Below are 72,089 nucleotides of genomic sequence, written 5' to 3'. Positions count from 1 at the left end.
AAATGGAAAGAAGATGGACATGCACTTAAGTCAAGAAAACTATGCTTCAAAAGTCAAAAGCCCCAGTACATATTCAGTGGCTATTTGTTTTTGAGGAGGTGGGATACAAAATTCCTATAATTAATTAACTGATTCTCCTATTGAAAAAACAAACATGTCATTGTCTGGAGGCTGAAAACTTAAGATTCCTGTGGACCTTCCACCAGCTCTCCCTAGTCTAGTGTGTTCAGAGTTTCAGTTTTAGAATCAGGATTGCAAAGAACTAAAGTTCAGTCTCTTTATTTTCTGCTGCTGAATGTAATATAGACAGAGACATAGTAGGGAGGAGAAATGATTCCTTATACAAACATTTTAGGTACTTGTTCCCAATCAGGATGTCTGTTCAAGGTAATTGGAGACAGAGAAACGGAACTCTGAAAAACGATGGCTCCATAGGTGAAATCTCCACGTTGAAAAAACCTGGGATGAATCGGTCTGGAATGCCACTTTCTACACTGAACATCTTGAGCCTTGCATGCTATGTGAGGCAGCAGCAGCAGCAACAAAATTACTAGTATCACCATTTTCAATGCAAATCTACCTTCAGCAGATTTTTTTATATCTAGAAAATTAATAATATCACCATTCTGTGTACAAATTTAACTTCAGCACACAGATCCCTCTATTTGTATCTACCGCTGTATGTTTAGAATCTCCATGATAGCAACAGCCTGACTTTAATGAATAATTTGCAACTCTACCCAAGCCCAACAACCAAAAAACATGAATTGATAGAAACCAGTCTAACATAGGTTTGGTCTCTATTCCCTAGTCCTTGGTAATTGCAGGTACTCTATTTTGTATCCTCTGAGCATTTCTTGAAAAATACGTACTTGTTATATCTTAAGAGAAATAATACCTGCACGTGATTTGGATAATAAGGCCCAAAAGCAAGAGCAATAATTAAAGAGGCTTGTCTAGAGCCTGGCAGAAAATTCATTCTAGGAATTCTGATGTCTAATAATATAATGCAATTTCTCCACTTCTGCCATTCTAGGAAAGTAAACATATTTTTGGCACAAGCACTTTTCAGTGTATATCCACTAAGTTTAAAGTTAATAGGATCGAAATGTGAAATGGGACTGCTATGATCAAGCACTGACTCACAAATATGCAGCCCATTATCAAATATGAAAGTCAATGAGTAGGCATTGGAAAGATTTCTATAGACCATTGACTTGATTCATCTTCTGTGCCCTTCAGATATATTTGCAGATCTCGAATTGACGTTTACTCTAAACAATTTTTTTAAAATCCCTTTTAAGAGAGGGATGTTAAGAAATAGACAAACATTTGGCAAAAGGGGAAATACAAGGACATTCTATGGGAAGGAGACGATGGCAAAGGAGGAACAGCTCAACTCCTACTTGGTCTCCATCTTTTTCTGACTTAGGTTTGGAAGCAAAAGTCTTTGAAATGATGAAAGGAAAATAAATGTTAAGAAGTGATATGGGAGCACATAGCCACTTAATGAAAGGTAAATTTTGAACAGATAAGACCATTTCAATTTACCAAATGCCTTTGTGGCATAAAGTGAGACCAGTGACAATTAAAAAGCCTTTGGTTTAGTGTGCCCACAATTGCGTTGCGCTGCCACATTTATAGGCCCGAGAATCACGCTGCTCACCCTAATTGGCCAAAACAGCCTTGCGCATTCCCAGGGCCTAACAGTTAAGGTTTGGGCCACACCTATCAACAAACCACCCTGGTTGGGTTGATTCTCTGTACTTTTTGATTCTCTGTACTTTTGTCCTTTTACTGTATTTATTTTTACCAATTTCTACTATAAAATGGTGATTTTTTTGAGTCAAAATGAGAGTACCCCTAAACATTTTAAAGAGAAAAGGTACTACCCGTCCCTGATAAACCCATTGATATTGGGAGTCTTTCTTACCTTTCAGGCTTTATTAACTTCTTCTGCTTTTTCAAGGGAAATGGGTATTTAGAAATATTCAATATGATTTTATTCTAGGTTTTTCTAAACTTCTGCCTTTGTTAAAAAAATAATAATTTGGGGGGAAGAATATGAATTTGAATTAAAAGATTATTCCCCCCCCAATATTTCATTTGTTTCATAATTTTTCACACTTGCTGAGTTTATTGAAAATACTTTATTTCTCCTTAAAGTGAGTATGTTATTGTTCTTATAGCATTGTACGCAAAGCATTGTATCATTCAACATAACATACTTAACAGTGTTGCTGAGAAGATAACATGGAGAGAAAACAGTCACAATTATGAACAGTTACAATTATGTCATTTTAAGATGTTCTTTGTACAATGAAATCTAATCCTTACTTATGCTTAAGTCAGAAAAGGTTTGAACGAATTATAAATAAAAATGTATTATTATTATTATTATTATTATTATTATTATTATTATTATTAGCAGAAGCAGAAGCAGAAGCAGCAGAAGCAGCTTTTGAGGATTATAGTCTTATTCAGTGTTTTCATTTCCTAATTAACTGCTCCCTTTTGTTCAGCTCAGGCTTGAACAAGATAATGTAGCATTTGGGGAAGAAGATGCAAGTCAGCAACCCAGCACTGGAGGCCAAGATGGAGAAGATCTCCACAGCCACCATGTATTTCCCTTTGGTGCTCAAGTAAGTTGGAACAAAGGACAACCAAACACTGCAAAACACCAACATGCTGAAAGTGATGAACTTGGCTTCATTGAAACTGTCAGGCAAATTCCGGGCAAAGAAAGCTACAGTGAAGCTGGCCATGGCTAGCAAGCCCATGTAGCTCAGGACACAGTAAAACAGGATTGGGGATGACTCATTACATTGCAGTACAATCTCCTCAGTCATTGACTGGGCATCAGTATCTGGGAATGGAGGAGAGGTGGAAAGCCACACCAGGCAGATGCCCGCTTGGAGAATGGAGCAAGAAACCACAATGGAGCTGGCCAGGCTTTTGCCCACCCACTTCTTCATCCTGGATCCAGGCTGTGTGGCCATGAAAACGAGAACCACAGTGATGGTTTTGGCCAGCACAGAAGACACAGCCATTGTGAACACAAGGCCAAAGGCAGTTTGGCGCAGAAAACATGTCACCTTGTCAGGTCTGCCGATAAACAGAACTGCAGAAAGGAAGCAAAGCAGGAGGGAGATGAGGAGAGTGTAGGTCAGGTCCCTGTTGTTGGCCTTAACTATGGCAGTATCATGGTGCTTCAAAAATACTCTTAGCATCAAAACTGTGATAATGGAAAATGAAACAGCAGAAATCGTTAAACTGATACCCAAAGGTTCTTCATAAGATAAGAAAGTTATAGTCTTGGGAATACATGCATTCTGGCCCTTGTTTGCATATTGATCATCTGGACATTTGGAACACACAGGCATATCTGAAATGGAAAACACACAAAAATACCAGGTTAGAATTATTTTTAACCCTTTGCTTCTGACGTGACAGGAATACAGTCATGAATAAGTAACAGAAACTAGCTATAGCTGTTACTCTCAGTCAGCTACACTGCCGGTGGCACTGTGGTCTAAACCAACGAGCCACTTTTAATCTGCAGAACTGGGTGAGCTCCCATTGCTAACTCCTGCCAACCTAGCAGTTCCAAACCATACCAGCGTGAGTAAAAAATAATAGGTAAAGCACTCACGGATGGTTAAGTCCAGCCGAGGGAGCCAGTGTTTGTCTACAGACAGCTTTCCAGGTCATGTGGCCAGCATCAGTAAACCACTTCTGGTGCAATGGAACACCGTGACAGAAGCAAGAGCGCACAGAAACACCGTTTACCTTCTAACTGTAGCAGTACCTATTTTTCTATTTTTACTGGCTTGCTTTTGACCTGCTAGTTTGGCAGGAGCTGGGAGGGAGCAATGGGAACTCACCCCGTTGTGGGCATTTGAACCACCGACCTTCCAATCGGCAAGCCCAAGAGGCTCAGTGGTTTAGACAACAGCGCCACGCATGTCCCATCAGACATGGGTAACACTGTAGAGGGAAGGTAAATGGTGTTTCTATGCTCTCTGGCCTCCATCACAGTGTCCCGTTGCACCAAAAGCACTTTAGTCATTCTAGCCACATGACCCAGAAAACTGTCTGTGGACAAACAACAGTTTCCTCGTCTTGTAAGCAGAGATGAGCGTCACACCCTATTTTCGAATTTGAGTGGACTTAACTGTCCTGGAGTCCTTTAACTTTACTTTTTTAGTACAATATGTAATAACTGAAAAATGAAATATTCTCCTTACTTGTGTATTCACTCATGTATTCCATTCTATTTTTATAGTGGGGAATGTGATGTTACATTCAATGGCTAAAACATCAAGGGCTCATTAAAACATAGGAAGAACAAGGTGATTTGACTGAACATTAAACTGGATTGTATGGCCATATTTCTCCCCATAATGTATTGTATTAGGTAGTACTTTTATGGACATTAGCACATATTTCCAGGCTATCACATGGTTCCTGCAAATGTTATGGTTGCCTCAACGTGTTTGGGTGAAAAATAAATTCAATTTTATTAGTAATACTGCATTGTGTGAAGCAAAGCTGGGTTGTTATTACTATTTTACAAAAACAAGCAAACTCTCATGCTTTTAGGGATCAGTGGGGGAAGCAAACCAGGAACTGGAACTATAGCCACTTAGACTGCAAAACCATCACTGTAGGTGTTAAGCTTGTACACACATGGAACTACGTTGAGGAAAGGAGTGGAAATTAAGGGTGAGACAAGGAACAGTTTAAAAGTGCTAAAGCGTGTTCTCACTAAAGGAGAGCACGTGTTGCGGATGGGGCCTAGCAAGACACCCTGTAGTTGCCAGGCAGGATAAGATAGAGAGGCCTGGGAAGGATTGGCTGTTTGAGTTGCTGGGATAAAATTGATGTTGCCAATTTGGGGGTGGGAACAGGTTATTTAAACAAGGTTCACAGCAAGCTGCTTTCTCTTTCAATGTGGGAACCGGATCACCCGCCCGCCCTCCCTTTTGGGCTTGTGCTTTGACCTTGCTATGCCTGTCATGGGGTCGTCCGCCTTGGTGCGGGGGCCTGGTAGGAATTTTTCCATTTGGTTGATTAGTGTGTGCCATTTGGTTTTTGCCTACTGCATAGCAAATCGTCACAACTTGTAAGGTTGGCGGTTAAGCATTGGTTTAAATTGGTTGGTGGAGGGGTATGGTTTGGCTGTGCCTGCCCCTCCAATGCTGCTGCTGCTGCACGGGAATTCCGTTAAAGGAATTCAGGGGCTTACTATTCTTTCATCCAAACCCCTGGAATCGGGTGCGGGCCGCGTAAGCCCCTGGGAGCATGCGGGGAGAAGCTGAGGGTCTGTGTCGCAGCTCCAGTTATCCCTGATGTTGTTCCTCCACACTGGCTTTCGCTGGAATCCGGGAGTCAGTGCTGTCCCCCAAGGCGGGGGGGACAGATAGTCATAACCAATGCCTAAGCAACCACTCACAATTTGAATGTTTAATAAAGTTGTGGCCAAAATTATGCCAAAAACCTTAAACAAAAATTTATGAGTGATGTGTGAGTTATTGGGGTAGGGGTGTTTTGGGGGACCTCAGCACGCAAACACGCTGCATATCATTCAGTTTGGAAGTCGAAAATGTGGGAAGAAACACCAGTGAGTCTCATCTGGAAACTCTCTCTAACACTGGGGGATCAAGCATTAAGATGTTTAACTCCTAAATGAAGAAATTACATATTTGCATACTGTCTAGATATGCTCCATAGGGCTTCTCCTCCACAAACAAGGACACAGGAACATAAGAAAAGCCTTCGGGATCAGGCCAGTTGCCTTTCTTATCCATCGTCTGGTTCTCACAGTGACCAGCCTGATGCCTGTAGGAAACCCAGAAGCAGGACCCAAGCAGAAGACTACTCTACCGCCCACTGTGGTTTCCAGCAAATGGTACAAGGAAGCATTCCTGCTGCTGAGCATGGAGGCATATCCATCATGGCTAGTAGCCACTGATGGCCCTCTCCTTTAATTTGTCAAGGCTCTTAAAGCAATCCAAGTTGGAGGAAATCTCTGTCTCCTAAGGCAGAAACATCCATAATTTAGCTATGCACTGTGCTCAGAACTGCCTTCTTTTATCTGTCCTGAATTTCCTAATATTCAGCTTCATTGGATGTCCACAGGCTTTAGTTCACAAACCTTTATGGAAAGTTTGTTCTTTCCATAGGTCAGGGAAAGAATAGGCAGAATCGGATGACCTGGCTTCCTTTTTCTCCTGCTGAACTGAAAGGTCTGCTTCACCTTCCTTGACACTTTTTTAGTTGGCGCTGAGACACATCATAAGCCAGGGCTCCCTCTAGCTCAGAGTGGGCTGCTGTGCTAGATGGCTCTAGATGCAAAGGTTCACAGACACACAGATTCATAGACACTACCAAATCTCTTTGGAAATATGGAAAGCACATAACATTCCATAGCTGGACGCATAAACTGCCATTGTCCACATAGTACTCATTAATTGCATTAGCATAATGTGCCCATTATTCTTCCTTGTATTGGGCTGTGAAGTACAGACATTCTTCTTGTATCTGTATGCTGAAACTCTCACCTTCATGATCAGATATCCACCCTTTGGGGCATACAATGCAATCATAGCAGCAGAAGGGCTCCCCCTCCTTGCTTTTCTTCATATAACCGGTTGGGCACTTGGGATTACACAAAGCAACAGGCTGTGTCTATCAAGAAATGAAAGGGGGAGATGTTGATCTTCGGGAGAGTCATCTTGGAATCTCATTGTACTTTCTGGCCATTTTCTCCTTACACAGTCCTTTCTTTAGTCCTTTAGTCATATGCCCTTCCCTTCCCTCCACTTTAACTTCTGCTTATTGTCATGCGTCCAAGTTCCTGGCTTGATAACACAGTAAGCATTGTCAATTAAAAAGGAGATACAGATAGCTCCAGACAGCTGTAACATCGCCTCCAGCATCAACAATCAGGATAAACCTTCTGAAGACTGTTTCCGGTTTCTACAGAAGATAAGAAATTTTTGAACCTTGCATCTCTTGTTTTATTTCTCATCTAACAGCCCTCCCTTTAGCTGACTCTTAGAACAGATTGAATCAGCTCCAACCTCTTCCCAGTCTGACATACTACTTCCGTTCCTTTTCTTGCCCGATTGCACTTCCTGAGAGTTTTGGTTGGGTACCAGCCCGCTCTCTGTCATTCCCTTATCAACTGGCATTCCTAGGGAGTTAGCTCTCTCTGCTGCTCACCCTGCATGAAAGTTAACCCTCTGTGTTCCTGGCTGCTTTCTTCAGTTCACTGCAAACCTTCACTGGGAGCTGGCTCATTCCTGACACTTATAACACATAAACATCAATTCTCATAATTTGGTTTTTCCATATCCATACTGCATCTGTAACACCTTCATGTTGAGTGATTGTCTCAATGTCAGTTTCTCTTAGGCATGCCATCTGTGGGGGGCCGGAGAGGTCAAGGAACCTTAAAAAAAACCAATCATGGGGTGGGCCCCCTCAATATTCTGGAGCCAGGCAGGTGCCATCAGGCTCTGCTGCAGCTGCAACAGGCTCTTTGGTTCTCTGTTGGGCCCTCCTGTCACTGCAATAGTCTCTGAATGGCCTTTTAGAGGGTGTGACAGGCCATGTTGGGTGTAACTGCAGCTGTGGCAAACCCATGCTGTGCATGTGATATCACACTTGCTCCCCCACCCCCCAATGTTGAGTGAAACCTGGTGTGCCTGATTTTACTCCATTTCTCTTTCTTTTCTGTGTAAAATTTAGTTATCCAGAATTGTATATGCATTAAAAAAAAAAAAATTCTCCATGAAAATTCGTGAGCCTTTTAGTTTGAATTTCTCCTCATTTAGCGGTGCTTGTATGCAATCAGGTGTCAGGAGTGCTCACCGTCCTGGACTTCCGGTTGAGCCACGGACCTGACGCAAGCGGGAATTATTCCGAGAGGGAAATTCCAGGTTTTCGGGGGGAAATGGGGGTGTTACAGGGTGCAGTAGCCCCCCAAAACGCCTCTGGAGGGAAGCCAGAGAGTCAGGATCCCAGCAGAGCCGATTGCAGACTGCCTAGCCGTCAGGTAGCTCCGTAAAAGGAGTGAAGAGAACGGCGGGCGGAGAAGCAGGCACCGGGAAGCCATTGTCTACCCCCTGAGAGCGCAGCCCCAGGCTTGCTGGGCGAGTGACCGATTCTCAATCAAGAAGAAATTCGAACTAGAATTGGATTTACAATTGGATTTTTACAAAATAAAGGTTTCGGGGAAAAAGGAGTGAAAATGGAGGTCAGTTTCATTTGAGATCAGGCGGAAACGCAGGACTGTGAGTGGAGTTTGGAGCGAGAGGTTGGTGATACAGCAAGCGGCTTGAACTTCTTCCTCTGAGAAAAGTGTGTTAAAAGTAACATATTGTTGCAAAAAGTTGCTGAGTAAAAGAGGAGGCAGAGGGTGGCTATTTTCTGTCTCTGGAAGGGTCTAAGATGTAACGATTGGTTTGACAGAAGTAAAGAGCAAAAGACGCTTCTCTGTACTTTCGGTTTAAAAAAGAACTGTGCAATAAAATAGAGCCTTTGCATCTCTATTTTAGCTGGAATTTAACGCAAACCAGCAACAAAAAAATGAAGGAGAAAAGAGACAAAAAGCGGGCTGAATGATTTATTTGAATATAATTTGACAACATATCTTTATCTTAATTTTCAGTTTTGTTTTTTCCTATAATGGGAAGGTGACTGAGTCTGAGTGACGGATTTACATGCTAACCCCCTTCTTTTTAATTCCAAGTGTCCAAGGAGGAGAATGAACTGTTTTTCTTACAATCTGACTGTACCAGTTTGGGGGGGGGGGGAAATTGACTTTTATTTGGAGGATCTCTTGTATGTACATTTGGATCTAATTTTCTCATCTCTGCATTATTAGACTTTGGGTTTCTTTTTTAGTCTCTTCTTTTTTGTGAAACTTTTGGTTTAAGGAGGAGAAGGAACGGTTTTTCTTACAATCTGACTGCACCAGTTTAACAATTTGGTGGCATTGTTGTACTGCGATATTTGGAAGATATTTTGACTTTTATTTAGAGGATCTCGTGCATGTATACTTGGATCTAATTTTCTCATCTCTGCATTATTAGACTTTGGGCTACCTCTTCATTCTCTCTTCTTTTTTGTGATACTGTTGGTCATCTCTACTTCACTTTGCAAATTAAACATCGGAATTAAAGAACTCACATAGGGATGAATGGAATATAACTGATTTGGAAAACATTAACAAATTGGTATATTATTGGACCTTCAAAGTTGGTTTTTGACAGTGGATTGGATTGGATTTAGCCTAAGTGGTGGCAAGAAGAAGGAAGAAGTTCTGTTTTGTGTTTCTTTTTTTCTTTCTTTTTGAAGATTGTCTGGCCTTACAATTATAATTGGAGAATATTAATGGAATTTGGGTTTTGACAGTTATATAAGTAGTGGGAGGATTTGTCTTTGAAATGTTTTGAACTACAAACTGAACATATAAACTGAACATACAACTTAATTGAAATACAAAGATAACCTCTAACATTTATATTGTTATTTGGGGGGGTGCATGATTATTTTTTTTGTTCCCCTCTCTCGGAATAGTGATTTTAATGTATTTGATTCTGATTGCATATTTCAAGGGAAAGTGTTAAGATTTGTGGGGGAGATTGAATACAATGTCGCATTCACAGAAAAAGGCAAGTGAAGGTGGAATGCCGGTGGATAGAAGAGGATCCAAACAGAAATCAGACTTTAGAGGAGAAATCTTGAAAATGTTTGCAGAAATCAAAAGTGATATAAAGCAAAGTGAAAAGAATTTAGAAACAAAATTAGAACAAATGGACAAAACAATGGGCCAGATGGATAAGAAAATTGATGCAACAGTTAATGAACTGAAAGGGCAATTAAAGGAGGTGAGCAAGAGGACGCAGACTTTGGAAGAGGGGATGAAAAGGACAAAATTGGAGATGAAGGAGGTGAGAAAAGAGGAAGAGAAAATTAGAACAGGCATGTCAGAAATTAACAAATCACAGGAAGAGGTTTGGGATGCGATTGCCATGGATGAACTCAGGCAGCGAGAAGTTAATTTAAGGTTCAGACTTGTACCAGAAGTGCAAGGAGAAAATATTAAAGAGAAATTAATAACAGAGATAGCACAATGGATGGAGCTGCAGACAGAAGAGCTTGCAAAAACCGTGCAAAATGCATTTCAAATGAAGGCAAGAACAGCCAGGGCAAGGAAGTTTCCAGGGGACTGTTTAATTACATTTAAAGATAAAGAGATGAGAAATTTGATACTACAGAAGAACAGAGAAAAGAGATTGAATATTGAAGGAAATTATATAATTATTTTTAAAGACATCCCAATTTGGCTGTTAAAACGGAGAGACCCATATAAACCAACGGTGCAAATTCTTAAGAAAAACAAGATAGAATTTAGATGGGAATACCCGGAAGGGATCTCCTTTTTCTACAAAAGTAAAAGGCACAGACTTACAAATCTGGAGGAAACAAGTAAATTTTTAAGAAGGTACAAAGAGCTACGAAGTGAAGATGAAGAAGCAAGAGGTGCAGAATCAGGAATGGAGGCCACAGGAGGAGCGGACTTGGATGAGATAGAAGAAGAAGAGGAAAGGAAGAAGATAGGAGGAGGAGGAGGAGGAGGAGGAGGAGGAGGAGGAGGAGGAGGAGATAGATTATAAAATTTGTAACAAAAACTTTAATATGGCTAAAATGGCGTTGAAATTATGGACTTGGAATATTAATCGGATTAACGATTAAAAAAAACAGAATAAAATTGAACAACATCTAAAAAAGAAAAATTTGGACATTATTTGTTTACAAGAAACTCATGTGGCAAGAAGACATAAAAAAGTTTTGATCAATAAAAGATTAGGAAATGAATTTATATCCTCGGACAAGGTTAAAAAGAGAGGGGTAGTACTGTATATTAGAAAAAAAAATTGAAACTCAGCAAATTTTTAAGGATGCTGAAGGCAGAGTCATTGCAGTCCAGATCAAGTGGCAAGGAGAAAAAATAATAATCGTAGGGATCTATGCACCTAATGGTAACAAGACGGACTTTTACAAAAACTTAGAAGAAAAACTATTTGAATATATGGACCAAAAGATTATAATAATGGGAGACCTGAATGGAGTGGTGTCAATGGAGATGGATAGATTGAGAACAACAGGGGCAAGTAAAGATGGAAAATTACCTGTCTTTTTTTTTCAATGACAAAGAACTGTAATTTGATTGATATTTGGAGGCTTAGACACCCGTTGGAGAAACAATTTACATTCTACTCGGAGTCAAACTAATCCATGTCAATAATAGATCAAGTATGGGTCTCGGACATCGAAATTCAACTAAGAGTGATTTCGGATCATAGTGCAATAAAATTTGAATTAAAAGGTTATGAAGAAAAAACCTTTAGATGGAGAATTAATGACTACCTTCTAGATGATCAAAAAGTTATAGATAGTGCACAAAAGCATTTGTCTGACTATTTTGTAAATAATTGCAACAAGGGGACAAAAATGAATATGGTATGGGACGCCAGCAAAGCAGTGATGAAAGGTTTCTTTATCCAGCAAAATGCTTTGAAAAATAAAAATAGAGAGAAAGAAAAGAAGGAAATTTTGAGGCAAATAATGGAGAATGAACAAAAATTGATAAAAAAACCTAACAATGTGAAGATAAGACAGAACATAAAGACTTTACAAACACAATTTGCAATGATAATAAACAGGGAAGTAGAAGGGAATATAAAAAGAATGAGACAAAGGAATTTTGAATTTGCTAATAAATCAGGAAAATGGCTGGCGTGGCAGATAAAGAAAAGAAAGGAACAGAATACAGTGAATAAAATCATCATCGAAGGTACAGAAATAGATAATCCGAAAGAGATTAGAAAAGGATTCTTGGACTTTTATAGATATTTGTACAAAAATAAAGAAAAGAATAATATGAGGAAAATAGAAAGATTTCTAAAGGAAAAAGAGGTGCAGAAAATCCCGACGGAAAAAAAGATAACCTGAACGCCCTACTTGAGATCGAAGAGATAAAAGAGGCAATAAAAGAATTGAAAAAAGGAAAGACACGTCCTACTTGTACCAATGAAATAAGTCATGAATAATATTATGAGAAATAGAGAAATTCCGGAAACGTGGAAAGAGGTGTTTATTACATTTATCCCAAAACAAGATTCGGATTTAACGCAAGTTAAAAATTACAGGCCTATTTCCTGTAACTAAAGGTACAAGACAAGGATGTCCTCTATCACCATTATTATTCATTTTGGGGCTGGAAGTCTTATTAAAATCAGTAAGGAAAAATGAAGAAATAAAAGGGGTATCTGTAGGTAAAAATGAATATAAAGTTAAAGCTTTTGCGGACGATCTGGTTATAACGGTAGAGGAACCATTGGGAAGTGTCAAAAAAATATTAGAAGAAATAGATCAATTCGGTCAAGTTGCAGGATTTTATTTAAATAAAAAAAAAGACTAAAATTATTGCAAAAAACATGAATCAAGAATTAACAGAGGTAATGCAACAACAGACAGGGATAGAAGTGGTGAATAAAGTGAGTTATTTAGGAATTTGGTTAACCCCCAGAAATATCGATTTGTTTCAAAATAATTACTTACCAGTGTGGAATGGAATAAAAAGGGATCTGGAGGTGTGGGGAAGGTTGAAGTTATCTTTTTGGGGGAGAATATCAACGATAAAGATGAGTGTGCTACTAAAGATGTTATTTTTATTCCAATCACTCCCGATAATCAAGGGGGCATCAATATTTAAAGAATGGCAAAAGATAATTTCAAGGTATATCTGGCAGGGCAAGAAGCCAAGGATTTAAGTTTAAGTTTAAGTTACTAACAGATGCGAAAGAAAGAGGTGGCTTCGCTCTGCCAGACTTGAAATTATACTACGAAGCATCATGCCTTTGTTGGTTAAAGGAGTGGATTAAACTAGAAAATGGAGAACTGTTGGATTTAGAAGGATTTGATAATAGATTTGGTTGGCATGCATACTTATGGTATGAAAAGAAGAAAATCCATAAAGGGTTTGAAAACCACATCTTCCGAAGATCACTTATAGATGTATGGGACAGGTATAAAAACCTGCTGGAACCAAGACTTCCCCACTGGATTTCACCACTAGAAGTGATGAGTGTGAAAAAGATTAACATGAGGGGGAGATGGATAACATATGGAGAATTGATAGTAAAAGAGGGAGGGAAATGGAAAATGAAATCTTATGAAGAAGTAAAATAATTTGTTTATGATTGGTTGCATTACTATCAGGTTAATGAGATGTTTAAAAAAGATTGTAAAGAGTGTGGATATGGAGAAAAAGATTCAAAATTTCAAACAGAGGTATTGAATAATGAGTATAAAATTTTGTCAAAAATGTATAAAATGTTGCTGGAGTGGTACACAAAAGATGAAGAGGTCAAATCGGTAATGATACGTTGGGCCAGAGATTTTGGTTATAATATACAATATGATGACTGGTTAAAATTATGGAATGAAAGGTTAAAATTTACGGCATGTACTGCGTTAAAGGAAAATGTAATGAAAATGGTATACAGATGGTATATAATGCCAGTAAAACTGGCCAAAATGTATAAAACATGTAATAAGTGTTGGAAATGTAAAGAAAAAGAAGGAACATTCTACCGCATGTGATGGGAGTGTAAAAAGGTGAGGGGTTTCTGGGAAATGATATATAATGAATTGAAAAAGTTGTTGAAATAGACGTTTGTTAAGAAACCGGGTGCCTTTCTATTGGGATTGGTAGGAAATGAGATAAAAAAGAAAGACTGTAAGCTTTTCCAATACGCAGTAACAGCAGCGAAAATACCTCTGGTCCAAAAATGGAAACAGGAAGAAATACCAACGGTGGAAGAATGGAGATCGAAATTGACTGAGTATGCAGAACTGGATAAATTAACAGGGAAGATTTGATATCAGCGAGACCAAAAGTTCATCGAGGACTGGGGAAGATTTACAGATTATCTGAAAAGGATATGTGACGAAAAGATAACGCTTGTTGGTTTTCAAGAGACTCTGTGAAAAATTGAGGAATATTGTAAAAAGGAGAGTAAGATGGGGGAGGAGACTTTTAAAGGCAATACTAAGTTTAGAAATGCGTAACAATATAAATTTAAGTGTAAGATTGGCAGAGAAACTGAGGGAAGTCAAAAAGATGAATGTGTGATAAAATGTGATATGGTTGCATAAAATTGTCTTTTGAAAATGAATAATTTTATTTTTTTTAAAGGAGTGCTCACCGTCCTAACAAGTACAGATAGCACTTGGCTAAGCTGACACTTACAAAACCCAAATACCCATTGTTGATGGCTCAGTTGCAGCAACAGGGGGCCTTACCACATTCACCAGCTTCTGTAACTTTCATTTACGGGCTGCATATGCACAGCTGGAGACGACACTTGCATGGTAAATGTTTCTGCTCTTCCAGCTTCAATTCTCTCCTGGTTCTGGGAGACAGTGATACAGGAGAGGGTAGGGAAGCACCTGGCTCTTTACTTCCCTGACCTGCTTCTTCCTCCACTTCCTCCAGTCCTTCACCCTCCAGCTCTGCAATTTCCTCGAACTCGTACCTCCTGGCTTCCTCTTCTTCCCAGTCAGACTCCAGCCCCACTTCCCCTGGTGCACACTCATCAGTGTCCTGAAACTCCCCGACATCAGCGTAATATAGACATTTTTGCAAAGCAGTTTCTGTCATTCTAATGCCTTTTATAAAATATAAACATTTTGAAGCACACACCAGGCCCTCTTACTCACTGGAATAAGTCTGCATAGGGCTGCTTTTTATTTTTGCTTAAATAAGAGTATAATTTTCATACAATGGGGAGCGCTTCATGAAATCTCTCCTCCTTTTCTCCTTTCTGCTCTTGCTCCTTCAATTCTCTCCTAGTTCTGGGAAACTGTGATACAGAAGAGGGTAGGGAAGCACCTGGCTCTTTACTTTCCTGACCTGCTTCTTCTTCCACTTCCTCCAGTCCTTCACCATCCAGCTCTGCAGCTTCTTCTGCCTCTTGCCTCTTAGCTGCCCTTCCTTCCCAATCAGACTCCAGTCCCACTTTCTCCACTGCACATTCATCAGTGCCTGAAACTCCCTGACACTCCCCCCACCATTTATTATTTGTACCCCGCCCATCTGGCTGGCTTCCAACAAAGATTAAAAATACATTAAAATGCCACACATTAAAAACTTTCTAAAACAGGGCTGCATTCAGATGTCTTCTAAATGTCAGGTAGTTGTTTATCTCTTTGACATCTGATGGGAGGGCATTCAACAGGGTGGGTGCCACTACCGAGAAGGCCCTCTGCCTGGTTCCCTATAGCTTTGCTTCTCTCAGTGAGGGAACTGCCAGAAGGCCCTCGGAAATGGACCTCAGTGTCTGGGCAGAATGACTGGGGTGGAGACGCTCTTTCAGGTATACTGGGCCGAGGCATAATATAGACATTTTTGCAAAGTCCTTTCTGTCAAAAATTACAAAGCCCTATACAGCCTGTATATTTCTGTTACAAATATAAACATTCTAAAGCACACACTATGCCCTCTGACTCACTGGAATAAGTCTGCATAGGGCTGCTTTTTATTTTTGATTGAATAAGAGTAAAATTTTCATGCATGAAATCTCTCCTCAGAGGGTTGGCATGGTTGGAGAATGAGCAACGGGCAAGGACAAAATTGTGCAGAGGGTTGGGCTTTGAACAAAAGACTCACCCTCATTGAGAACTGGGACACTTCCCCAAATATCTGCATTGAAGTCCTACCTGATTAAACCAGCTGTGCCACACTATGGCATCCTCACTTATGCTCATGAGTTTGTCAGGAGGAGCTCGGGGATCCATCCTTCCAACTTTCACTCTCTTGAAAGATTGGTTTGGATATGTGACCAAATTGATAATGTCATATTTTTGAATGAGCTCCCCATTCTGGTCAAAGGAAACCTTCTCCTCAACACTGTTGTTAAATGACACAGCTTTCAAAAAATGGTAGAGCTGGAACAAAAACAGAATAGGGAGCTATTTAAGAGAATGGTTCAGCCAACCCAAAAGAAACCCCCCAAAACCTTTCAATAAAGGCCACTGTGGTGGATAATGCCCTCTTGATGGAGATAATGTTACTAAAGGTAGATTCATGTCAGACTTTTATTATTTATGGCCAAAAGCTTTTGAAAAAGTTCAAACAGGCTTAGAGGTATAAACCAATTACAATGACAAAAACAAAGACTAGAATTATTATTATTATTATTATTATTATTATTATTATTATTATTATTATTAATTAATTTATACCCAGCCTTTTTCCATGAGGGGCTCAAGGAAGCTATGTAGTAGTAGTAGGGGTAGGAGTAGTAAATTTTATTTATATCCTGCCCTTCCCGGCCAGAACCGGGCTTAAGACGGCTAAAATCAGGATATATGTAACATTAAAACAAAAGAACAATCAGTTGAAATACAGAGTAAAATCAGAATAAAATCAGATGGCAACCCACAAATTATAACTATATGTGCTGGAAACATTAAGTGCTCACCAGGCCCAGCTATTTGTGTTGGTCTTATATGACCCCGTGAGAAGAGTTAGAGAAGCCACTTTCATACAGGGTCTTGTAAAAAAGAGGGGGGATTGTCAGAATGTGCCCCGACTAAAGGCCTGGTGGAACAGCTCTGCGGAAAGATGTCAAGTCCTACAGGGCCATGGTCTCTTGTGACAGAGCATTCCACCAGGCTGGGACCAGGGCCAAAAAGGTAGAGGCCAGTCTAACCTCCAAAAAGGTAGAGGCCAGGACCTCCAAGGTGTTATTGTTTTGCAGACCGTAAGGTTCTCCGTGGAGCATACCAGGGGAGGCGGTCCCTTAGGTACGAGGGTCCTAGGCTGTATAGGTACCAGCTGCTTAGCAAGACTGAGGTGGGAATATGCTGCCTTTCCTGTAGCTGCAACCTGTGCCTCAATAGAGAGTTGGAGACGTCAAAGGTTACACCCAGACTCTTGACAGAAGGTATTGGCACTAATTACGCCCGTGCAAGAGATGGGAGTTGGGCCCCCAACCCCGTGTCACCTGACCCAGCCAAAGGACCTCTATCTTCGAAGGATTTAACTTCAACCAGCTCCCACGCAACCATCTAGCCACAGATTCCAAATATCTGGTCAGTGTGTCTGGGGCGAGTCAGGATGGCCGTCCATCAACAGATAAAGTTGGGTGTCATCAGCGCATTGATGACAGTCCAGCCCGAAGCTCCGAACAAGCTGGGCAAGAGGGCGCATGTATACAATAATATGTATACAATGCAAAACTATGTAAACTATGTATACAAATAAGACCATAGGATAAGAATACGAAGCAATAGGTAAAAAAGGAATAAAGTAAATATCAAATCAGGACATCATATCAGTGTACAGCTAGATTTGAAACAGTGGTAGAGCAGGGAGAGGACTATATATATATTTAAAAATAATAACAGAAAATTAATAAAAACTGAAGAAAGGAACAGAAATAAAAATAAAAATAAAGCGCCGTTAATACTTTCATAGATAGGTCACACCATATACCGTATTTTTCACCCTATAGGACACACTTTTTCCCCTCCAAAAATGAAGGGGAAATGTGTGTGCGTCCTATGGGGCGAATGCAGGCTTTCGCTGAAGCCTGGAGAGCGAGAGGGGTCGGTGCGCACCGACCCCTCTCGCTCTCCAGGCTTCAGGAAGCTTTCCGCAAGCCATGGGAGAGCTGCACGAATTCGCGCAGCTCTCCCACGGCTTGTGGAGAGCTGCCTGTTCTGGAGGCTGGGGTCGGGGGAAGCTCCGGCTTCCCCCACCCCAGCCCCGTGCCTGGGAGTGAATAATTTTTTTTTCTCTATTCCCCCCCCAAAAAATCTAGGTGCGTCCGAAAAAACGGTATATATATATAACGTGTGTGTGTGTGTGTGTGTGTGTGTGTGTGTGTGTGTATATATATATATATATATATATATATATATATATATAATCACATACACCCTTTTATTTCATTTCTTCCATCTCTCCGTTTCTTTTTCACACAGCCCACAAATAAAAATAAAGCGCCGTTAATACTCTCATAGATAGGTCGCACAATATATATATTTCACATACACCCTTTTATTTCTTCCATCTCTCCATTTCTTTATCACACAGCCCATATACAGACATTTCTCTCTCTCTCTCCCTATCTCTCTGGCCAAATATATGTTGCTAGCAAAGACAACACTTGAGCTCACAAAAAAATTGCCCAGCCTTGTACCTCTTAACTATAGGGAATGAAGGCAACGCAGAAGTGGACAATTGCACAGGATCGATCTAAAAAGTGTCTCCAGCTGATGAATCATTCTTCCTGCAAACTTGACCTGGAGATGTAATATTGCTGTTCTTGGACTTGGAGAACTACAGTGCCGAAGTTTTGGTGAGACTAGGGCTCCCCCTCTCCATTATAGTACGAAGCTGAGGGACACAGCTGGGTCTCCTTAATTAAAGCAGCACCTCACAATGTGGGTGAGACCAACAATTCAGATGAAGCTGTTGCTACTATAAAAGACGTATTCTCCTAATATTTCTTGCTAATGCAACATTAGAACTCTGCTTGAGTTTGAAAACACACACCATGTACATCCCTCAAACATCCCACTCTTTCTCATGTGCGCTTTCTCATCCCCCTCTCTTCATTCCTCTTTCACAAACCAATATGCCTTCACATATACAGTTAAATGTCAATGGAATTAATAATAAAAGAAGAACAACCAGTCCCTGATTCACGTTTGGATTCTCTTACGTGCCAGGGTTGATGATAGTGAAGGTTCCTTCTTTCTCTCTTCATTCCTGCATTGCTTCTGGATCTGGATGAAATCATGGCATGTAAGGCATGAGCCACAATATAGACACTATTGTAAAAGCTGTAGCTGTGGCCTGTTACACTCTTTGGGAAGACGTGCTCAGGAAGGCTCTCTAGTTTCTCCTCTCCAGTGCAGGGAGAAGAATAAGCTCTCCCAGAATAATTACCCAGTACAAAACGGGCCAGAACCGTATCCTGAGATATACAGTGAAATTGATCTATCCAGAAATCTTTAATAAAAGTATCTCCTTTAGAGTTAGAAGGGTTTCTGTTCTGAATAAAGTGTTGGAATCCTTGTAGCTCATTAGACTGAAGTGCAAATGATAAAGCACCAGAGAAATCTTGTATATCAAAGATATGTTTGAAGAGGTAGGTTTTCAATTCCATCCCAATAGTCAGAATGAAGACTTTTCCTTTTGGATTTTGCATTCGGGGCTTGATTCCTTTTCGTAGAAAATATCTCAAACAGATCATATTTGTAACCTCTCCATGGAAGACCAGGACATTGGATTTGCTGTTCATGATCTTATCAGACAAATACATTGCACTTCGGTCAAAATATCCTTTCTCAACATCATATTCCAAACTGGTGAATGAGTCAAGGAATGCAAAACAAATGCTATGATTGGAAAATTGTGGAACCATCTTCTGTATGAACCATTGTAAAGTCATTCCATCTGCAACAAACAATCCAATCCATCTCCAATGGAAATAGTCAAGTAATTTCAGAATCCCCGTGAACTGATCAAGTCTCTTTGGAAACATTTTGTAGAAGGAAGGGACTTCAGGGTTCTCCAGTATGATCGAAGCAGAATCATATATGAGCTAAACATATATTGCAGATTTGGAAACATTTTTTATTTAGTTTACATTGGTGGTGCTTTGGCGCTGTATACCAGAAGGAGCATCTCCACCCCCATTGTCCGGATACTGAAATCCAGCTCCAAGGGCCTTCTAGTGGCTCCCTCATTGTGAACCAGGGAGGGCCTCCTTGGTAGTGGCTCCGCCCTGTGTAACACTCTCCTGTCAATTATCTGACTTTTAGAATACATCTGAAGGTAGCCCTCTATAAGGAATGCTTCTATGTGAGGCATTTTACTGTGGTTTTAAAATTTGCTGGAATCTGCACAGAGTAGCTGGGCCAAACCAGTCAGATGGCCAGCATAAAAATTATTATAATTATTATTATTTATGAGGTGGGGCAGAATACATGAAGAAAAACAAGCATGGGAAGGAAAGTCTTGTGAAAACTCTAAGACCTATCCTGATTGCTGGGTGTGTCTTTCAGGAAAAGGTAGGAGCACACTGTGCCCACTCTCCTTCCTTCCAGCACTAGGAAGGATTTGCCTCTCTGTGTAGCACCAATCCCGTCTTCTGCTTGGGATTCTGGTAAAAGAACAGAAGAAGAAGAAGAAGAAGAAGAGTTTGGATTTGATATCCCGCCTTTCACTCCCTTTACGGTGTCTCAAAGCAGCTAACATTCTCCTTTCCCTTCCTCCCCCACAACAAACACTCTGTGAGGTGAGTGGGGCTGAGAGACTTCAAAGAAGTGTGACTGGCCCAAGGTCACCCAGCAGCTGCATGTGGAGGAGCGGAGATGCGAACCCGGTTCCCCAGATTACGAGACTACCGCTCTTAACCACTACACCACACTGGCTCTCCCCACAGAATTAGCCCTCCTTTTGATCAACAGGGGGAGGAATGAGAAAGTCACCTTCCTCTTCCCCCCTCCGAGAAGTATGTTTAATAAGGGTTGAAAAAACACCCTGATAAAACATCAGTCCTATTATTTTGAATGAATGTGGTTGATAAATTGGGTCAGGACATTTGAATACTTTAATCAGCTTCCCCTTGCATAATAGAGTCTATCTTTTTGTAATTCTGTGTTTTTTTAGCCATTATGCCTATTCTATTAAAAGCTCTATCAACTACCTTCCATGTCTTCAAATTCCTGATTTGGTTTATTTTATGTCTGCTTTGTTGATCAGTCATCTATAATTGTAAATGGATTACTCATACTGTCATCACACCTTGTTTGATAACTCTGTATACATTATGCATAATGTTCCTTTTTCCATTTGAAATGTAATAAAAATATATTTTCAAAAAACCAATTTGGGATGGATCCAAAACCACTTCTGAAGTGGAAGGCAGTATTTAAATTGTGTATATTTCGTCTGTTTCCTTACACACATGCACTCTTACCTGAGGAATCTTGTAGATACCAAATACTTGTGGTATGGGAAAGTAGGAATTAGTAACATCCGCAGTGATTGTCAATAAATGTTCATGGACACCACACATAAAGTTGGGGAGAAGTCTGTCCTTTGGTGAAATAAATTGTATCGCAGCAGGAGATGTCCACCTCGATTCCAAAGTGTTATCATAAATGTTGAATCCCAGTGAAATATTGGATAAAATCTGGGGATTTTCATTAACCTCCTTTACAGCAAAAGCCAAAGCCAGAAGATGCTGATAGTTCTCTGTCACTCCACTAAAAAGAGAGTTGCATATTATACCAGAAGAAAATAACAAGTGCAGACAACTGCTGGAAATGTGTGAGTTAAAATGCGAACTTAGTACATATGTTGATTAACTGCAAGATAATAAGCTCATTTTGGTGCGAGGAGAGGATATTTAAAGCAAGAGTAATAATTTTTATTTATTTATTTAGGGGAACTTAATTTAATTCTAAGTTACATTCCGGAAATGTGGGCGATTTCAATGGGTCAAAAATAATGGCTGTACCATGCTATATTAGAAGCAAAAAAACTTGTTTTGATGAATTGGAAGAGCTGCAAAAAGATTCAGTTGAGCACATGGACTGATAATATGGACAGATTTGCTACATACGAACGAATTGTATGTCAATGCAAAATAAAAATAAGAATGGATAAATATGAAGAAATCTGGAATGAATATTTAAGTGGATAGTGGTGAGAAGTAGGGGGAGGAGTGAGAGATGGGAAAATATTGTTTAAAAGTTGTAGTCATAGGTATATTAGTGTATTCAAATCTGAATTGTCAAAATGTGTTATTGTTATTATTGTTATTATGGTTTTTGATATATGTGTCTTTTGCGGTTGATTGTATAAAAATGATTAAATAATATATATTTCTTTTTTTAAAAAAAGAGAGAGTTGCATATTGTGTCACAAGTATATTCCGCTCTTTCTAAAGATGTTATTTTCTAAAGTGGCAATCCTATAGCAAGATCCTTGGCTGAGGTGGCTGAGTTGAAGCTGGCTGAGGGTCACTGAACTGAAGCTGGAAAAATGGTTGTTCCAGAAGAATGGGAGGGCAGGACCACAGTGGGGGTGAGTTACAATATTTCACTAACACACATTACCTGGCAAGCCGGCATACAAAAATATGTTAAAATAGAATATGTTCCCACTACCAGACCAGAGGCAGAATTGAGGCAGCTCAACCGGTTCGCTTGTACTGCACATGGAGCCACAGGGTGTGCCACAACTATGATGTATGAAGGTGAGAGGCAGAGGGCACCCATGAAATCTGAGACTCCCAAAATCCACCACTGGTCAGGTTTAGGCAAAGGAGCAGTAGCAGCATTGCTGCTGAATGTGGCTTGGATGTGGTGTATCTTTACCTCAGCTTAATTCACACAGGTTTGCTTTAATGCAGTTTATTGTGCGTATGAGTGTTCCTCAATTTTTTTAGTTATTGTTCTTCATTACTATACATTACTATATATTATGTGCTTACACACATACAAGAGTGGGGGAAAGCTACAATATCAACACCACCACCATCATTTTATGTGTATGCCTTTCTACAGTTGAAACCATGCTCAAGGCAGCTTACAACATAGAATCCTAGAAGATTAGGAAGGAACCTCATGTGTATTCTACCCTGCAGGCATATCTGGTTGGCCTCAAACCACTAGCATTCTGATTAAAAGCCTGAAAACACTCGCCCGTTGCACTGCCTTAGGCACAAGACATGACAATATGTATATAATCACAAACATGAGAAAAGTCATAATGAACAAATAAAACACATCGAAAAGAAAACATCGAAACTGAAATAATTTCCACAAAAATCAGAATAAGATATGATTCATAATCAGTTCTAAAAATAAAAATAAAAAGGAATAAATAACAACAATGAAACACCCTAACAAGAGATGTGAAACTAGACCCCAGCCCAAGAGTCAGTTCAGCACCTTTTGTAGCTGAAGTCAATCACTCAGTCATGGCACTGCCCTCCCAGGCCTGATGGGTAAAAGGCGTCCATGGAAGCAAGCAGATCATCCAGGACTCACATGCAAGATGGTCTCCAGGCAGTGACCTATTGAATTCCTATACTGAGTAATTACAAACATACCCAGTGAGATATATTAATGTTTGAGAGCTGGTGAGAGGGATGCTCCTTGCCTTATACATGGTCCTGAAGTTCAGCTGTTAAGATCCTTTATTTGGTGGGAACAGTAGCTTGGTTTGTGAAGCAGAATTCAATATCATAACTAAACTGGGTACTGCTTTCCATCACTCTTCCACAGCATGAGAATCCTGCTTTGGAAGACAATATGGTGATGGAGAGAGATACAAATGGAAAGAAGATGGAAATGCACATAAGTCAAGTAAACAATGCTTCAAAAGTCAGGTGACATTCCAAAGCCCCAGTACATATTCAGTGGCTATTTGTATATGGGGAGGTGGGATACAAAATTCCTATAATTAATTAACTGATTCTCCTACTGAAAAAACAAACATGTCATTGTCTGGAGGCTGAAAAGTTAAGATTCCTGTGGACTTTCCACGAGCTCTCCCTAGTCTAGTGTGTTCAAAGTTTCTGTTTTAGAATCAGGATTGCAAAGAACTAAAGTTCAATCTCTTTAATTTCTGCTGCGGAATGTAATATAGACAGAGACAAAGTAGGGAGGAAAAATGATTCCTTATACAAACATTTTAGGTACTTGTTCCCAATCAGGATGTCTGTTCAAGGTAATTGGAGACAGAGAAACGGAACTCTGATAAACGATGGCTCCATAGGTGAAATCTCCACGTTGATAAAACCTGGGATGAATCGGTCTGGAACGCCACTTTCTACACTGAACATCTTGAGCCTTGCATGCTATGTGAGGCAGCAGCAGCAGCAACAAAATTACTAGTATCACCATTTTCAATGCACATCTACCTTCAGCAGATTTTTTTATATCTAGAAAATTAATAATGTCACCATTCTGCGTACAAATTAAACTGCAGCACACATATCCCTCTCTTTCTATCTACCGCTGTATGTTTAGAATCTCTATGATAGCAACAGCCTGACTTTAATGAATAATTTGCAAATCTACCCAAGCCCAACAACCAAAAAACATGAATTGATAGAAACCAGTCTAACATAGGTTTGGTCTCTATTCCCAAGTCCTTGGTAATTGCAGGTACTCTATTTTGTATCCTCTGAGCATTTCTTGAAAAATACGTACTTGTTATATCTTAAGAGAAATAATACCTGCATGTGATTTGGATAATAAGGGCCAAAAGCAAGAGCAATAATTAAAGAGGCTTGTCTAGAGCGTGGCAGAAAATTTATCCTAGGAAGTCTGATGTCTGATAATACAATGCAATTTCTCCATTTCTGCCATTCTAGGAAAGAAAACATATTTTTGGCACAAGCACCTTTTAGTGTGTCCCCCCTAAGTTTAAAGTTAATAGGATCCAAATGTGAAATGGGACTGCTATGATCAAGCAACAACTCCCAAATATGCAGCCCATTATCAAATATCAAAGTCAATGAGTAGGCATTGGAGATATTCCTATGGACCATTGACTTGATTCATCTGCTGAGTCCTCTTAAGATTTCTTTGCATATCTCTAATTGATCTTTACTCTAAACAATTTTTTCAAAAAACCCTTTAAGAGAGGGATGATAAGAAATAGACAAACATTTGGCAAAAGGGGAAATACAAGGACATTCTATGGGAAGGAGACGACGGCAAAGGGGGAACAGCTCAACTCCTACTTGGTCTCCATCTTTTTCTGACTTAGGTTTGGAAGCAAAAACTGTTGAAATGATAAAAGGAAATGTTTTCGGTCCAATAAATGTTAAGAAGTGATATGGGAGCACATAGCCACTTAATGAAAGGTAAATTTTGAACAGATTGGACCATTTCAATTTGCCAAATGCCTTTGTGGCACCAAGTGACACCAGTGACAATTAAATACCCTTTGGTTTAGTGTGCCCACAATTGCGTTGCTGTCAGAGCTGCCCGAGGTCCCAGCTCACAAAGGACCAACGCCGCTTCGTTGTTAAGTACGAAAGTCTTTATTGAAGTTCAGTTTCACTTTCACAGCTGCAGCGTGCAGCCCTACGTCTCAAACTCTAGACCGCTGAAGCTCCGTCTGAATCTCCTCCCCCCAGACACCAGTTTAAGACTCTAGCCTTGCTCCACCTCTTCCTTTGCTCTTTCCTCCTCTGGTTCCGCCTGTCCGTCGGGGTCTCGCCCTTCCTAGACTCTTCTGACGCTGAGTCCCCTGAATCTTCCCCCTCCCTCCGGTGGGCTTTAGGACCTGGTTCCCAATCCGGGTTTCCTGCTGTCCCGCGCGCCTGTACATTTGAACTTGGCGCGCGCCCAGCCTGCAACCTTCCTCCTGACCGTTGCACTGCTGCTGTCACTGCTCCCCCCTTCGGGGAGGCTAGCTGGAACTGACCTCCCCTCCGTTACTCCACTTTCCGATGGAGGCGTGGTCAGCCCTGACTCATCTTCTCTCCCCGCTGGAGGAGACGCTGGTCCTGACACATGTGACTCTTCCCCCCCACTACGCTCTGGTGGGGAAGCTGGTCCTGATCCCCCGCTGCTGCTTTGGGAGTCCCCGCTGGCCCCTTGTTTCTGGTGCGTCCCCCCTGGGACCCCCCTTGCCCTGACCATAGGCGCCCCCTTCTGAGAATCTTCTGATTCGCTGGAGAAGCTCATGGAATCTCTCGGGTCACTGTCATACTCCCCTACGCTGCCCTCGGATTCCTCCCCTTCGCTCTCCATTTCCTCTCTCCCCTGTGCTTCTGCTCCTGAGCCCCTGACAGTTGCGCTGCCACTTTTATAGGCCCCGAGAATCACGCCGCTCACCCTAATTGGCCAAAACAGCCTGGCACGTTCCCAGGGCTGAACAGTTAAGGTTTGGGCCACACCTATCAACAACTCACCTGTACTTTTTGATTCTCTGTCCTTTTGTCCTTTTACTGTATTTATTTTTACCAATTTCAACTATAAAGTGATTTTCTTGAGTCAAAATGAGAGTACCCCTAAACATTTTAAAGAGAAAAAGCACTACCCGTCCCTGATAAAACCATTGATATTGGGAGTCTTTCTTACCTTTCAGGCTTTATTAACTTCTTCTACTTTTTCAAGGGAAATGGGTATTTAGAAATATTCAATATGATTTTATTCTAGGTTTTTATTCTAGGTTGTTCTTATAGCATTGTACTCAAATGAAGGAGACTCCCCTTAAAAGAAAATTAAGCTCATTTGCTATCATTAAACATAACATACTTAACAGTGTTGCTGAGAAGATAACATGGAGAGAAAAACCAATGAATTATGAACATTCACAATTATGTCATTTTAAGATGTTCTTTGTACAATGAAATCTAATTCTTATTTATACTTAAGTCAGAAAAGGTTTGAATGAATTATAAATAAAAATTATTATTATTATTATTATTATTATTATTATTATTATTATTATTATTAGCAGAAGCAGCAGAAGCAGCTTTTGAGGATTATAATCTTCTTCAGTGTTTTCATCTCCTAATTAACTGCTCCCTTTTGTTCAGCTCAGGCCTCAACAAGATAATGTAGCATTTGGGGAAGAAGATGCAAGTCAGCAACCCAGCACTGGAGGCCAAGATGGAGAAGATCTCCACAGCCACCATATATTTCCCTTTGGTGCTCAAGTAAGTTGGAACAAAGGACATCCAAACACTGCAAAACACCAACATGCTGAAAGTGATGAACTTGGCTTCATTGAAACTGTCAGGCAAATTCCGGGCAAAGAAAGCTACAATGAAGCTAGCCATGGCTAGCAAGCCCATGTAGCTCAGGACACAGTAAAACATGATTGGGGATGACTCGTTACATTGCAGTACAATATCCTCAGTCATTGTCTGGGCATCAGTATCTGGGAATGGAGGAGAGGTGGAAAGCCACACCAGGCAGATGCCCACTTGGAGAATGGAGCAAGAAAGGACAATGGAGTTGGCCAGGGTTTTTCCCACCCACTTCTTCATCCTGGATCCAGGCTGTGTAGCCATGAAAACAAGAACCACAGTGATGGTTTTGGCCAGCACAGAAGACACAGCCATTGTGAACACAAGGCCAAAGGCAGTTTGGCGCAGAAAACATGTCAACTTGTCAGGTCTGCCGATAAATAGGAGTGCAGAAAGGAAGCAGAGTAGGAGGGAGATGAGGAGAGTGTAGGTCAGGTCCCTGTTGTTGGCCTTAACTATGGCAGTAAACTGAGACCAGTGACAATTAAATACCCTTTGGTTTAGTGTGTCCCCAATTGCATTGCACTGCCACTTTTATAGGCCCCAAGAATCACGCTGCTCACCCTAATTGGCCAAAACAGCCTTGCACATTCCCAGGGCCTAACAGTTAAGGTTTGGGCCACACCTATCAACAAACCACCCTGGTTGGGTTGATTCTCTGTACTTTTTGATTCTCTGTCCTTTTGTCCTTTTACTGTATTTATTTTTACCAATTTCAACTATAAAATGGTGATTTTTTTGAGTCAAAATGAGAGTACCCCTAAACATTTTAAAGAGAAAAGGTACTACCCGTCCCTGATAAAACCATTGATATTGGGAGTCTTTCTTACTTTTCAGGCTTTATTAACTTCTTCTGCTTTTTCAAGGGAAATGGGTATTTAGAAATATTCAATATGATTTTATTCTAGGTTTTTCTAAACTTCTGCCTTTGTTAAAAAATAATAATAATTTGGGGGGAAGAATATGAATTTGAATTAAAAGATTATTTTCCAATATTTCATAATTTTTCACACTTGCTGAGTTTATTGAAAATACTTTATTTCTCCTTAAAGTGAGTATGTTATTGTTCTTATAGCATTGTACGCAAAGCATTGTATCATTCAACATAACATACTTAACAGTGTTGCTGAGAAGATAACATGGAGAGAGAAATCAATGAATTATGAACAGTCACAATTATGTCATTTTAAGATGTTCTTTGTACAATGAAATCTAATCCTTACTTATGCTTAAGTCAGAAAAGGTTTGAACGAATTATAAATAAAAATGTATTATTATTATTATTATTATTATTATTATTATTATTATTATTATTATCAGAAGCAGCTTTTGAGGATTATAGTCTTATTCAGTGTTTTCCTCTCCTGGTTAACTGCTCCCTTTTGTTCAGCTCAGGCCTCAACAAGATAATGTAGCATTTGGGGAAGAAGATGCAAGTCAGCAACCCAGCACTGGAGGCCAAGATGGAGAAGATCTCCACAGCCACCATGTATTTCCCTTTGGTGCTCAAGTAAGTTGGAACAAAGGACAACCAAACACTGCAAAACACCAACATGCTGAAAGTGATGAACTTGGCTTCATTGAAACTGTCAGGCAAATTCCGGGCAAAGAAAGCTACAGTGAAGCTGGCCATGGCTAGCAAGCCCATGTAGCTCAGGACACAGTAAAACAGGATTGGGGATGACTCATTACATTGCAGTACAATCTCCTCAGTCATTGACTGGGCATCAGTATCTGGGAATGGAGGAGAGGTGGAAAGCCACACCAGGCAGATGCCCGCTTGGAGAATGGAGCAAGAAAGGACAATGGAGCTGGCCAGGCTTTTGCCCACCCACTTCTTCATCCTGGATCCAGGCTGTGTGGCCTTGAAAACAAGAACCACAGTGATGGTTTTGGCCAGCACAGAAGACACAGCCATTGTGAACACAAGGCCAAAGGCAGTTTGGCGCAGAAAACATGTCACTTTGTCAGGTCTGCCGATAAATAGGAGTGCAGAAAGGAAGCAGAGTAGGAGGGAGATGAGGAGAGTGTAGGTCAGGTCCCTGTTGTTGGCTTTAACTATGGCAGTATCATGGTGCTTCAAAAATACTCTTAGCATCAAAACTGTGATAATGGAAAATGAGACAGCAGAAACTGTTAAACTGATACCCAAAGGTTCTTCATAAGATAAGTAGGTTAAAGTCTTGGGAATACATGCATTCTGGCCCTTGTTTGCATATTGATCATCTGGACATTTTGAACACACAGGCATATCTGAAATGGAAAACACACAAAAATACCAGGTTAGAATTATTTTTAACCCTTGTGTGAATAAGTAACACAAACTAGCTATAGCTGTTACTCTCAGTCAGCTACACTGCCGGTGGCACTGTGGTCTAAACCAACGAGCCACTCTTAATCTGCAGTTTTAATCTGCAGAACTGGGTGAGCTCCCATTGCTAACTCCTGCCAACCTAGCAGTTCCAAACCATGCCAGCATGAGTAAAAAATAAAATGTAAATGTGAGCGATGTGTTTGCTGCCAAGCTGGTTGGAGGATAAAATTCCAGGCACCGAGCCACTTCTGTCCGGTAGATTAATTGCTGCAAATTCCAAGCCAGCACAGGACCTCAAACAAACACGTCTGTGTTGCTTACTCAGTTGACGCTTCTGAATCTTTGTGACGATTTCTTGACCAGCATGCCCAGCGAGACAGGGCACGCCTCTTATTTCCTCTCTTCTGAATATAGCTAGTTCCAGGGACAGAATGGCCCATCCCTTATTCAGTCTCCGATTCAGAAGACAGACTGGAAAAGGGCTCTTTAGGCTCTTGGTAAGTGCTTCCATGCCCCCCCCCTTCTCTGGCTCCGTCCGTTTCCCTGACAGTAAAGCACTCATGGTTGGTTAAGTCTAGTCAAAGGTGACTATCAGGTTGCTGTGCTCATCTCGCTTTCAGGCTGAGGGAGCCAGTGTTTGTCTACAGACAGCTTTCCAGGTCATATGGCTAGCATCACTAAACCACTTCTGGTGCAATGGAACACTGTGACAGAAGCAACAGCGCACAGAAACGCCGTTCACCTTCCAACTGCAGCAGTACCTATTTATCTACTTGTACTGGCGTGCTTTTGACCTGCTAGGTTGGCAGAAGCAGGGAGGGAGCAATGGGAACTCACCCCATTGTGGGCATTTGAACCACCGACCTTCCAATCGGCAAGCCCAAGAGGCTCAGTGGTTTAGACAACAGCGCCACGCACGTCCCATCAGATAAATGGGTAACGCTGTAGCGGGAAGGTAAATGGTGTTTCTATGCTCTCTGGCCTCCATCACAGTGTCCCGTTGCACCAAAAGCACTTTAGTCATTCTAGCCACATGACCCAGAAAACTGTCTGTGGACAAACACCAGTTTCCTCGTCCTGTAAGCAGAGATGAGCACCGCACCCTATAGTCGAATTTGAGTGGACTTAACTGTCCCGGAGTCCTTTACATTTACTTTTTTAGTACAATATGTAATAACTGAAAAATGAAATATTCTCCTTGCTTGTGTATTCACTCATGTATTTCATTCTGTTTTTATGGTGGGAAATGTGGTGTTACATTCAATGGCTAAAAAATCAAGGGCTCATTAAAACATAGGAAGAACAAGGTGATTTGACAGAACATTAAACTGGATTATATGTTCATATTTCTCCCTATAATGTATTGTATTATGTATTTCTTGTATGGACATTAGAACATTGTATTTCCAGGCTATCACATAGTTGCCACAAATGTTATGGGTGCCTCAACGCGGTAGGAGGAAACAAAATTCATATTTATTAGTAATACTGCATTGTGTGAAGCAAATGTTGATTGTTCTTCAGGAAGGGACCCTGTCCTCAGTGGAAAACCTGCACAGGTGGCGCTCTCATTATAAAAATACTCTAAAACTTAAGAAATACCTCTATAGAAAGGAACAATGGGAGGCACTCGACAAGGCGATCAAATTGCGGGACGACAAAAAGTTCTGGGAAATAATTGCTCAGGGAATTTCACCCAAAGGGATAACTGTAACCAACAGTATTTCATCTAACTTATGGTACCAACATTTTTCCCGGCTATATACAGCTCCAAACATTGCTAAACCGAGCCAGTTTCTCCTCTTAAAAACGATCTATTAATGGGCTGGGATCCTGTTACCGAATTAGAATGTTTACAGCTAATTAAAACACTCAAGAATGGCAAAGCTCCCGGTGAAGATATGATTCCTCCTGAGGTGCTTAAACTAAATGCCCAGTGGTGGGCTGCTTTTTTGGCCCAACTTTTTACGGTAATAAATGATACATGCAAAATCCCAGAAAACTGGAAACTGAGCCTGGTAGCCCCCATCTATAAGAAGGGCGACCCCCAAGACCCCTCAAACTATCGCCCCATAAGTCTCCTGGACATTGTGTATAAACTTTATACTCGCCACCTGCTAAATAAATTGGTTGACTGGGCTGACCACTCTAACTTGTTTAAGCCGGAACAGGCAGGGTTTAGAAAGGGCCATAGTACAATAGGCCATTGTTTGGTATTACAGACAATGATAGATAAGTATACAAAGACACATAAGAGCAAACTTTTTGTGGCTTTTGTAGATCTCACATCCGCTTTTGACTCAATCTGTAGGGACAAATTATGGCAAAAACTGTATGATACAGATATAGATAGACGACTTTTCAAAATACTTAGAGAGTTACATACAGACATCACAGTTAAAATTAGAACAGGGATGTCAGGCAACTATACTGACCCACTGCCACTGGGGAAAGGGGTTAAACAGGGCTGTTTGTTAGCGCCGTTCCTCTTTAATTTCTATATAAACGACATTGTTCAACATATGGCAAAGTATAAGTCATCAGCTCCTGCCCTGGAAGGCAAACACCTGAATATACTGCTATATGCTGATGACATGGCGGTCATGGCACTCACTCGAAGGGGCCTACATAGCATGCTGGAGGGGCTCGCAGCTTATTGTTCCCAAAACTCTCTAAAGATAAATTATGATAAAACAAAAATTGTGGTATTTACTAGAGCTCGCCACACATTTAGATGGTCTTTAGATGAACACAAAATTGAACAATGTCTTCTCTTTAAATATCTTGGTATCACTTTCCAAGCTACATCTAGCTGGCTTGCCCACTTCAAGACTGTAGCCCTTCTAGCACGTAGGACAATTGGTGCTCTGCTCAGCTTTTTTTATTCGAGGGGAGGGCAACTGGTGACCCCGGCACTAAAAACTTGTTGGAAAAGTGATTCCCCAGATGTTATACGGAGTAGAACTCTGGGGATGGAATCAGAAGCTGTTAGAATGGCTTGAAATCTTCCAAAATTTTTATCTCAGAAGAATTCTAGGCCTCCCTCAGAGCACTCCGGCAGCTTTCCTAAGAGTGGAAGTAGGATTACCCTCTGTGTCTGCCAGGGCCCACTTAAGATTCCTGCGTTTTTTCACCAACCTCATAGATGCCCCGAACACCTTATTGGCTAAACAAGCCTTTGTATCATTACAAAATAATACCACTTGGCATAAAAACCTACTAGACATTCTATCTAGATACAACCTACCTGAGTTTAATACTCTCAAATTGTGGAGCCCTGATAAAGTTCGGGAATGGATCTTTGAAAAAGACGCCTTTTTGGACTCCACTAAGATAAAAAACTCTGGGTTTTCCTACTGGTTCCCTCGAGTAAAAGCAGTCAAAATCTGTGCCAACTACTTGGTGGAGATCACTGATCCCACCCTTCGGAGAGCTTTTACTATGGCACGGTTTCAAACATTGCCAACTGCTTATTTGACCGGTAGATACACAAAAACCCCAGTAGAACATCGTTTATGTCCTTGCCTTATGAAAATTAAAGAGGATCTTATACATTACCTCCTCTATTGCCCCATTTACTCGGGCTTTAGAGACGCATTGCTGCAAATTATACCCAACTCTATAACCAGTCCTGAAGATAGAGTAAAATTTTTGTTAGTTGATGCAAACCCACGCATTACCCATGTGGTAGCGGTTTTTGTGATGAAGGCCATGAAAGCCAGGGAAAGATTTATGGACGACAATGTAAAGACCTCTTCATCGTCTGTTTAACTCGTTGCTCGTTTTCCCTCCCTTTCTATTCTGTGGGAAGAAGGTATTGTTGGCATAGTATGTAATGAATTTTAATATTTTTAACTATTGTAGTGTTGATGTTTGTGCATAGGCATGGTCCTCACAATAAATGGATTCTGATTCTGATTCTGATTCTGATTGTTCTTATTTTACAAAAACAAACTCTCATGCTTTTAGGGATCAGTAGGGAAAACAAACAAGGAACTGGAACTATAGCCACTTCACAGAAGTTCAAAAACCTCACTGTGCTAAAGAAAAGCCTTATAGATCAGGCCAGTTGCCCTTCTTGTCCATTGTCTGGTTCTCACAGTGACCAGCCTGATGCCTGTAGGAAACCCATAAGCAGGACCCAAACAGAAGACTACTCTACCGCCCACTGTGGTTTCCAGCAAATGGTATTAGGAAGCATTCCTGCTGCTGACCATGGAGGCATATCCATCATGGCTTGTAGCCACTGATGGCCCTCTCCTCCTTTAATTTGTCCAAGGCTCTTAAAGCAATTAAAGTTGCTGGAAATCTCTGTCTCCTATGGCAGCAAGTTCCATCATTTAGCTATGCACTGTGCATAGAACTGCCTTTTTTTAACTGTACTGAATTTGCTAATATTCAGCTTAATTAGATGTCCACAAGCTCAAGTCCACAAACTTTTATTGAACTTTTTTTTTTAATATGACAAGGAAAGAATAGGCAGAATGGCCTCATTCTGTTGCTGAACTGACAGGTCTGCTTCACTTTCCTTGACATTTTTTTCAGTTGGTGCTGAGACATATCATCAGCCAGGGCTCCCTCTAGCTCATAGAGTGTGCTGCTGTGATAGATGGCGCTCGATGCAAAGGTTTACATTTTCATATGTTCATAGATACTACAAAATCTCATTTGAAACATGGAAGGCACATAACATTCCATAGCTGGACACATAAAATGGCATTGCCCACATAGTACTCATTAACTGCATTCGCATAATGTGCCCATTATTCTTCCTTATATTTGGCTGTGAAGTATAGATATTTTTCTTGCATCTGTATGCTGAAACTCTCACCTTCATGATCAGATATCCACCCTTTGGGGCATACAATGCAATCATAGCAGCAGAAGGACTCCCCCTCCTTGCTTTTCTTCCTATAACCAGTTGGGCACTTGGGATTACACAAAGCAACAGGCTGTGTCTATCAACAAATGAAAGGGGGAGATGTTAATTATCAGGAGAATCATCTTGGAATCATGAAGGTTCAGGAAAGAATATACTAAACAGTAGTCTAGCTTCCTAAGCAACATAAACAACATTTTTAATTGTTTACCTGTGGAATAAGTCCTGAAGGCCCAGTCTAACAAGTGCAGATGGCACTTGTCTAAGCTGACACTTACAATACCATAATACCCCTTGTTAATGGCTCAATTACAGCAACAGGGAGCCTCACACCCTTCACCAGCTTGTGTAACTTCCATTTATGGACTGCATACACACAGCTGGAGACTACCGTACACTTGCATGGTAGCTGTTTCTGCTCTTCCTGCTTCAATTCTCTTGTGGTTCTGGGAGACAGTGATGCAGGAGAGGGGAGGGAAGCACCTGGCTCTTCACTTCACTGACCTGCTTCTTCCCCCATTTCCTTGAATCCTTCACCCTCCAACTCTGCAGCTTCCGCTGCCTCATGCTTCCTTGCTGCCCATCCTTCCCAATCAGACTCCAGCCCCACTTCCCCCACTGCACATTCACCAGTGTCCTGAAACTCCCTGACACCAGCATAATATTGAAATTTATGCAAAGTAATTTCTGTCAATATAAACATTTTGAAGCACACACTATGCCCTCTTATTCACTGGGATAAGTCTGCATAGGACTGCTTTTCATTTTTGCTTGAATGAAAGTAACATTTTCATGTAATGGGGAACCCTCCATGAAATCTCTCTTCAGAAGGTTGGGGTGGTTGGAGAATGAGCATAGGCAAGGACAAAATTGTGCAGAGGGTTATGCTTTGAACAAAAGACTCACCCTCATTGAGAACTGGGACACTTTCCCAAATATCTGCATTGAGGTCCTACCTGATTAAACCAGCTGTGCCAAACTATGGCATCCTCGTTGATGCTCAGGAGTTCGTCAGGAGGAGCTTGGGGATCCATCCTTCCAACTTTCACTTTATTGAAAGATTGGTTTGGATATGTGACCAAATTAATAATGTCATACTTTTGAATGAGCTCCCCATTCTGGTCAAAGGAAACCTTCTCCTTAACACTGTTGTTAAATGACACAGCTTTCAAAAAATGGTAGAGCTGGAACAAAAACAGAAAAAGGAGCTATTTAAGAAAATGGTCCAGCCAGACCAAAAAACACACAATCGCCCCCCCCCCCCTTGCATGAAGGCCACTGTGGTGGACAATGCCCTCTTGATGGAGATAATGTTAATAAAGCAAGATCTAGGTCAGACGTTTATTATTTATGGCCAAAAGCTTCTGAAAATAATCAAACATGCCTAAATGTATATAGTACTGTATATATATATATTATAAAGTATATAATGTACTCAAACAGGGCATCATGTCTGTGTACAGCTCGATTTGAAACCGTGGTAGAGCAGGGAGAGGGATGTTTGTTTTAAAAAATTATCAGAAAATTAATAAAAACTGAAGAAACGATCAAAAATTAAAAGTGTCGTTAATACTCTCATAGATAAGTTACCTCATATCCATATTTTATATTTCCCTTTCTCCATTACTCTTTCACACACACTACGTGTACACTTTTCTCACTGTCTCTCTCTTTCTCTGCTTAATGGCTTAATGAATATTGAATATGAATATTGAGCAATCACACGAACAAAGATCTCACAAACATTAAGAAACATTATGAAAAGTTGCCCAACCTTGTACCTCTTAACTATAGGGAATGAAGGCAACAGAGAAGCAGAAGGTTGCACAGGACCAATCTAAAAAGTGTCTCCATCAGATGAATCACTGCTGCTTCTAACTTGACCTGGAGTTGTAATATTCCTGTTCTTGGACTTGGAGGACTACAGTGCCAAAGGTTTGGACAGACCAGGGCTCCCCCTCTCCATCATAGTATAAAGCTAAGGGACATAGCTGGGTCTCCTTAATTAAAGCAGCATCTCACAATGTGGGTAAGACCAACAATTCAGATGAAGCGGATGCTACTATATAGGACTTATTCTCCTTATGTTTCTTGCTAATGCAACGTTAGAGCTCTGCCTGACTCTGAAAACACACACCATGTACATTTCTCAAACATACCACTCTTTCTCATATACTGTACCCTTTTACATTTCCCTCTCTTCATTTCTCTTTCACACACCACACTTCCACCTAACTGTCTGTCTCTGCCCAAATGATTTCCATCCAATGCACATGAACATGCTCACACCAACACACACACAAAGACCATTCAAACAACACCACAAAGAGCATTCAAAAAACCAGTCAGAAAAAGTTGCTGAATGGATGAAAACATGCTGGCCAACAGCTCCAAATATGATATGTAAAAAATAGCTGTGTGGATGGAATGGTTACCATCATTCCCCCTTCCCGAAAATATGGGAGGAAACTCTCTACACAGAGCAAAGCTTGTTCCCATCAACATCACCACATGAGAAGTGGGCAACAAAGAAACAAAGAGACTGGGTGCTTATGTCAGCAAAGAGGGAATCCTTGAAACTAAGACAGAAAACAAAAACACACACCATGTACATCTCTCAAACATACCACTCTTTCTCATGTGCCCTTTCACATATCCCTCTCTTCATTTCTCTTTCACAAACCAATTTGCATTCAGATGTACAGTTAAATGTTACTGGAATTGATAATAAAAGTAGAACAACCAGCCCCTGATTCAAGTTTGGACTCTTGTCACCTGCCATGGCTCATGATTGTGAAGGCTCCATCTTTCTCTCTTCATCCCTGCTTTGCTTCTGGATCTGGATGATATCATGGCATGTAAGGCATGAGCCACAACATAGACACTATTGTAAAAGCTGTAGCTGTGGCCTGTTACACTCCTTGGGAAGACATGCTCAGGAAGGCTCTCTAGTTTCTCGTCTCCAGTGCAGGGAGATGAATAAGCTCTCCCAGAGTAATTACCCAATACAAAAGGGTCTAGAACAATATCCTGGGATGTACAGCGAAATTGATCTGTCCATAAATCTTTAATAAATGTATCTCCTTTAGCGTTAGAAGGGTTTCTGTTCTGAATAAAGTGTTGGAATCCTTGAAGTTCATTAGACTGAAGTGCAAATGATAAAGCACCAGAGAAATCTTGTATATCAAAGATACGATTGAAGAGGTAGGTTTTTAACTCCATCCCGATTGTCAGAATGAAGACTTTTCCTTTTGGATTTTGCATTTTGGGCTTGATTCTTTGTTGTAGAAGACATCTCAAAGACAGCATTTTTGTAACCTCTCCATGGAAGACGAGGACATTGGCTTTGCTGTTTATGATCTTATCAGACAAATACATTGCACTTCGGTCAAAATTTCCTTTCTCAGTATCAAATTCAAAACTGGTGAATGAGTCAAGGAATGCAAAACAAATCCTATGATTGGAAAATTCTGGAACCATCTTCTGTATGAACCATTGTAAAGTCATTCCATCTGTAGCAAATAATCCAATCCATCTCCATTGGAAATGGTCAAGTAATTTGAGAATCCCCCTGAACTGATCAAGTCTCTTTGGGACCATTTTGTAGAAGGAAGGGAATTCAGGGTTCTCCAGTATAATTGAAGCAGCATCATATATGAGCTAAACATATATTGCGGGTGTGGGGGAAAAAGTTTTTTTAGTTTAAATTGGTGGTGCTTCTGTGGGGGGGGGGAGGTTCAGGGAATGCAAACACATTTCTGCAGTGTTGTATTTCCTAATAAAACACCATGCATATATCTGAATCATCGTTCATACTTTGTAATATATTTTTTTCCTTAGGTTTTTCAAGGTTCATTGAATTCTCCAATGTTACATCAAATACAATTTTAAATCTCACATGTTATTCAGAAAATCTCAATTCACACCACTGTCTTATTAATTGAAGCAACCTTGCAAATTAAATCAGATTAAGATATTTAAGATACTGATGAAAAACATGATGAGATAAACTAGGGTTTTACGTAAAATTCACCGGAAGCTGAAGTTCCCAGGCAAATAAGGCATATTTGGAAGGACACAGGATTTGGACAAATCAAGTAAAGGCAACTACATATTTCTGCAGGTTGTATAACACAGAAAATTCCTTGGCTTTCATACACGGCTTCAACCCCGTATACCAGAAGGAGCGTCTCCACCCCCATTGTTAGAGTACTGAGATCCAGCTCCAAGGGCCTTCTAGTGGTTCTTTCATTGTGGAAAGTGAGATTCCAGGGAATCAGCGAGTGCCTTCTTAGTAGTGGTGCCCACCCTGTGTAACACCCCCCTGTCAAATGGCAATGAAATAAACAACTATCTGAAATTTAGAATATGTCTGAAATCAGTCCTGTATAAGGAATACTTCAAAGTGTGGCATTTTACTCTAATTTCATAATTTGCTGGAAGCCGCAGAGAGTAACTGGGGCAAACCAATCAGTTGGGTGGCTAATAGTAATAATAATAATTATGATAATAATGATAATAATAATTCATGTCATAAGATATGAAGAAAAGCAGGCACTGGGAAAGTAAGCAATGTGGAAACTCTTAGACCTATCCTGATTGCTGGGTGTGTCTTTCAGGAGAAGGTAGGAGCAAACTGTGTCTACTCTCCTTCCTGCCTCGACTAGGAAGGATTTGCCTCTCTGTGTAGCAGCATTTCTGTGCTTGCATCAGTCCTGTCTTCTGCTTGGCGTTCTTGCAAAAGAACACCCCACAGAATTACCCCCTCCTTTGAATCAACAGGGGGAGGAATGAGAAAGTCACCTTCCTCTTCCTCCCTCTTAGCAGCAAGTTTAATGAGGGTTGAAAAAGCACCTTGATAAAACAGGTCCCATTAATCTGAATCAATGTGGTTGATAAATTGAGTCAGGACATTTGAATGACCTCCCTTTTGCATAATAGAGTCTATCTTTTATAATTCTGCCGTAGTTAGCCATCATGTCTATTCTATTAAAAGCTCTAACTGCTACCTTCAATGCGTTCAAAACCCTGATTTGGCTTATTTTATGTCTGCTTTGTTCATCCATCATCTATAATTGTATATGGATTACTTATACTGTCTTCACATCTTGTTTAATAACTGTATTTTATACATTTTTGCATGATTTTCTTTGTTTCATTTGAAATTTTAAAAAATGTATTTTAAAATATATATGAATTACTTATGCAGTCAAACCTCAGTTGTTGAACGCCTTTGTAGGTACAATTTTTTTCGGAAGCCGAACATCTGATGTGGCAGACATGAGGCTTCCGATTGCCTCTTCTCATTGGAACAGTCAATCAGAAGTTGCGCCAAGGAAAACCAATGTTTTGGAAGCTGAATGGACTTCCAGAACACATTAAGTTGGACAACCGAAGTTCCACTGTATTGTTACCAAATCCTGTTTGCATAATTTTCATTTTTTTAATTGAAATTTAATAAAAATATATTTTTTAAAAAGTAATTAGAATAAATCCAAAGCCACTTCTGAAATGGAAGGCAGTATTTAAATTGTATATATTTCTTCTGTTTCCTTATACACATGCACTCTTACCTGAGGAATCTTGTAGATAGCAAATACTTGTGGTATGGGAAAGTAGGAATTAGTAACATCCGCAGTGATAGTCAGTAAATTTTCATGGATACCACACATAAAGTTGGGGAGAAGTCTGTCCTTTGGTGAAATAAATTGCATTGCAGCAGGAGAGGTCCACCTAGCTTGCAAAGTGTTATCATATATATTGAATCCCAGTGAAATATTGGGTAAAATTTGGGGATTTTCATTAACCTCTTTTACAGCAAAAGCCAAAGCCAGAAGATGCTGATAGTTCTCTGTCACTCCACTACGAAGAGAATTGCATATTGTGTCACAAGTATATCCTGCTCTTTCTGAAGCTGTTATTTTCTAAAGTGGCAACCGTATAGCAAGATCCCCTTAGATGAGCATCTTAGAATGCAGCAGACCTCTGAGCCAGAGAGCTGCTTCCTGTGTCAGCTGGCCCAACCTTGTCAAGCCTTGGTTGAGGTGGCTGTGTTGAAGCTGGCCGAGTTGATGGTCACTGAGCTGATGCTGGGGGGAAATAGTCGTTCCAGAGGAATGGGAGGGCAGGACTAAAGTGGGGTTGAGTTAGGATATTTCACTAAGACACATTACAAAAATATCCTAAAATCTTATGTTCTCACTGCCAGGTTTGGTCATACTTCACACGGAGCTGGAGGGTGTGCCACAGCTATGAAGTAGAATGGAAGGTGAGAGGCAGAGGGCACCCATGAAATCTGAGACCCCCCAAATCCACCACTGGCCGTGCTTAGGCAGAGCAGCAGCAGCAACTGTACTGCTGAATGTGGCTTGGATGTGGTGTATCTTTACCTCTGCATAATTCACACTGCCCTGCTCTCATCCAGTTTATTATGCATATGAGTGCTCCCCATTTTTTATTTTATTTTTTAGTTATTGTGCTTCATTACTATATATTATGTACTCTGGAACACAAGAGTGAGGCAAAGCTACCATATCAACATCACCACCATCATTTTATTTGTATGCCTTTCTATAGTTAAAACCATGCTCAAGGCAGTTTACAACATAGAATCCTAGAAGATTAGGAAGGAACCTCACGTGTAATCTACTCCACAGGCATCTCTGGGTGGCCTCAAACCACCAAAATTTTCAGAATTACAAACATGACAAAGTTATAATGAACAATTAAAACACTTCAAAAAGTACGCAGCCAAACTGTAATAATTTCCATATAAATCAGAATAAGATCTAATTCATAATCAGATACAAAAATGAAAATACAAAGAGAATAAATAATAACAATGAAACACCCCAACAAAGCATGTTAAACAATACCCCAGCCCAAGAGTCTGATCAGCAACTTTTATAGCTGAGGTCAGTCAGTCACTCAGTCAGTCAGGGCACTGCCCTACCAGACCAGAGGAAAAATGCCTGCATGGAAGGGAGCAGCTCATCCATCCCTCACAAGCAAGATGGTCTCCGGGCAATGACATATTTAATTCCTATACTGAATAGCTACAAACATACCCAATAAGATGTATTAAATTTTTGAGAGCTGAGAAGAGGGATGCTCCTTACTCTATACATTGTTCTGAAGTTGAGCTGTTTATTTTCTTTATTTGATGGAGGGATTAGCTTGGTTTTTGAAGCGGAATTCAATATCATAACTTAACTGGGTACTGCTGTCCATCACTCTTCAACAGCATGAGAATCCTGCTTTGGAAGACAACATGGTGATGGAGAGAGATACAAATGGAAAGAGGATGGAAATGCACATGTCAAGAAAAAAATGCTCTAAAAGTCAGGTGACATTCCAAAGCCCCAGTGCATATTCAGTGGATATTTGTATACGGGGAGGTGAAATACAAAATGCCTGTAATTAATTATTTGATTTTCCTATTGCACAAAAGACCATTGTCTGGAGGCTGAAAACTTAAGATTTCTGTGGAACTTCCACTACCTCTCCCTAGTCTAGTCTGTTCAAAGTTTCTATTTTAGAATCAGGGCTGCAAAGAATCAAAGTTCAGTCTCTTTATTTTCTGCTGCAGAATGTAACATAACAGAGACAAAGTAGAAATGATTCCTTATACATACATTTTTGGTACTTGTTCCCAATCAGGATGTCTGTTCAAGGTAATTGGAGACAGAGAAACGGCACTCTGAAAAACAATGGCTCCATAGGTGAAATCTCCAGGCTGATAATACCTGGGATGAATCGGTCTGGAACGCCACTTTCTACACTGAACATCTTGAGCCTTGCATGCTATGTGAGGAAGCAGCAGCAGCAACAAGAAAATTACTAATATCATCATTCTCAAAGCAAATCTAAATTCAGTTGATCTGTTTCTATATTCAAAATGATTAATTTCACCATTCTGTGTACAAATCTAACCTCAGCACACACATCCCTCTATTTGTATCTCCTGCTGTGGGCTTATAATCTGATAGCAAGACCCTGAATTTAATGACGAATTTGCAGATCTACCCAAGTCCAACAGCACTTGACAGAAATCAATCTAACATAGAAATCTTGTTCTCTACTCCCTAGTCCTGGTGTTGAATAAGAGGTATATTTATGGCATCCTTCACAATGTACGTGATTTATTTTCTTATTGGCCACTGGAATTGCTGGGAGAATTTTTCCATTACAGTCCTCTGGCTAATTGCAGGTACTCTATTGTGTATCCTCTGAGCAATTCTTGAAGAACACGTACTTGTTATATCTTAAGAGAAATAATACCTGCATGTGATTTGGATAATTATGACCAAAAGTAAGAGGAACAATTTAAGAGGCTTGTCTGGAACCTGGCAGAAAATGGGATTAATTCGTCATAGGGATTTCATTGTCTGATAAAATAATTTGATTTCCCCCACTTCTGCCATTCTAGGAAAGCAAATACATTTTTGGCACAAGCACCTTTCAGTGTTTGTCCCCTAAGTTTAAAGTTAATAGGATCCAAATCTGAAATGGGACTGCTAGGATCAAGCAAAAGCTCACAAATATGCCCCCCGTTATCAATTATGAAAATTAGTGAGCAGGCATTGGAAATATTCTTAAGGACCATTGTCTTGATGCATCTTCCGTGTCCTCTTCAGATATCTCTGAATCATCTTTATGTTAATCTCATAAACATCTTTATGTTGTTCTTTTTAATCCCCTTAAAGAGAGGGATGTTAAGAAATAGACAAACATTTGGCACAAGGGAAAATACAAGGACATTTTATGGAAAGGAGATGATGGCAAAGGGGGAAGACCTCAACTCCTACTTGCGCTGCATCACATTAAATAGTTGATGTTTGGGATGCAAAAAAATCAACTTTTAAATATTTTAGTGTGCTAAGCAGTTTTCTAGAACAATGTTAAATATTTGAGGATTCACATTAATAAAAGAGAATGCCCTTTATGATTCAAGAAGTTCAGTATCAATGTTGGGTTTAGGTAATAAAACAAGTTTGGATAATTTCCAAGAGTCAGGAATAAGTGCACCATGTTGAAAATCCACATGCAATGTATTCAAAACTAGTATAAGGAGGCCCTGATTGTGGGTGCTATACTGTCTCCTCCCCAATAAAACCATCCATATTGAGTCTTTATTACCTTTCAGGCTTTATTAACTTGTTATACTTTTTCAAAGGAAATGCCAATTTGCAAATATTCAATATGATTTTCTTCTAAGTTTTCCAAAACATCTGCTTTTGTTAAAAAAAAATATTTTTTTGCGGGGGGAAGAATATAAATCTGAATTAAAAGATTTAAAACATTCAATATTTCATTTGTTTCTTAAATTTTCATACTTGCTGAGCTTATTGAAAATACTTTTTTCTCAATTTTCTTTCATGTAAATTATTTGCTAACAATTTAGAATGTTTCCACATTCATAATATGCTCCATTGAAGTATTGTAATGCTCCACAATTTTTGGTTATTTTGGAGGCATTTGGGTCAGCTTTATGTTTGGTAACTATTTTTTATAATTCCCATTCTCTTATTACAATTTTTTTCCAGTTTAAAGATAATTGTTACTATAAATACAGGCAACCCCCAATTTGCTACTGGGTTGCATTCTGGGTCATTGGGTGCTGATTTCAGGTCACTGTGATGCGTGTGTGCACAGGCTTTGAATGTGTGTAATTTTATCATTGCATGTAATATCTGCTTCACTAGCGATTGGTGTGTGTGGCTTTTCTGCATGGCATGGTTGTGGTGGGTCTGCTGTGGCCGCCATCATCAGTGTGGTCAGGGGAGGGGACAGTCACCTGCATCCACCTACCTTTGGCCACATCAGAGAATGAGGTGCGGGTGTGCGGTGCCCACGGAGCAAAATCAGGGCCAGGGCCATGAGGGCAGGCTCCCTTCTTGACTGACATTCATGAGATTTCCCACCCAGTTTGTGAAGGGCCTGCACAGTGGAGAGCAGGCGCATTGCATATGGACCTTGCTATGCTTTACTGGGTCCTCATTGCTGGGGCCAAGGAGGAATTTTCTCCTGCAAGCAAATTGGCTTGCAGGTTTTCACCTACCTCATAGCAACAGTCACAGCCTGAAGAGATTAATTTAATATTTTAAAATATATATTTTATTAAAGATTTCCTAGTTTACAGAAATACATGTGTTGTCTCTTTTTCCAAGTTTTGTTTTCTACAGATCATTTTCATTTGTTGTGAGACATCAGTGTTACATACAGCGCTAGGTTAGGAAAAAAAGAGGGGGTGGGTGTTGAGGGGGAAATGGTAAGTGGGGGTGGGATCGGCTAGTTATTCTTCTCTTCTTCTACTTAGTGTTTGATGACCAAAGGGATTAAACTATCATCTGTAGTGTCCTTTCTGAAGTAGGTAGCCTCCTCTAGTTCCCTGACAAATTAAAATCCTATAAAGTAATATTTGCAAACTCACAAACAGCTGCACCAGGTAACTGCCAAAGGCAGAACAAAACACACTGCCAAATAACTGCAAAGCTTTTTTATGGTAAATCTGCTTACCGTTAACGGTGTTTCAGCCTAGTCATGGCCACATCCACAATCTGATGCCTGGTGGGGAGGATGACAGCCTGCCCGAGGATTGGCTAATAGTGGGCAGGCTTAGGTTCAGGAATTTCACAGGGAGTGGGCCCAAGCAGACATTAGGCGTCACTTGGGTCTGCCACCAGGGAGTTAGAGGCCCGCACAGGCCTCCATACCAGTTGGTCATCACACAACTAAGGGAACAGACAAGTGAATGGGGAAGTGAACTACTCCTGCAACTCCATTACCAAATGAGAACCCAATGAGAACCTAAGCTGCCATATTACTCTCAGAGAACCATAAGGACTGGATTCAAAAATAGATTAATTCAAAGAGGATATGTGACCACCATTTACCTATGCACTTGTATTTACCTGATGCTGTCTATAAGGAATTACCTACTTTTCCCAATTCATGAACGCGTATCCTTCACTTGTTTCCCAAAGCTTCTTAAAGTCAGTATGGTATTGTTATTACGGAATTGTACTCAAATGGAGACCCACCTTAAAATAAAACTAAGCTCATCTGCTATGTTGCTGAGATGGTAACATGGAGAGAACAATCAATGAATTCTGCCTTACTCTGTCTAGATGAATGATATGGATGGAAAGTGAATAATGGGGGGGGGGCAGAGAGAACATTCACAATGATGTCCTTTTGAGATGTTCTTTGTACAATGAAATCCACATCCTAAGAGGTGAAAGAAAATAAAAGGGAGACAGAAAAGATTAAGGAAGAGATAGGTGTCTTGAATAAAACACAGGAGCAGGTATGGGACGGTTTAGCCATGCTTGAAATGAGGCAGAGACAAATGAATCTGAAATTCAGAGGAGTAGGGGAAGAAATGAATGAAAATATAAAAATTAAAATGATCAGAGAATTGGCAAGATGGATGGATATGAAAGAGGAAGAAACTGAATTTACGGTGGAGAATGCTTTTAGAATTAAAGTAAGATCATTAAATGCCAGATCAAAAAAACTACCAGGAAACTGTCTAATTCATTAGATATGAGAAATGCTATATTGAAAATGAGTTATCAAAAAAAACACCCTGATAATAGATGGGAGACCTATAATCATTTTTAAAGGAATCCCTACCCGTTTTAAAGGAATCCCTACCCGTTTCTTACGCAAGAGGGATGGTTACAAACAACTGGTGAGTGTGTTGAAAAGAAATGGTGTTCAACATACGTGGGAATTTCCAGAAGGGATTTCTTTCTACTACAAAGATAAAAGATTCAGATTGACTGATACTCAAGAAGTGAAGAAATTTATTAGGAGATATGAGAAAGAGCTAGGAAAGGTAGAAGAAGATAGACCAACATACAGATCTGAGTTAGAAGAGAGAGAAAAGAATAAGGAGAAGAGAAGAGAAGAGGAGGAAAAAGAAGAGGAAGAAGAAGAGGAAATAGAGGAAGAAGAAGAGGGGGAAGAAGAAGAGGAGAATTTAAAGGGGGAAGCAACAAGAATTTGAATTTGAATTTAAATAAGGTTGATTAGAATTTATCATAATGACTCTGAAATTAATAACTTGAAATGTGAATGGATTAAATGAGAAATCAAAGAGAAATAAAGTAGAAAACGTTTTGAAGAAAAAAAACCTTGACGTAATTTGTTTACAAGAGACACACGTTGCTAAAAAACATAAGCATATTCTAAAAAATAAAAGATTAGGTGTTGAATTTATAAATTCAGATGCGAACAAGAAGAGAGGGGTAGTGTTATATGTTAAAGACAAATGGGAACCTAAATTAATCTGTAAAGATGAAGAAGGGAGAGTACTGGGGGAACAAATTAACTATCAAGGGGGGGAAATCAATGTGGTTACAATTTATGCACCCAACACAAATAAAGCAGAGATTTACAGGAAGTTAGAAGAAAGACTGATAGAAATAGAAGACCAAAAACGTATTCTAATAGGTGGTTATAATGGTGTGGTAATGCCAGAAATGGGTAGATCAATAAAAAAGAAGAAAGCCAATCAGGGTAAATTACCTAAGACTTTTTTCAATCTTGTGGAGAACCTGGAATTGACAGATGTCTGGAGGCGTAGACATCCAACCACTAAACAATTCACCTTTTATTCGGAACCTCATAAAAGCTGGGGAAGGATAGACCAAATATGGATCTCGAGACAACTAACTACAAGAACATTGAAATGTGAAATATTACCAAGAACTCTATCAGATCACAATCCCATAATTTTAGAGGTGAAAAGTAATGTTCAAGGCACATATAGATGGAGGATGAACGAAAATCTTTTTGAGAATTCAGAAGTTATTGATAAAGCCAAAGAAACCCTGAAAGAATATTTTAAATGGAATTTAAACAATGAGATAAATTTGGAAACTGTCTGGGACGCAAGCAAGGGAGTTATGAGAGGCTTCTTGATTCAACAAAATAACTATAGAAGAAGGTTATGAGAAAAGAAAAAAGAAGAAGTCCTGGCACAATTGGAAGAGTGCGAAAAGAAATTAATAGCAAAACCCAAAGATGATCAGAATAAACAAGCAATCCAAATGCTACAAACCCAATTTTCTATATTAGTTAACTAAGAGGTCGAATGGAAAATTAAACTAATGAAACAGAATTATTTTGAGTCAGCTAATAAAACAGGAAAACTTCTTGCATGGCAATTAAGAAAAAGACAAAAACAAAGTGTGATAAATAAGATTAAATCAGGAGACCGTCAGACAGAAGACCCAAAGGAAATTTAAAAAAAAAACAAGAATTTTATGAAAAATTATATAAGAAGGAGAATGAGGACACAAGTAAAATAGAAGAATATTTAGAAAAGTTTAAAGGGCAAAAAATAACAGAGGAAGAAAAAGAACAACTGAATAAGTTAATAACAACAGAAGAGATTCAAAATGCAATAAAAAAGATGAAAATTGGCAAAGCCCCAGGCCCAGATGGACTTTCGGCAAAATACTATAAGGTTTTGGATGAACAATTGACTCTTGTATTATGTGAAGTCATGAACAATATTCTGCAAGGAGGGAATATACCGAATACGAGGAGGGAAGCGCATATAACTTTGATTCCCAAACCTGACACGGATAGACTAAATATCAAAAATTACAGACCTAGCTCTCTGTTAAATAACGACTATAAAATCTTTACAAACATAATGTCAGAAAGATTGAAAAGAAGCCTGAAGGATCACATCCATAAAGATCAAGCTGGGTTTCTGCCAAACAGACAACTTAAAGACAATATAAGACACATTGTAAACATCATAGAATACCTGGAAGTTAAAAATGAAATACCAGCTGTGTTAATTTTTATTGATGCAGAAAAGGCGTTTGATAATGTGTCATTGCAGTTTCTAATAAAAAGCATGGAAGCAATGGGGATAGAGGGAACATTTATGAAAGGTATAAAGGCTATATATTCTAAACAAATAGCCAAATTAATCATTAATAACAATGTGACAGTGTCATTTGAAATTACAAAAGGAATGAGACAAGGGTGCCCTCTATCCCCCCTGCTATTCATAATGGTTCTAGAGGTGATAGCAAACAAGATAAGGAAGACACTGGAAATTTGAGGAATCAAAATTGGAAAAAAGGAATTTAAGCTGAAAGCATATGCGGATGATTTGGTACTTACATTAGAAGAACCACAAACTACGGTTGGTAATGCATTACAAGAATTAGAAGAATTTGGTAAATTATCAGGATTTAAATTAACAATTAAATTAAATTAACAGACAAAAATGATGGTAAAAAATTTGGAGAGGAATGTGATAGAACAACTGGAACAAAAATATGGAATCAAAGCAGTGAAAAAGGTGAAATATTTAGGGATCAAAATAACAATGAGAAATATCAATTTAATCAGTGATAACTATAATATAATATGGAAAGAAATCAAAAGAGATCTGGATACATGTAACAGATTAAAATTGTCATGGTCTGAGAGAATGGCTGCAATCAAAATGAACATACTCCCGAAGATGCTGTTTCTTTTTCAAACAATTCCAGTAATTAAGGGAGTAACACAATTTAAAGATTGGCAAAAAACACTATCAAAATTCATCTGGCAGGGAAAGAGGCCAAGAATCAAATTTCAACTGTTAACAGATTGGAAAGAAAGAGGGGGATTTGCAGTCCCAAATCTAAAATTGTATTATGAAGCATCCTGTTTATGTTGGATCAAAGAATGGATTACGTTAGAAAATACGGATTTACTGGACTTAGAAGGTTTCAACAACAGATATGGCTGGCATTCTTATTTATGGCTTAACAAGGTTAAGGTTCATAAAGGTTTCTTGAACCATATCTTTAGAGGTGCCTTATACAAAGTTTGGGAAAAATAAAAAATTATTAGAAAGGAAAACACCCTGGTGGCTCTCACCGATAGATATACTAACAATAAAAAAATCAAATATGGAAGGAAAATGATTAACTTATGAGGAAATTTTAGTAAAAACGGAGAGAGGCTGGAAAATTTAAACATATGAGGAATTAAAAAATAATTTGACAGGGTAGATAAAATGTCATCAAGTAAATGCGCTATGGAACAAAGATAAAAAATTAGGGTTTAGTGAGAAAAAATCTAAATATCAAACAGAAGTTTTGGAAGGGAAAACAAAACTCTTATCAAAGATGTATAATGTTTTCCTGGAATGGGACACCAAAGATGAGGAAATTAAGGAGGTGATGGTAAAGTGGGCAATTGACCTGGGTTATAATATAGATTATGATAAATGGGTGAATTTATGGAATAAGGGAATGAAATTTACGACATGTTCCACACTAAGGGAGAACCTAGAAAAAATGATGTACAGGTGATATGTTACACCAGTTAAACTAGTAAAAATGTATAAAACGGGAAACAAGGTTTGTTGGAAATGTAAAAGCAAAGAAGGAGACCTATATCATATGTGGTGGACATGCGAGAGAATGAAAAGATTCTGGGAACTAATATATAATGAATTAAAGAAAATTTTTAGGTATACCTTTCCAAAAAGGCCAGAGGCATTTTTATTAGGCATAATAGGAGAAGAGATTAAAAAAAAGCCGACCATAAACTATTTCAGTACGCAACAGTGGCAGCTAGGGTTTTAGTGGCGCAAAAATGGAAGACACCAGAAATTCCAACTGTCATGGAATGGCAAGTAAAACTATTTGAGTATACAGAATTTGCGAAAATGACACATAGGATTAGAAACCAAAAAGGATCAAAATTTGTAGAAGAATGGAGTAAATTTGTCACATATATAGAAACCAATTGTAGAAGCTTAAGGACTACAGCAGGGTTAGTTTAACTCTTCTGACATATATATATATATATATATATATATATATATATATATATATATATATATTATGAAGAAACTGTAAAAGATAAGAAACAATAAGAAAACCGAAACTGGGAAGGAGGGAAGTCGAGGAGTGATATAAGATAAGTTGACAATATGTATAGTTGAAAAGAATGTTTTATTTAAGTTTTTTATGTATTACACTTCTATGTTGTCTGTTTTTTTTTCTTTAGTTTTTTTTTATTTTGGAAAACCTAATAAAAATCATTAAAAAATAATAATCCACATCCTAATTTATACTTAAATCAGAAAAGCCTTGAATGAGCTATATATAACAACAACACCAACAACAATAACAAAAATAAGCAGCAGCAGCTTTTGAGAATTACAATGTTCTTCAGTGTTTTCCTCTCCTAATTAACTGCTCCCTTTTATTCAGCTCAGGCCTCAACAAGATAATGTAGCATTTGGGGAAGAAGATACAAGTCAGCAACCCAGCACTGGAGGCCAAGATGGAGAAGATCTCCACAGCCACCATGTATTTCCCTTTGGTGCTCAAGTAAGTTGGAACAAAGGACAACCAAACACTGTAAAACACCAACATGCTGAAAGTGATGAACTTGGCTTCATTGAAACTGTCAGGCAAGTTCCGGGCAAAGAAAGCTACAATGAAGCTGGCCATGGCTAGCAAGCCCATGTAGCTCAGGACACAGTAAAACATGATTGGGGATGACTCGTTACATTGCAGTACAATCTCCTCAGTCATTGTCTGGGCATCAGTATCTGGGAATGGAGGAGAGGTGGAAAGCCACACCAGGCAGATGCCCGCTTGGAGAATGGAGCAAGAAAGGACAATGCAGCTGGCCAGGCTTTTCCCCACCCACTTCTTCATCCTGGATCCAGGCTGTGTGGCCATGAAAACGAGAACCACAGTGATGGTTTTGGCCAGCACAGAAGAAACAGCCATTGTGAACACAAGGCCAAAGGCAGTTTGGCGCAGAAAACATGTCACTTTGTCAGGTCTGCCGATAAATAGGAGTGCAGAAAGGAAGCAGAGCAGGAGGGAGATGAGGAGAGTGTAGGTCAGGTCCCTGTTGTTGGCTTTAACTATGGCAGTATCATGGTGCTTCAAAAATACTCTTAGCATCAAAACTGTGATAATGGAAAATGAGACAGCAGAAATTGTTAAACTGATACCCAAAGGTTCTTCATAAGATAAGTAGGTTATAGTCTTGGGAATACATGCATTCTGGCCCTTGTTTGCATATTGGTCATCTGGACATATGGAACACACAGGCATATCTGAAATAGAAAACAAAAATATATCAGGTTGCAATTATTTTTTAACCCTTTCCTTCTGAGGTGAGTGGAATACAATAATGAATAAGTAACACAAATTAGCTATACAGTGGTACCTCGGGTTACATACACTTCAGGTTACAGATGCTTCAGGTTACAGACGCTTCAGGATACAGACTCTGCTCACCCAGAAATACTACCTCGGGTTAAGAAATTTGCTTCATGATAAGAACAGAAATCGTGCTCCTGCTGCGTGGCAGCAGCGGGAGGCCCCATTAGCTAAATGGTCCCAATAACAGACAATGTAAAATGTTTCAAAGATTGGCAGAAAGCTCTATTTAGATTTATCTGGCGGGGGGAAAACCCATAATTAAACAGAAATTACTTACGGATTCTAAAGAAAGAGGGGGATTTCCCCTGCCAGATTTAAAAATTTACTTTGAAGCAGCGGCGCTCTGCTGGATTAAAGAGTGGATGCAATTAAAAGATACAGACCTATTAGATCTGAAAGGATTTGACAATGTGTATGGTTGGCATGCATATTTATGGTATGACAAGGTAAAGGCCCATAAGGCATTTAAAAATCATGTAATTAGGAAATTGTTGTATAATGTTTGGATAAAATATAAAGATCTATTAGAAAGAAAAACACCCAGATGGCTTTCACCAATGGAGGCAAAGGCCCAGAAAAAGTTAAATATGGATACCAAATGGTTGAGATATTCTGATTTAGCGTGTTCTCCCTCATGGAGAGCACGTGTTGCGATGGGGGCTGACGAGTCACCTCACTGTTGCTAGGCAAAAGGTTTGGCCATTCTTTTAAGCAGGGGCGGGCTGTTACTGTGGAAATTTATATGTTGCCATTTATTGATTGACAGCCCTATTTGTTAAATACATTGCACACAGCGACGTACTTCCTCTTTTCGCTGCGTGCTTCAGATCACTTGCCCTCTCTTCCCTAATGTTAGGCTGTTTGCTTGACCTTGCTACGCCTGTCATGGGGTCGTCTGCTTTGGGGCAGGGGCCCGGTAGGAATTTTGTCCATTTGGCTGATTGGCTGGTGCCATTTGGTTTTATCGTCACAACTTGTAAGGTTGCGGTTAGGCATTGGTTTGGGAATTGGTTGGTGGAGGGGTATGGATTTGGATGCGCCTGCCCCTCCAAAATGCTGCTGCTGCTTCAAGGGTTTTCCGTTAAAGGAACCCAGGGGCTCACCATGCTTTTGTCCGAAACCCCCTGGCAAGGGGCTAGGACCACACAAGAGCCCCTGGGAGCATTCTGGGAAGAGGTGAGACATGGTTCCCAGTCCTGTCTCTCTCCCCAGGTGACTTACCCTTGCTGACTTCGCGGGGGGTGCGAATGTCAGAGCTGTCCCCGTGCGGGGTCAGTTAGTGCTACCAATGTCTAAGCAACCACTCACATTGCTGTAATTTAATAAAGTTGTGGCCAAAATTATGCCAAAAAACCTTAAACAAAAATTAAGTGTCATTGTGTTTTTATTTGGGGTGTCTTGGGGACCTCGACATGCAAACTATTGGAAAAGGAAGAAGGATATAAACTAAAACCATTTGATCAAGTTAAAGATAAGTTAAACTGGTTACATTACCACCAGATTATTGAATTGTACAAATTGGATAAGAAAAACGGTTTTGCTTCTGAAAAATCTAAGTTGGAGACAGAGTTGTTGGATAATAAAGGTAAAAATTTGTCTAAAATGTATAAGTTATTGTTGGAGTGGCATACAAAAGATGAACAAGTTAAATATGTGATGATAGATTGGGCAAGAGATGTAGGACATAATATAATGTTTGAGGATTGGGAAAGACTGTGGAGGAAAGGGGTTAAGTTCACTGCATGTACTGTGTTAAAAGGAAAATATGATGAAAATGATGTACAGATGGTATTTGACTCCTGTTAAATTAGCAAAGATATATCATAACTGTGATAATTTATCTTGGAAATGTAAAGAAAAGGAAGGAACTTTTTACCACAAGTGGTGGACCTGCCCCAAGGTGAAAGACTTCTGGGAAAAGATTTATAATGATTGAAAAAAAATGTTGACATATATATTCATAAAGAAACCAGAGGCCTTTCTCCTTGGAATAACAGGTTTGGAATTGCCCAAGAAGGATGTTAAATTATTTTTGTATGCCACAACTGCTGCTCGTATTTTACTAGCTAAAAAGTGGAAAACCCAAGAATTACCAATGGTGGAAGAATGGCAGATGAAGATGATGGATTTTTTGGAGCTAGCCGACCTTACCGGAAGAGTCTGCGACCAGAAGGAGGAGGAGTATCAGGAAGAATGGGCAAAATTTAATGATTATTTAGTTAAATTGGTTAAGTTAAACTAATTGGAAATAGCTTGCAGGAAACAGATTGGCTTAGGAATTTATATAAGTTAAGTGATGTTGGATATTTTTAATTTTGAAATGAAAAGATATAATGATGTTAAATAATTAAGTTAAGTTTATAAGATTTGGAAAGCCAATAAAAGGATATACATTGAAATTCAACCAAGGGGAAGCGAGGAAGTCACTTAATGTTAATAAGTGTAATTTTAATAAGGTTGTGATTTTTGTTTCTTTGTTTGTTTATCTGTTTGTTTGTTTACAATTTTGTGAAAATCAATAAAATTTTTGGAGAGAAAAAAATGAACAGTTTCAGGTTAAGAACAGACCTCCGGAACAAATTAAGTACTTAATACTCAGTCATCTGCACAGCAGGGGGTGCTGTGGTCTAAAAGAAGAAATTACATACAGTGGGACCTCGGGTTAAGAACTTAATTCGTTCCAGAGGTCCGTTCTTAACCTGAAACGGTTCTTAACCTGAGGCGTGCTTTTGCTAATGGGGCCTCCTGCTGCCGCTGCGCCACTGGTGCACGATTACCATTCTTACCCTGGGGCAAAGTTCTTAACCTGCAGCAACCACTTCCTGGTTAGCAGAGTTTTATAACCCGAAGTGTCTGTAACCCAAAGTGTCTGCAACATAGCTGTCAACTTTCCCTTTTCTTGCAAAGAATCCTATTCGGAATAAGGGAATTTCCCTTTAAATAAAGGGAAACGTTGACAGCTATCGTCTGTAACTGGAGGTACCACTGTATTTGCATACTGTCCAGATTTGCTCAATAAGGCTTCTCTTCCACTAACAAGAACACAGGAACATGATAAAAGCCTTCGGGATCAGGCCAGTTGCCCTTCTTGTGCATTGTCTGGTTCTCACAGTGACGAGCCTGATGCCTGTAGGAAACCCCCAAGCAGGACCCAAGCAGGTTTCCAGCAAATGGTACAAGGAAGCATTCCTGCTGCTGAGCATGGAGGCATATCCATCATGGCTAGTAGCCACTGATGGCCCTCTCCTTTAATTTGTCAAGGCTCTTAAAGCAATCCTAGTTGGAGGAAATCTCTGTCTCCTATGGCAGAAACTTCCATAATTTAGCTATGCACTGTGCACAGAACTGCCTTCTTTTATCTGTCCTGAATTTGCTAATATTCAGCTTCATTGGATGTCCACAGGCTTTAGTTCACAACCTTTTATGGAAAGTTTGCTTTTTCCATAGGTCAGGGAAAGAATAGGCAGAATCGGATGACCTGGCTTCCTTTTTCTCCTGCTGAACTGAAAGGTCTGCTTCACCTTCCTTGACACTTTTTTAGTTGGCGCTGAGACACATCATAAGCCAGGGCTCCCTCTAGCTCAGAGTGGGCTGCTGTGCTAGATGGCTCTAGATGCAAAGGTTCACAGACACACAAATTCATAAACACTACCAAATCTCATTTGAAATATGGAAAGCACCTAACATTGCAGAGCTGGACGCATAAAATGGTATTGCCCACATAGTACTCATTAATTATATTAACATAATGTGGCCATTATTCTTCCTTGTATTTGGCTGTGAAGTATAAATATTTTTTCTTGCATCTATGTGCAAAAACTCTCACCTTCATGATCCGATATCCACCCTTTGGGGCATACAATGCAATCATAGCAGCAGAAGGACTCCCCCTCCTTGCTTTTCTTCATATAACCGGCGGGGCACTTGGGATTACACAAAGCAACAGGCTGTGTCTATCAAGAAATGAAAGGGGGAGATGTTGATCTTCAGGAGAGTCATCTTGGAATCTCATTGTACTTTCTGGCCATTTTCCTTATACTCAGTCCTTTCTTTAGTCCTTTAGTCATATGCCCTTCCCTTCCCTCCACTTTAACTGCTGCTTACTGTCATGCGTCCAAGTTCCTGGCTTGACAACACAGTAAGCATTGTTAATTAAATAGGAGGATTTATTGCAAAAAAACAAATAGATAGCTCCAGACAGCTGCAACATCGCCTCCAGCATCAACAATCAGGATGACCCTTCTGAAGACTGTTTCCGGTTTCTACAGAAGATAAGAAATTTTTGAACCTTGCATCTCTTGCTTTATTTCTCATCTAACAGCCCTCCCCTTAGCTCATTCTTAGAACGGATTAAATCAGCTCCAACCTCTTCCCAGTCTGACATACTACTTCAGTCCCTTTTCTTGCCTAATTGCACTTCCTGAGAGTTTTGGTTGGGTACCAGCCCGCTCTCAGTCATTCCCTTATCAAGTGGCATTCCAAGGAAGTTAGCTCTCTCTGCTGCTCACAGTGCATGAAAGTTAACTTTCTGTGTTCCCGGCTGCTTTCTTCAGTTTGCTACAAACCTTCACTGGGAGCTGGCTCATTCCTGACACTTATAATGCATAAACATCAATTTTCATAATTTGGTTTTTTCATATCCATATTGCATCTGTAACACCTTCATGTTGAGTGATTCTCTCAATGTCAGTGTCTCTCAGGTATGCCATCTATGGGGGACCGGAGAGGTCAAGGATCCTTAAAAAAAACCAATCATGGGGTGGGCCCGCTTAATATTCTGGAGCTAGGCAGGTGCCATCAGGCTCTGCTGCAGCTGCAACAGGCTCTTTGGATCTCTGTTGGGCCTTCCTGTTGCTGCAGTAGGCTCTGAATGGCCTTTTAGAGGGTGTGACAGGCCGTGTTGGGTGTAAATGCAGCTGTGGCAAACCCATGCTGTGCATGTGATATCACACTCGCTGACCCCCCCCCCAAATGTTGAGTGAAACCTGGTGTGCCTGATTTCACTCCATTTCTTTTTCTTTTCTGTGTAAAATTTTGTTATCCAAAATTGTATATGCATTTAAAAAAAAAATCTCCATGAAAATTCGCAAGCCTTTTTGTTTGAATTTCTCCTCATTTAGCGATGCTTGTATGCAATCAGCTGTCAGGAGTGCTCACTGTCCTAACAAGTACAGATTGCACTTGGCTAAGCTGACACTTACAATGCCCAAATACCCCTTGCTGATGGCTCAGTTGCAGCAACAGGGAGCCTCACCCCATTCACCAGCTTCTGTAACTTTCATTGATGGGCTGCATGCACACAGCTGGAGACTACACTTGCATGGTAGCTCTTTATGCTCTTCCTCCTTCAATTCTCTCCTAGTTCTGACAGACAGTGATAGAGGAGAGGGTAGGGAAGCACCTGGCTCTTTACTTCCCTGACCTGCTTCTTCCTCCACTTCCTCCAGTCCTTCACCATCCAGCTCTGCAGCTTCTTCTGCCTCTTGCCTCTTGGCTGCCCTTCCTTCCCAATCAGACTCCAGCCCCACTTCCTCCACTGCACATTCATCAGTGTCCTGAAACTCCCTGACACCACCACCACCACCACCATTTATTATTTGTATCCCGCCCATTTGGCTGGCTTCCAACAAAGATTAAAAATACATTAAAATGTCACTCATTAAAAACTTCCCTAAACAGGGCTGCCTTCAGATGTCTTCTAAATGTCTAAATGTCAGATAGTTGTTTATCTCTTTGACATCTGATGGGAGGGCATTCTACAGGGAGGGTGCCACTACCAAGAAGGCCCTCTGCCTGGTTCCCTATAGCTTTGCTTCTCACAGTGAGGGAACTGCCAGAAGACCCTCGGAGCTGGACCTCAGTGTCTGGGCAGAATGATGGGGGTGGAGACGCTCCTTCAGGTATACTAGGCCGAGGCATAATATAGACATTTTTGCAAAGTAATTTCTGTCAAAAATTACAAAGCCCTATACAACCTGTATATTTCTGTTACAAATATAAACAATCCAAAGCACACACTATGTCCTCTGACTCACTGGAATAAATCTGCATAGGGCTGCCTTTTTTTTTTTTTGGGGATTGAATAAGAGTAAAATTTTCATGCAAGAAATCTCTCCTCAGAGGGTTGGAATGGTTGGAGAATGAGCAACGGGCAAGGACAAAATTGTGCAGAGGGTTGGGCTTTGAACAAAAGACTCACCCTCATTGAGAACTGGGACACTTCCCCAAATATCTGAATTGAAGTCCTACCTGATTAAACCAGCTGTGCCACACTATGGCTTCCTCATTGATGCTCATGAGTTCGTCAGGAGCAGCTCGGGGATCCATCCTTCCAACTTTCACTCTCTTGAAAGATTGGTTTGGATATGTGACCAAATTGATAATGTCATACTTTTGAATGAGCTCCCCATTCTGGTCAAAGGAAATCTTCTCCCCAACACTGTTGTTAAATGACACAGCTTTCAAAAAATGATAGAGCTGGAACAAAAACAGAAAAAGGAGCTATTTAAAAGAATGGTTCAGCCAAACCAAAAGAAACCCCCCAAAACCTTTCAATAAAGGCCACTGTGGTGGATAATGCCCTCTTGATGGAGATAATGTTACTAAAGGTAGATTCATGTCAGACTTTTATTATTTATGGTCAAAAGCTTTTGAAAAAATTCAAACAGGCTTAGAAGTATAAACCAATTACAATTGCAAAAACAAAGACTAGATTTATTATTATTATTAATATTATTATTATTAATAATAATAATTATTATTATTATTAAATTAATTTATACCCAGCCTTTTCCCATGAGGGGATTCAAGGAAGCTATGTAGTAGTAGTAGGAGTAAATTTTATTTATATGCTGCCCTCCCCAGCCAGAACCGGGCTCAAGACGGCTAAAATCAGGATATATGATACACTAAAACAAAAAAACAAACAATCAATTGAAATACAGATTAAAATCAGAATAAAATCAGATGGCAACCCACAAATTATAACTCTAGGCGTTGGAAACATTAAGTGCTCACCAGGCCCAGCTATTTGTGTTGGTCTTATATGACCCGGTGAGAAGAGTTAGAGAAGCCACTTTCATACAGGGTCTTGTAATAAAGAGAATGGGCCCCGACCATGTCTTGCAGGCCCTGCGGAAAGATGTCAAGTCCTACAGGGCCATGGTCTCTTGTGACAGAGCATTCCACCAGGCTGGGGCCAGGGCCAAAAAGGTAGAGGCCAGTCTAACCTCCTTGAGACACAGGACCTCCAAGGTGTTATTGCAGACCGTAAGGTTCTCTGTGAAGCATATCAGGGGAGGCGGTCCCGTAGGTACGAGGGTCCTAGGCTGTATAGCTGCTTAGCAAGACTGAGGTGGGAAAATGACGCCTTTGCTGTAGCTGCAACCTGCGCCTCAATAGAGAGGGAGATGTTGAAGGTTACACCCAGACTCTTGACAGAAGGCGTTGGCACTAATTGTGCCCGTGCAAGAGATGGGAGTTGGGCCCCCAACCCCGTGTCATCCTGACCCAGCCAAAGGACCTCTGTCTTCGAAGGATTTAACTTCAACCAGCTCCCACGCAACCATCTAGCCACAGATTCCAAATATCTGGTCAGTGAGTCTGGGGCGAGTCAGGATTGCCGTCCATCAACAGATAAAGTTGGGTGTCATCAGCGTATTGATGACAGCCCAGCCCGAAGCTCTGAACAAGCTGGGCAAGAAAGCGCATGTATACAATAATATGTATACAATACAACACTATGCATACTATGTATACAAATAAGACCTAAGGATAAGAATATGAAGCAATGGGTAAAAAAGGAATAAAGTAAACAATCAAATCAGGACATCATATCAGTGTACAGCTAGATTTGAAACAGTGGTAGAGCCAGGAGAGGACTATATATATTTTTAAAAATAATAACAGAAAATTAATAAAAACTGAAGGAAGGGACATAAATAAAAATAAAAATAAAGCGCCGTTAATACTGTCATAGAAAGGTCGCACCATATATATATATCACATACACCCTTTTATTTCTTCCATCTCTCCATTTCTTTTTCACACAGCCCACATACAGACATTTCTCTCTCTCCCTCTCTGGCCGAATATATGTTGCTCGCAAAGACAACACTTGAGCTCACAAAATAATATTAAGAAAAATTGCCCAGCCTTGTACCTCTTAATTATAGGGAATGAAGGCAAAGCAGAAGTGGACAATTGCACAGGATCAATCTAAAAAGTGTCTCCAGCAGATGAATCATTCTTCCTGCAAACTTGACCTGGAGATGTAATATTGCTGTTCTTGGACTTGGAGAACTACAGTGCCAAAGTTTTGGTCAGACCAGGGCTCCCCCTCTCCATCAGAGTACAAAGCTGAGAGACACAGCTGGGCCTCCTTAATTAAAGCAGCACCTCACAATGTGGGTGATACCAACAATTCAGATGAAGCTGTTGCTACTATAAAAGACGTATTCTCCTTATATTTCTTGCTAATGCAATATAAGAGCTCTGTTGGAGTCTGAAATCACACACCATGTACATCCCTCAAATACCCCAATCTTTTTCATGTGCCCTTTCACATTCCCCTCTCTTCATTTCTCTTTCACAAACCAATATGCCTTCACATATACAGTTAAATGTCAATGGAATTAATAATAAAAACAGAACAACCAGTCCCTGATTCACGTTTGGATTCTGTTACCTGCCATGGCTGATGATTATGAAGCTTCCTTCTTTCTTTCTTCATCCCTGCTTTTCTTCCGGATCTGGATGAAATCATGGCATGTAAGGCATGAGCCACAATATAAACACTATTGTAAAAGCTGTAGCTGTGGCCTGTTACACTCTTTGGGAAGACATGCTCTGGAAGGCTCTCTAGTTTCTCCTCTCCAGTGCAGGGAGATGAATAAGCTCTCCCAGAGTAATTACCCTGTACAAAACGGTCCAGAATAATATCCTGAGATATACAGTGAAATTGATCTGTCCAGAAATCTTTAATAAAAGTATCTCCCTCAGCATTAGAAGGGTTTCTGTTCTGAATAAAGTGTTGGAATCCTTGTAGCTCATTAGACTGAAGTGCAAATGATAAAGCACCAGAGAAATCGTCTATATCAAAGATACGTTTGAAGAGGTAGGTTTTTAACTCCATCCCGATAGTCAGAATGAGGACTTTTCCTTTTGGATTTTGCATTTGGGGCTTGATTCTTTTTCGTAGAAAATATCTCAAACAGATCATATTTTTAACCTCTCCATGGAAGACCAAGACATTGGATTTGCTGTTCATGATCTTATCAGACAAATACATTGCACTTCGGTCAAAATATCCTTTCTCAACATCATATTCCAAACTGGTGAATGAGTCAAGGAATGCAAAACAAATCCTATGATTGGAAAATTCTGGAACCATCTTCTGTATGAACCATTGTAAAGTCATTCCATCTGCAGCAAACAATCCAATCCATCTCCATTGGAAATGGTCAAGTAATTTGAGAATCCCCCTGAACTGATCAAGTCTCTTTGGAAACATTTTGTAGAAGGAAGGGACTTCAGGGTTCTCCAGTATGATTGAAGTAGAATCATATATGAGCTAAACATATATTGCAGATGTGGAAACATTTTTTATTTAGTTTACATTGGTGGTGCTTTGGCGCTGTATACCAGAAGGAGCATCTCCACCCCCATTGTGGCCTTCTTGGTAGTGGCTCCGCCCTGTGTAACACTCTCTTGTCAAATATCTGACTTTTAGAATACATCAGAAGGTAGCCCTCTATAAGGAATGCTTCTATGTGAGGCATTTTACTGTGGTTTTATAATTTGCTGGAAGCTGCACAGAGTTGCTGGGCCAAACCAGTCAGATGACCAGCATAAAAATTATTATAATTATTATTATTCATGAGGTGGGGCAGAATACATGAAGAAAAACAGGCATGGGAAGGAAAGTCTTGTGAAAACTCTAAGACCTATCCTGATTGCTGGGCGTGTCTTTCAGGAGAAGGTAGGAGCACACTGTGCCCACTCTCCTTCCTTCCTGCACTAGGAAGGATTTGCCTCTCTGTGTAGCAGCGTTTATGTGCTTGCACCAATCCTGTCTTCTGCTTGGGATTCTGGCTAAAGAACACCCCACAGAATTAGCCCTCCTTTTGATCAACAGGGGGAGGAATGAGAAAGTCACCTTCCTCTTCCACCCTCCGAGAAGTATGTTTAATAAGGGTTGAAAAAACACCCTGATAAAACATCAGGCCTATTATTTTGAATGAATGTGGTTGATAAATTGGGTCAGGACATTTGAATACTTTAATCATCAGCTTCCCCTTGCATAATAGAGTCTATCTTTTTGTAATTCTATGGTTTTTTAGCCATTATGCCTATTCTATTAAAAGCTCTATCAACTACCTTCCATGTCTTCAAATTCCTGATTTGGTTTATTTTATGTCTGCTTTGTTGATCAGTCATCTATAATTGTAAATGGATTACTCATCATGTCACCACACCTTGTTTGATAACTCTGTATTCTATACATTATGCATAATGTTCCTTTGAAATGTAATAAAAATATATTTTCAAAAAAACAATCTGGGATGGATCCAAAACCACTTCTGAAGTGGAAGGCAGTATTTAAATTGTGTATATTTCTTCTGTTTCCTTACACACATGCACTCTTACCTGAGGAATCTTGTAGATACCAAATACTTGTGGTATGGGAAAGTAGGAATTAGTAACATCCGCAGTGATTGTCAATAAATGTTCATGGATACCACACATAAAGTTGGGGAGGAGTCTGTCCTTTGGTGAAATAAATTGTATCGCAGCAGGAGTGGTCCACCTAGCTTCCAAAGAGTTATCATAAATGTTGAATCCCAGTGAAATATTGGATAAAATCTGGGGATTTTCATTAACCTCCTTTACAGCAAAAGCCAAAGCCAGAAGATGCTGATAGTTCTCTGTCACTCCACTAAAAAGAGAGTTCCATATTGTGTCACAAGTATATCCTGCTCTTTCTGAAGCTGTTATTTTCTAAAGTGGCAACCCTATAGCAAGATCCCCTTAGATGAGCATCTTAGAATGCAGCAGACCTCTGAGCCAGAGAGCTGCTTCCTGTCTCAGCTGGCCCAACTTTCCTGTCTCAGCTGGCCCAGACAACAGCTGGAAATGTGTGAGTTAAAATGCGAACTTAGTACATATGTTGATTAACTGCAAGATAATAAGCTCATTTTGGTGCGTGGTGAGGATATTTATAGCAAGAGTAATAATAATAAAAAAATTATTTAGGGGAACTGATTTTAATTCTAAATTATATTCTGGAAATCTGGGTGATTTCAAGGGGTCAAAAATAATGGCTGTACCATGCTATATTAGAAGCAAAAAAACTTGTTTTGATGAATTGGAAGAGCTGCAAAAAGATTCAGTTGAGCACATGGATTGATAATATGGACAGATTTGCTACATACGAACGAATTGCATGTCGATGCAAAATAAGAATGGATAAATATGAAGAAATCTGGAATGAATATTTAAGTGGATAGTGGTGAGAAGTAGGGGGAGGAGTGAGAGATGGGAAAATATTGTTTAAAAGTTGTAGTCATAGGTATATTAGTGTATTCAAATCTGAATTGTCAAAATGTGTTATTGTTATTATTGTTATTATGGTTTTTGATATATGTGTCTTTTGCGGTTGATTGTATAAAAATGATTAAATAATATATATTTCTTTTTTTAAAAAAAGAGAGAGTTGCATATTGTGTCACAAGTATATTCCGCTCTTTCTAAAGATGTTATTTTCTAAAGTGGCAATCCTATAGCAAGATCCTTGGCTGAGGTGGCTGAGTTGAAGCTGGCTGAGGGTCACTGAACTGAAGCTGGAAAAATGGTTGTTCCAGAAGAATGGGAGGGCAGGACCACAGTGGGGGTGAGTTACAATATTTCACTAACACACATTACCTGGCAAGCCGGCATACAAAAATATGTTAAAATAGAATATGTTCCCACTACCAGACCAGAGGCAGAATTGAGGCAGCTCAACCGGTTCGCTTGTACTGCACATGGAGCCACAGGGTGTGCCACAACTATGATGTATGAAGGTGAGAGGCAGAGGGCACCCATGAAATCTGAGACTCCCAAAATCCACCACTGGTCAGGTTTAGGCAAAGGAGCAGTAGCAGCATTGCTGCTGAATGTGGCTTGGATGTGGTGTATCTTTACCTCAGCTTAATTCACACAGGTTTGCTTTAATGCAGTTTATTGTGCGTATGAGTGTTCCTCAATTTTTTTAGTTATTGTTCTTCATTACTATACATTACTATATATTATGTGCTTACACACATACAAGAGTGGGGGAAAGCTACAATATCAACACCACCACCATCATTTTATGTGTATGCCTTTCTACAGTTGAAACCATGCTCAAGGCAGCTTACAACATAGAATCCTAGAAGATTAGGAAGGAACCTCATGTGTATTCTACCCTGCAGGCATATCTGGTTGGCCTCAAACCACTAGCATTCTGATTAAAAGCCTGAAAACACTCGCCCGTTGCACTGCCTTAGGCACAAGACATGACAATATGTATATAATCACAAACATGAGAAAAGTCATAATGAACAAATAAAACACATCGAAAAGAAAACATCGAAACTGAAATAATTTCCACAAAAATCAGAATAAGATATGATTCATAATCAGTTCTAAAAATAAAAATAAAAAGGAATAAATAACAACAATGAAACACCCTAACAAGAGATGTGAAACTAGACCCCAGCCCAAGAGTCAGTTCAGCACCTTTTGTAGCTGAAGTCAATCACTCAGTCATGGCACTGCCCTCCCAGGCCTGATGGGTAAAAGGCGTCCATGGAAGCAAGCAGATCATCCAGGACTCACATGCAAGATGGTCTCCAGGCAGTGACCTATTGAATTCCTATACTGAGTAATTACAAACATACCCAGTGAGATATATTAATGTTTGAGAGCTGGTGAGAGGGATGCTCCTTGCCTTATACATGGTCCTGAAGTTCAGCTGTTAAGATCCTTTATTTGGTGGGAACAGTAGCTTGGTTTGTGAAGCAGAATTCAATATCATAACTAAACTGGGTACTGCTTTCCATCACTCTTCCACAGCATGAGAATCCTGCTTTGGAAGACAATATGGTGATGGAGAGAGATACAAATGGAAAGAAGATGGAAATGCACATAAGTCAAGTAAACAATGCTTCAAAAGTCAGGTGACATTCCAAAGCCCCAGTACATATTCAGTGGCTATTTGTATATGGGGAGGTGGGATACAAAATTCCTATAATTAATTAACTGATTCTCCTACTGAAAAAACAAACATGTCATTGTCTGGAGGCTGAAAAGTTAAGATTCCTGTGGACTTTCCACGAGCTCTCCCTAGTCTAGTGTGTTCAAAGTTTCTGTTTTAGAATCAGGATTGCAAAGAACTAAAGTTCAATCTCTTTAATTTCTGCTGCGGAATGTAATATAGACAGAGACAAAGTAGGGAGGAAAAATGATTCCTTATACAAACATTTTAGGTACTTGTTCCCAATCAGGATGTCTGTTCAAGGTAATTGGAGACAGAGAAACGGAACTCTGATAAACGATGGCTCCATAGGTGAAATCTCCACGTTGATAAAACCTGGGATGAATCGGTCTGGAACGCCACTTTCTACACTGAACATCTTGAGCCTTGCATGCTATGTGAGGCAGCAGCAGCAGCAACAAAATTACTAGTATCACCATTTTCAATGCACATCTACCTTCAGCAGATTTTTTTATATCTAGAAAATTAATAATGTCACCATTCTGCGTACAAATTAAACTGCAGCACACATATCCCTCTCTTTCTATCTACCGCTGTATGTTTAGAATCTCCATGATAGCAACAGCCTGACTTTAATGAATAATTTGCAAATCTACCCAAGCCCAACAACCAAAAAACATGAATTGATAGAAACCAGTCTAACATAGGTTTGGTCTCTATTCCCAAGTCCTTGGTAATTGCAGGTACTCTATTTTGTATCCTCTGAGCATTTCTTGAAAAATACGTACTTGTTATATCTTAAGAGAAATAATACCTGCATGTGATTTGGATAATAAGGCCCAAAAGCAAGAGCAATAATTAAAGAGGCTTGTCTAGAGCCTGGCAGAAAATTCATTCTAGGAATTCTGATGTCTAATAATATAATGCAATTTCTCCACTTCTACCATTCTAGGAAAGTAAACATATTTTTGGCACAAGCACCTTTCAGTGTATATCCACTAAGTTTAAAGTTAATAGGATTGAAATGTGAAATGGGACTGCTATGATCAAGCACTGACTCACAAATATGCAGCCCATTATCAAATATGAAAGTCAATGAGTAGGCATTGGAAAGATTTCTATTGACCATTGACTTGATTCATCTTCTGTCCCCCCTTCAGATATCTTTGCAGATCTCGAATTGACGTTTACTCTAAACAATTTTTTTAAAATCCCTTTTAAGAGAGGGATGTTAAGAAATAGACAAACGTTTGGCAAAAGGGGAAATACAAGGACATTCTATGGGAAGGAGACGATGGCAAAGGAGGAACAGCTCAACTCCTACTTGGTCTCCATCTTTTTCTGACTTGGGTTTGGAAGCAAAAGTCTTTGAAATGATGAAAGGAAAATAAATGTTAAGAAGTGATATGGGAGCATATAGCCACTTAATGAAAGGTTAATTTTGAACAGATAGGACCATTTCAATTTACCAAATGCCTTTGTGGCATAAAGTGACACCAGTGAGAATTAAATACCCTTTGGTTTAGTGTGCCCACAATTGCGTTGCACTGCCACTTTTATAGGCCCCAAGAATCACGCTGCTCACCCTAATTGGCCAAAACAGCCTTGCACATTCCCAGGGCCTAACAGTTAATGTTTGGGCCACACCTATCAACAAACCACCCTGGTTGGGTTGATTCTCTGTACTTTTTGATTCTCTGTACTTTTGTCCTTTTACTGTATTTATTTTTACCAATTTCAACTATAAAATGGTGATTTTTTTGAGTCAAAATGAGAGTACCCCTAAACATTTTAAAGAGAAAAGGTACTACCCGTCCCTGATAAAACCATTGATATTGGGAGTCTTTCTTACCTTTCAGGCTTTATTAACTTCTTCTGCTTTTTCAAGGGAAATGGGTATTTAGAAATATTCAATATGATTTTATTCTAGGTTTTTCTAAACTTCTGCCTTTGTTAAAAAAATAATAATTTGGGGGGAAGAATATGAATTTGAATTAAAATATTATTTCCCCCCCAATATTTCATTTGTTTCATAATTTTTCACACTTGCTGAGTTTATTGAAAATACTTTATTTCTCCTTAAAGTGAGTATGTTATTGTTCATATAGCATTGTACTCAAAGCATTGTATCATTCAACATAACATACTTAACAGTGTTGCTGAGAAGATAACATGGAGAGAAAACAGTCACAATTATGAACAGTTACAATTATGTCATTTTAAGATGTTCTTTGTACAATGAAATCTAATCCTTACTTATGCTTAAGTCAGAAAAGGTTTGAACGAATTATAAATAAAAAAGAATTATTATTATTATTATTATTATTATTATTATTATTATTATTATTATTATTAGCAGGAGCAGCTTTTGAGTTTTATAGTGTTCTTCAGTGTTTTCATCTCCTAATTAACTGCTCCCTTTTGTTCAGCTCAGGCCTTACAGATGTTCTCTGTAAAATGAAATCCTAATTTATACATAAATCAGAAAAGCTTTGAATGAGCTATACATAAAAAAACCAAAAACAATAACAAAAACAACAAAAATAAGCAGCAGCAGCTTTTGAAAATTACAATGTTCTTCCGTGTTTTCCTCTCCTAATTAACTGCTCCCTTTTGTTCAGCTCAGGCCTCAACAAGATAATGTAGCATTTGGGGAAGAAGATGCAAGTCAGCAACCCAGCACTGGAGGCCAAGATGGAGAAGATCTCCACAGCCACCATGTATTTCCCTTTGGTGCTCAAGTAAGTTGGAACAAAGGACAACCAAACACTGCAAAACACCAACATGCTGAAAGTGATGAACTTGGCTTCATTGAAACTGTCAGGCAAATTCCGGGCAAAGAAAGCTACAGTGAAGCTGGCCATGGCTAGCAAGCCCATGTAGCTCAGGACACAGTAAAACAGGATTGGGGATGACTCATTACATTGCAGTACAATCTCCTCAGTCATTGACTGGGCATCAGTATCTGGGAATGGAGGAGAAGTGGAAAGCCACACCAGGCAAATGCTTGCTTGGAGAATGGAGCAAGAAAGGACAATGCAGCTGGCCAGGCTACTCCCCACCCACTTCTTCATCCTGGATCCAGGCTGTGTGGCCATGAAAACAAGAACCACAGTGATGGTTTTGGCCAGCACAGAAGACACAGCCATTGTGAACACAAGGCCAAAGGCAGTTTGGCGCAGAAAACATGTCACTTTGTCAGGTCTGCCAATAAATAGAAGTGCAGAAAGGAAGCAGAGCAGGAGGGAGATGAGGAGAGTGTAGGTCAGGTCCCTGTTGTTGGCTTTAACTATGGGAGTGTCATGGTGCTTCCAAAATACTCTTAGCATCAAAACTGTGATAATGGAAAATGAGACAGCAGAAACTGTTAAACTGATACCCAAAGGTTCTTCATAAGATAAGTAGGTTATAGTCTTGGGAATACATGCATTCTGGCCCTTGTTTGCATATTGATCATCTGGACATTTGGAACACACGGGCATATCTGAAATGGAAAACACACAAAAATGATAGCTTAGAATTATTTTTAACCCTTTGTTTCTGACGTGACAGGAATACAGTCATATATAAGTAACACAAACTAGCTATAGCTATTACTCTCAGTCAGCTACACTGCCGGTGCCACTGTGGTCTAAACCAACGAGCCACTTGTTCTGCAGTTTTAATCTGCACAACCGGGTGAGCTCCCATTGCTAACTACTGCCAACCTAGCAGTTCCAAACCATACCAGCGTGAGTAAAAAATAATAGGTAAAGCACTCACGGATGGTTAAGTCCAGCTGAGGAAGCCAGTGTTTGTCTACAGACAGCTTTCCAGGTCATGTGGCCAGCATCACTAAACCACTTCTGGTGCAATGGAACACCGTGACAGAAGCAAGAGCACACAGAAACACCATTTACTTTCCAACCGTAGCAGGTATTTTTCTACTTTTACTGGTGTGCTTTTGACCTGCTAGGTTGGCAGGAGCTGGGAGAGAGCAATGGGAACTCACCCCGTCGTGGGCATTTGAACCACCGACCTTCCAATCGGCAAGCCCAAGAGACTCAGTGGTTTAGACAACAGCGCCACACACGTCCCATCAGATAAATGGGTAACACTGTAGCGGGAAGGTAAATAGTGTTGCTATGCTGTCTGACCTCCATCACGGTGTCCCGTTGCACCAAAAGCTGTTTAGTCATTCTAGCCACATGACCCAGAAAACTGTCTGTGGACAAACACCAGTTTCCTCGTCCTGTAAGCAGAGATGAGCGCCACACCCTATTTTCGAATTTGAGTGGACTTAACTGTCCTAGAGTCCTTTACCTTTACCTTTTTAGTACAATATGTAATAACTGAAAAATGAAATATTCTCCTTACTTGTGTATTCACTCATGTATTCCATTCTATTTTTATAGTGGGAAATGTGATGTTACATTCAATGGCTAAAATATCAAGGGCTCATTAAAATATAGGAAGAACAAGGTGATTTGACTGAACATTAAACTGGATTGTATGTCCATATTTCTCCCCATAATGTATTGTATTATGTAGTTCTTGTATGGACATTAGCACATATTTCCACGCTATTACATGGTTACTGCAAATGTTATGGGTTCCTAAACTTGGTTGGGTGAAAAATAAATTCAATTTTATTAGTAATACTGCATTGTGTGAAGCAAAGCTGGGTTGTTATTACTATTTTACAAAAACAAGCAAACTCTCATGCTTTTAGGGATCAGTGGGGGAAACAAACCAGGAACTGGAACTATAGCCACTTAAACTGCAAAAACCTCACTGTAGGTGTTAAGCTTGTACACACATGGAACTACGCTGAGGAAAGGAGTGGAAATTAAGGGTGAGACAAGGAACACTTCAAAATGTCATTCAGTTTGGAAGTTGAAAATGTGGGAAGAAATACCAGTGTGTCTCATCTGGAAACTCTCTCTAACACTGGGGGATCAAGCAGTAAGATATTTAACTCCTAAATGAAGAAATTACATATTTGCATACTGTCTAGATTTGCTCAATATGGCTTCTCCTCCACAAGCAAGAACACAGGAACATAAGAAAAGCCTGCAGGATCAGACCAGTTGCCCTTCTTGTCCTTCGTCTGGTTCTCACAGTGACCAGCCTGATGCCTGTAGGAAACCCAGAAGCAGGACCCAAGCAGAAGACTACTCTACCGCCCACTGTGATTTCCAGCAAATGGTATTAGGAAGCATTCCTGCTGCTGACCATGGAGGCATATCCATCATGACTTGTAGCCGCTGATGGCCCTCTCCTTTAATTTGTCAAGTCTATTAAAGCAATCAAAGGTGGAGGAAATCTCTGTCTCTTTGGCAGAAACTTCCATAATTTAGCTATGCACTGTGCACAGAACTGCCTTCTGTTATCTGTCCTGAATTTCCTAATATTCAGCTTCATTGGATGTCCACAGCCTTTAGTTCACAAACTTTTATTGAAGGTTTGTTTTTTCCATAGGTCAGGGAAAGAATAGGCAGAATCAGATGACCTGGCTTCCTTTTTCTCCTGCTGAACTGAGAGGTCTGCTTCACCTTCCTTGACACTTTTATAGTTGTCGCTGAGACACATCATAAGCCAGGGCACCTTCTAGCTCAGAGTGGGCTGCTGTGCTAGATGGCTCTATATGCAAAGGTTCACAGACACACAGATTCATAGACACTACCAAATCTCTTTGGAAATATGGAAAGCACATAACATTCCATAGCTGGACGCATAAACTGCCATTGTCCACATAGTACTCATTAATTGCATTAGCATAATGTGCCCATTATTCTTCCTTGTATTGGGCTGTGAAGTACAGACATTCTTCTTGTATCTGTATGCTGAAACTCTCACCTTCATGATCAGATATCCACCCTTTGGGGCATACAATGCAATCATAGCAGCAGAAGGACTCCCCCTCCTTGCTTTTCTTCATATAACCGGTTGGGCACTTGGGATTACACAAAGCAACAGGCTGTGTCTATCAAGAAATGAAAGGGGGAGATGTTGATCTTCGGGAGAGTCATCTTGGAATCTCATTGTACTTTCTGGCCATTTTCTCCTTACACAGTCCTTTCTTTAGTCCTTTAGTCATATGCCCTTCCCTTCCCTCCACTTTAACTTCTGCTTATTGTCATGCGTCCAAGTTCCTGGCTTGATAACACAGTAAGCATTGTCAATTAAAAAGGAGGATTTATTGCAAAAAACAAACAGATAGCTCCAGACAGCTGTAACATCGCCTCCAGAATCAACAATCAAGATAAACCTTCTGAATACTGTTTCCGGTTTCTACAGAAGATAAGACATTTTTGAACCTTGCATCTCTTGCTTTATTTCTCCTCTAACAGCCCTCCCCTTAGCTCATTCTTAGAACGGATTAAATCAGCTCCAACCTCTTCCCAGTCTGACATACTACTTCCGTTCCTTTTCTTGCCTGATTGCACTTCCTGAGAGTTTTGGTTGGGTACCAGCCCGCTCTCTGTCATTCCCTTATCAAGTGGCATTCCTAGGGACTTAGCTCTCTCTGCTGCTCACCCTGCATGAAAGTTAACCCTCTGTGTTCCTGGCTGCTTTCTTCAGTTTGCTGCAAACCTTCACTGGGAGCTGGCTCTTTCTTAAACTTATAATGCATAAACATCAATTCTCATAATTTGGTTTTTCCATATCCATACTGCATCTGTAACACCTTCATGTTGAATGATTGTCTCAATGTCAGTTTCTCTCTGGCATGCCATCTGTGGGGGGCCGGAGAGGTCAAGGAACCTTAAAAAAAACCAATCATGGGGTGGGCCCCCTCAATATTCTGGAGCTAGGCAGGTGCCATCAGGCTCTGCCGCAGCTGCAACAGGCTCTTTGGTTCTCTGTTGGGCCCTCCTGTCGCTGCAATAGTCTCTGAATAGCCTTTTAGAGGGTGTGACAGGCCGTGTTGGGTGTAAATGCAGCTGTGGCAAACCCATGCTGTGCATGTGATATCACACTCGCTCCCCCCCCCCAATGTTCAGTGAAACCTGGTGTGCCTGATTTCACTCCATTTCTCTTTCTTTTCTGTGTAAAATTTAGTTATCCATAATTGTATATGCATTTTTTTAAAAAAAAATTCTCCATGAAAATTCACGAGCCTTTTTGTTGGAATTTCTCCTCATTTAGCGATGCTTGTATGCAATCAGCTGTAAGGAGTGCTCACCGTCCTAACAAGTACAGATTGCACTTGTCTAAGCTGACACTTACAATGCCCAAATACCCCTTGCTGAGGGGTCAGTTGCAGCAACAGGGAGCCTCACCCCATTCACCAGCTTCTGTAACTTTCATTTATGGGCTGCATGCACACAGCTGGAGACGACACTTGCATGGTAGCTCTTTATGCTCTTCCTCCTTCAATTCTCTCCTAGTTCTGACAGACAGTAATACAGGAGAGGGTAGGGAAGCACCTGGCTCTTTACTTCCCTGACCCGCTTCTACCTCGACTTCCTCCAATCCTTCACCATCCAGCTCTGCAGCTTCTTCTGCGTCTTACCTCTTGGCTGCCCTTCCTTCCCAATCAGACTCCAGCCCCACTTCCCCCACTCCACATTCATCA

This window comes from Podarcis raffonei, chromosome 13 (genome assembly GCF_027172205.1).
Source record: "Podarcis raffonei isolate rPodRaf1 chromosome 13, rPodRaf1.pri, whole genome shotgun sequence".
Lineage (NCBI taxonomy): Eukaryota > Metazoa > Chordata > Lepidosauria > Squamata > Lacertidae > Podarcis > Podarcis raffonei.
The sequence above is the reverse complement of the archived record's forward strand: the minus strand, read 5'-3'. Positions refer to the sequence as shown.